General features: G+C 50.6%; 2 protein-coding genes across 4 annotated transcripts; both read right to left on the bottom strand.

Annotated features, from left to right (window-relative positions):
* Positions 1-6,270: 6,270 nt before the first annotated feature.
* Positions 6,271-7,946, bottom strand: Hes6 (hes family bHLH transcription factor 6). 2 transcript variants are annotated; one of them, XM_075951788.1, is made up of 4 exons: positions 7,754-7,946; positions 7,590-7,676; positions 7,424-7,505; positions 6,271-7,191 (listed from the first exon to the last, which is right to left on the bottom strand). In XM_075951788.1, exons 1-4 carry the CDS (start codon positions 7,832-7,834, stop codon positions 6,779-6,781), a joined length of 663 nt encoding a protein of 220 aa, XP_075807903.1. In that variant the 5' UTR covers positions 7,835-7,946; the 3' UTR covers positions 6,271-6,778. The 2 variants fall into 2 exon arrangements, with proteins under 2 accessions (XP_075807903.1, XP_075807904.1); XM_075951789.1 differs by having other exon boundaries at positions 6,918-7,191; positions 7,464-7,505; positions 7,754-7,942.
* Positions 7,947-11,659: 3,713 nt separating this feature from the next.
* On the bottom strand, positions 11,660-58,084 carry Per2 (period circadian regulator 2). Of its 2 annotated transcripts, none has more exons than XM_075951250.1 (23): positions 57,948-58,084; positions 48,961-49,202; positions 47,956-48,018; positions 46,915-47,069; positions 42,961-43,082; positions 41,997-42,198; positions 38,219-38,270; positions 37,222-37,364; positions 35,577-35,655; positions 31,576-31,682; positions 30,944-31,097; positions 30,543-30,651; positions 29,758-29,877; positions 29,136-29,220; positions 27,064-27,226; positions 26,867-26,973; positions 25,342-25,506; positions 24,142-24,381; positions 19,721-20,526; positions 18,243-18,429; positions 17,199-17,391; positions 16,343-16,493; positions 11,660-13,763 (listed from the first exon to the last, which is right to left on the bottom strand). In XM_075951250.1, exons 2-23 carry the CDS (start codon positions 49,188-49,190, stop codon positions 13,629-13,631), a joined length of 3,768 nt encoding a protein of 1,255 aa, XP_075807365.1. In that variant the 5' UTR covers positions 49,191-49,202; positions 57,948-58,084; the 3' UTR covers positions 11,660-13,628. The 2 variants fall into 2 exon arrangements, with proteins under 2 accessions (XP_075807365.1, XP_075807364.1); XM_075951249.1 differs by having other exon boundaries at positions 46,915-47,066; positions 57,948-58,029.
* Between the last annotated feature and the right edge of the window lie 520 nt (positions 58,085-58,604).

The raw sequence follows: 58,604 nt of genomic DNA, 5'->3' as shown, positions 1-58,604 counted from the left end.
AATTCAATGCATATACTGCCTTCTGGAAAACCCTGCCCTAGCCCTCCAAGCTGCTGCCACGTAATTGGTGCTAAAATTGTGCCTTCAAAAGATCATTCCATCTTTCTTCAGGCCAGATGCTTCAGGACGGTGGGGACCATGGTGAGATCAGTGGATTCTATGATCGTGGGTCTACTGTCATACTTCTCCGCCTGTGAACTCAGTTCCCTGGTCAGAAGCAATACTGTGTAGAATACCATGATGGTGGATAAGACATTCTGGAAGCCCATGAATGGAAGCCTTGGCAGAAGCATTATGTGCAGGAGGAGCCAATCCATAACCAGAAGAGCTAACTACTGCAGGAAGGACAAAGTGCTGTCCTTTCCAATGTAGTTAGCCTGCCACCAGGTCACTGGCAGGTCACCCCCAGGGAATGGCGACATATCTGGGGCTCAGCGTTGGTGTCTGCTGTTGGAAGATCTGGCACTTAGTGGCAGCTTTAGAAAGGTCAGCCGTGGTGAGTGACAGTCCACGTGGTCAGGTCCATGGATAACCTCTATCTCTGCCGCCATGGCCACTTCGTTCATGGACTCATTGGGCAATGACAAAAATGGCTGGGGAAAGAGGCTGGTTGTCCCCCAGGTCGTCCTATCTACTTGATTGTTGAAATCCCCCACTTCGAACTAAGTTACAGCACAGGGCTGTGGAGTTAATATATCCTTGATGTAAAACTGTAAAGGTAAACTTCTGGCCTTGCCAACTGAAAGCAAACTGCTTCTTGTGGTCATTACAGACAGGTACCAAGGAAAAGACTTTTTCTAGATCAATAGCTGTATATCGTGTGCCAGGAGATGTATTAATAAGGAAACCACATCTGGTACAGCAGCTGCAACTGAAATCATGACTTGAGTTTTTGATGGTCAGCTGCCATTCTTCATAATCCCTCCGTCTTCTAACCTAGCCAGAAAGGCGAGTTTAAGAGAGATATGGTGGGGAACCATCACCACGGCATCTTTTAGGTTTCCTTTTGTTTGCTTGTTTTCAAGACAGGGTTTCTCTGTGCAGCCCTGGCTGTCCTGGAACTTGATCTGTAGACCAGGCTGGCCTTGAACTCAGAGGTCCACCTGCTCTTTTCACCTGAGCGCTGGGACTAAGAGGCCTGTGCCAGCACCACCTGGCTTGCCCCTGCATCTTTCAAGTCCTTGATGGTGGCACTAATTTCTGCAGTTACTCCGGGGAAGCAATACTACTTTTGATTCACCATTTTCTGGGGCAAATGCCACATTTACCCTTTCCAACCATAATAGTGCTTACTTCACAGGTAAGAGAACCAATGTGAGATGTATCTCTATCCCAATTATATTCTAGGACTGGGGAAATAACCACAGGATCACTTTGGGGACCCATGGGACCTACTATGAGTCAGATTTCAGCCAAAATGCCATTAATCACCTGACATAAGCCACTTGTTTAACTGGAGAGCCACAATGTTTCTTGGAATCACCCAGAATCAGTGTCAATCTAGCACCAATAGGCCCCAGAAAGTCTGGTGGTTTTCTTTCTCCTAGTGTACAACTATCCTTGTAAAAAGTGATAGGTCCCTCTGGGGAAGGATTGGAGAAAAGACTAACAGTAAAACATTTTAAGAATTTTATCAAGGTCTTTCCTCAGGGGAACCTGGCCACCCCTTCATTCAAGGGGTTCTCAATCTGCAAACTGGCTCAAGTCTGGAAACTGGTTCACTGGCCAAGATTACCTGTTGCTGTGATCTAATGGAGCCTTCCTTTCATTTGTCCAAGAGTTTTTATAGGTCAAAGAAAATACAGCAGGCTTCTTATCTACATCATGATTGATTAGCCAGTACAAAAGATCCGTATGAATCATGCCACCATGAAAATCACTTTGCCTGTGCTGACCAGGTCAAGCTATTATTATGGACATTGCTTTGTCTCTGTCGCCCATTATGGTGACTACAATGGCTTTGCCTTTGGTGATTCATTGCTGGCCCCTGGCCACTGCTATTTTGGGGCCCAATTAAACTCATTGCATTTAATCCACCCAACTGAGAAGTGGCATCTTCAACCCTAAGGTCTGGCACAAGGAAAAGGGTGGCAGCAAAGATCTCCTAGTGTTCCGGTGCCCCACTCACCATTTTCCGTTTTGTGTGGTTAGTGAAGGGCTCTTCTGGGCCTTCCCATGTGGAGGATCAGGGTTTTTTTTTGTTTTGTTTTGTTTTTTGTTTTTTTGAGACAGGGTTTCTCTGTGGTTTTGGAGCCTGTCCTGGAACTAGCTCTTGTAGACCAGGCTGGTCTCGAACTCACAGAGATCCGCCTGCCTCTGCCTCCCGAGTGCTGGGATTAAAGGCGTGCGCCACCACCTCCCGGCAAGGATCAGGTTTTACACAGTGTCCCTACTCTTTCCTGAGCCTTCAAATCATTTTATCAACACCAGGTCAAGAGATACCAAGCATCTCCAATTTCTTTTCTGTAGGTCATCTTTTTGACAAATGCTTCGGCCAACTATTCAAACAAAAATTTGACACCTTTTTTTTTGACTGTGCAAAATTCCATATTAAACCTAGACTCTTCATTCAGTGGGGCCATATCAGTAAGCTCAGTTTGGTCTAGTTTCTAATGTTCCCTCCACCATTATCACACACCCTTAAAGCCCATTTGTTGTGGAATTTTACTTTAGGTAAAGGCGTTTTACTTTTGTTTATGCTGCAGGATATTTCTATAACTGTGAAGCTGTGTTACATTTGTTTCTGCTGCATTTGTTTAATTATGTAAAGACATGTTGCATTTGTTTCACCTTGCCTGCCTAAGACACCTGATTGGCTTAATAAAAGGCTTAACGGTCAATAGCTAGGCAGGAGATGGTAGACATGGTTAATCCTATCACAGAACCCACTCCTTTTTGGTCAGTTTATCCAAAGATGCTAGGAACAATCGAACAACGTCATCATTTTCCTTTTTTTCCACAAATTGGTCAAAATTTTATATACAGACTTACCAAATCTGTTGCCTCTCATAACTGGTCAGTCAGGATAATCAAATACATTTGTCTCATTAAGTTTGTAAAATAGGTTACACCCACTATGGGCTTTCAGTGCTCTCCAAGCTGCTGGGAGAGGCGTTGGTAGCTAGAGAGGCGTTGGTAACTATAGCTGTTGGCAAATCGTAAAACCCTGTTCCAGAGACTTAAAGAATTCAGCCTTATACTTCTGCTGCTCCATAACCACTTCTGGTACCAAAATCCGTATTAAACAGGGCTCTCTAGAAGAACAATTTTTTTTTTTCGAGACAGGGTTTCTCGGTAGCTTTTGGTTCCTGTCCTGGAACTAGCTCTTATAGACCAGGCTGGCCTGGAACTCACAGAGATCCGCCTGCCTCTGCCTCCCCAGTGCTGGGATTAAAGGCGTGCGCCACCACCGCCCGGCTTAGAGGAACAAAATTTATAGAATGAATCTGTGGCTATATAAATTGATAGATATTTAAAGGGGATTTTTAAAAAATATATTACATGCTGTGGTCCAGCTAGTCCAACAATGGCTGTCTACCAATGGAAGGTCCAAGAATCCAGTAATTGTTCAGTCCAAGAGGCTGGATGTTTCGGTTGGTCTTCAGTATACACTGGAATCCTGAAGAAGTAGGTTCTAGTGCCAGTGAAGACTTACCAGTGAGTGTGAGAGCAAGCAGGCAAAGCAAGCTTCCTTCTTCCATGTCCTTAAATAGGCTGCCAGCAGGAAATGCGGCTCAAACTAAATGTGTATCTTCATACTCTAAAAGACCCGCGTGAAAAGTGAGTCTTTTCACTTCAAATGATTTAATTAAGAAAAAAATCCTGGGGCTGGAGAGATGGCTCGCAGGCTCAGTGGTTAAGAGCACTGACTGCTCTTCCAGAGGACCTGGGTTCAATTCCCAGCACCCACATGGCAGCCCACAACTGTCTGTAACTCTAAGATCCTCACACAAACTGACCAACATACATACATGCAGGCAAAACACCAATGAACATTTAGAAAGAAAGGAAGGAAGGAAGGAAGGAAGGAAGGAAGGAAGGAAGGAAGGAAGGAAGGAAGGAAGGAAGGAAGAGAAACCAGTAGAGAAGATGAGGGAAGAAAACAAATCCCAGGTTGTTACAGAAATGACTCAGTGGTTAAGAGCACTGACTGCTCTTCCAGAGGTCCTGAGTTCAAGCCCAGAAACCACATGGCTGTTCACAACCATCTATAATGAGATCTGGTGCCACCTTTTGGCATCCAGGCATACATGCAGATAGAGCCATCATAAATAAAAAATACACATAATTTTTTTTAAGATCGCTAGAAAAGAAAAATCTCTTACTGATGTTTTAGTTAAATGCAGATGTAGTCAAATTGGCAACCAAGAATAACCATCACAAGGCACACAGCCCTGTCTGTTGAGACCTTGGTGTGAGCTCCATGAATCTTGCTTTGGACTCCCAACCTCTGGAAATGCTTGGTAACGTGTGCTCTTTTAAGCCACCAAGTTCATGGTCACTTGTTGTGGCTGTTATAGAAAATACAGAATCAGAGATTTGGGTTATGGTGGCAATTTCCAGAGAAGGGGAAACCAGGCCATCAAATGCCTTAGCAGGATGTCTGTGAAGAAGCCAAGGGGCCCGGCAGCCGCAGGGAAAGAAGGCAGGGTGAAACAGCGCTGCCACTGTTGAAAGGGAAACTGTGCCCCCCCCCCCCCAGTGTGCCCTATCAAATAACACTCTCCAGCTGATTGTCACTTCATAAGCTATTTCCGCTTCTGAGAAAGAGATTGTGCCTGAGGATTTCACAGCCCTATGCTTAGGTGGCTTCTGACCTTGAGCAGGTCCCAGGCCCAGTGGCACATTTATCCCAGGTCACCTTGCAAATGGAGTAAGGCCCTTCCCTTGTCCAGGGGCCTGTGAGAAGACGCAAGTACTGCTACGAGAGCTGAGATGCTCCTTGGGCAGTCCCTGGGCAATGCTCTCAATGGTGGCATCACAGCACTTTTGGCCTCTAGACAGTGACAGAAGCCATGCAAGAGGACCCATTATCCATGTCCCTATAGAACTCTACCCTAGTTTGGGCTGATGGGAATAACCCCAGGGATAACATTTCCATTCCTCCAGCTGTCCACAGCTTAGTCCCAATGCAGCATGGACTCTATCCTGGCATAGAAGTGAACCCCAAATGCTGAAACACTCTGGGGACCAGAAACTGCTATTCAGCTTTTGATGAAGATTCTCTTAAAGGCACATGGTCTCTAAGAAGATACTCAGAATACAATCCTAAACCTTAATATGTCAGCCTACCTACTTGGAGCCCATTGAAAACCATCTACTTTGGAGAGGGGCGGGGAGGCTCTCTATTGGTGCCAGTGACTGATGCCAACTGATTATGGAGCGCTCTAGACATACTAGCTGCCCACCATCAGCTTCCTCCTCCTATCTGAGCATTCTAACCTCTACGGTCTGGCCTAACCTCAGGCCCAAGTTGCCTGGAGCCAGGGCACTTTTACTTCAAGGCAACTGGCTGGCGCTCCTTGTCTCTGTACAGGCTCTAGGGGAAACTCCTATGATCAAGAAGAGTGACAAGCCGAGTCCACAATATGACACAGATAGCAAAAAGGCTTCCCAAACAAGCCTGAAGACCCAAGTTTGAAAACCACAGGGGAAGGACAGGACTCCCCAAAATAATCATCCTCTAACTCCCTCATGCATGCCTATAACACACACACACACGCATGTGTGCGCACACACATATGCATGCAAACATACACATATGCAAACACACACACTCCTTTATTTCTCCAAGAGCAGGCTGGCCTCAAACTCAGAGATCTGCCTGCTTCTGTCTCCCAAGTTCCGGGAGTGAAGGCGTGTGCCACTACTGCCCAGCACAAAAGGCATTTTTAAAAAGTGACAACCTAAGGAAGATTAACATCCACACCATACTCGTGAACCTTAAACCAGGCCTTCGGAAGAGGCTTCCAAGGCAAAGGATGACAACTAGTCACTAGCCCTGTCCCTGGGGCTCAGGAGAGAACAGCCCAGGGACAGAACCTATGCTAGTGGGATCCTCCAGGACACACTCCTTGGAAAGTGGACCAACCTAGAGGACCTGCCCGGTAGCGGGGGGGGGGGGGGTGTCTCTATCAGCACAAGGGTGAGTGCTCTTGGCTGACAAAGGGCAAATGCTTTAAATGGATATTCACCGGTGTTGGAGGCAGGAACTGCGTGCGGAGAGAGCATCACACATCTGACACGTCAATGACAGTACACCGCAGCGGCTAACTCCAAAGCTCTTTATTTAATGCAACTGGAGCATTTGACGGCAACCCAATTCATACCCTGAAGTGTCTTACAAACAGGGAGCAGCTCTCAGTGACCCTGAGGAATGTGCCTGCCTCCCCTGGTCTCCTGGCGGAAGCAGCAAATCTGAACTTCTATTTATGGCCTGGGTGTCCCTGCTCAGGACACTTAATGTTCAGCCTCAGGATTGACCACTTCTGCCCTAAGTCCCTCAGAAAGCCTGAAAGGATATGGGGGAGCCGTGGCAACTCTGTAGGAGTTTCCCTCCTTTCTGTAGCCTCCCTCCCCCCATCCAGAGCTACAGGGTCCATGAAGTTGATTCCCTCAAGAAACAGGTCTAGGGGACCGCAGGGGCTGGCCATCAAGATTGGCATGCAAGCCATCCATTAAAAGAGTGGGCTGTCTCCACCATCATCTGATACCCAGGGAGGGAGTAAACTTACGGAGGGCAGCCCACCCTCCACAGGTCCCCGGTTAGTGTTGTTGGTCACCAAGGCCTCCACACACTCTGGGCCAAGCGAGCTGCTGTCAGGCTGCCTAAGGTTGTAGGTACAATTTCCGACCCCTCAGCAGACACTCGATTTAGTTCAGCCTCTGGGACCTCCTCTAGGTCAGAACACAGGTCATCCCCGGGACCTGGGGGACTGGACAATGGGGACCCAGGAGGCCAGCTGCTCCTCCCAGGGCCTCCAGGCAGCCCCGCTAGGGAGTCTCCCAGCAGATCCCGGAAGCTGCTACCCTCGCGTAGTGGCATGGACTCTAGCAGGTGGTTCAGGAGTTCAGCAGAGACGGTGGCATCGATGGCTTGGCACGTGGACACGAACGTGTGCACCTCATGCATGCATTGGATGTAGCCAGCAGCGAAGCGCTCGCTTGCTTCCGCCTGCAGCTGCTCCCGCTCTGTGCAGGAGGGTGGGAAGAAGAGAGCAGCGTCCCCCACCATGAGCAGGGACTACTATGACTCCGACGATCCGGGACTCACGCAGGAGACACACTGGAGTGTCCTACTGGGTGATGGGGGAGCTCTAGCCTTGGACCAGGCCCCGGGCTCCGGGAGCCGTGGCGTCTGCGCTCCTAATTGGCAGGCGTGTCCTGTCAGAACCCCAGCCCTCGGGTCCCCGCCACCACTCACCTCGTGCCCGGCCCCGCAGCGCGCCCTGCACGCGCCGAACCGTCAGTTCCAGCACTTCGGCGTTCTCTAGCTTGGCCTGCACCTGCGCAGAGGGGAAGGGAATTGAGTCTCTCCGAGAGCTCCGGCGAGCACTCTGCAACCTCCCGCGGAGCCCTTCCCGCCGCACCTCGGTGCCGGCCAGCAGCCGCCGCAGCTCCTGCAGACTCTCGTTGATCCGCGCGCGCCGCTTCTTCTCCACTAGGGGCTTCCGGGCCTGTGGGAAGCGGGCCACTGAGCCCCGGGCCCGCGCAGCCTCCCGCAAGCCCATCCGCCCGCGGCCCCTGCCCGCACCTTGCGGTCCCCCCGTCCTTCCCAACGATCCTCATCCTCGTGTCCAGCACGGTCCCGGCTGGGCGCCAGGGGCGGAGACATGGTCCGCAGCACCCGGATCCCGGCGCCGGGAGCTGAGTGCAAACCACCCTGCCAGACGGGTGGCAGCCGGGAGGCCTCAATAACTCTTCTGAGTCTTCCGGCCCGCGGTGTCCCGCCCCTTTAATAGCAACTTATTTACATGTCAATGCACCGATTGGCTGTGCGTGGCAGGAGCTGCCAGCCGCGAGGCTGCCCGCATCCAATGAGAGTGGCCCGCTTTGTCAGGCCCCGCGGGCCTCTGGCAGCTGGCGAGGCGGAGCCCACAGCCCGACCTCCTGCCACTCCCGCAGGGGCGGGACTCCGGGACAGTGACCCCGGGCTTGTCTTGCTTGTGTACTTGTACCTCTGCTGAGTTGTGAGCCCATATCTGCCAGCCTGTGAGCTGGGACCTAGCTATCCATTCTTCGGTCCGCATCGCCATCCATCCCACCCATTCCTTCACCCATCCATCCCTACAGTGCATTCGCTTCCTTTGATTCACCGAAAGTGCCTCTCGAGAACAGCAGTCCAGTCTGGGGCCCCAAAGTGGGCTTCGGGCGGGGCAGTGCCAAAGTCAAGTCCAAGCCCTCGAAGGGGGACCTGGAAGGGGCTTTGGACACGGGTGGCGAGAGTGCAAAGTCCGAGAAAAGTGGGGACCAACCTAGCAGCAGGAGTAGGGACAGTCCTTGGCCCCTTGAGGGTTTGTGTGTGTGTGTGTGTGTGTGTGTGTGTGTGTGTGTGTGTGTGTGTGTGTGTGTGTGTGTGTGTGTGGACTTATGGGGACACCTGTAACCTTCTTATACCGAAGTCCGCAGTCGTTCTGGCCGCAATCTCTCTTTCTCTGGGCTCTAAGTCACCTACCCAATCACTTACTTACTTTGCCTTTCTCTATTTCCAACTCCAGCTCCATGCCTCTCCTTCCTGGTTCACCACCCAGTACCACCTAGTCCCTCCGCACCCCCATCAGGGGCTCTCACATTTCCCTGCTCCCCACCCCTTTTCATGCCCACCTCCCTCCCCCGCGAGACCCCTTCGCGTCCCCCTACTCTACCCCCACCTCTGCCCCGAGCCCAGCCCTTCTCGGCTCCTCCCTCTTCCATCTTTGGGCCCTGCAGGCAGAGGCTGCCGGCTGGCCCCGGTAACTTGATGCCCGTGACAGTTGGCAGCTGCAGCCGCTTCGGCAGAGAAAAGCGGCAGCCCGGCCAGGAGCGACAGGTGTTGGCCGCGCCTTTGTCTCCTTGGCTTTGTCCCGCTGGCAGCGACAGGCACGCCTGTGTCGGCCAGACGCCCAAGCCCCGCGTCGTCGTCGGTCCATCTGCCGGCCTTGCCTCAGCGCGGGAGGGGTAGCGGTGTGCAAGGGCGGCGAGAACGCGCCCTCAGGCAGCACCCTAGGAATCCCGGTTCTGCTGCATTGTTCTTGGTTTCTGCAGCTACTTCAGAGCTGGAACACAGGGCTGGCTCCCACCGGTCCTTTGGGTACTCCATCCTTAGGCCTGGGCACCACTAAGCACCGCTTCAGTAGGAGCCTCTTCTCTTTAGGTCTTCATCAGCCTGGCTGGAAGGGCTCCCAAGGAAGGGAAGACCAGGCAGGAACTGGAGTGGCTGGGCAGGGAAAACCTCTACCTTCTTAAAGATGGGTCTGGCAGACACCTTGTGGCTCTACTACAGGGGAGCCTCCAAAGGTGTCAGGTAGCATGAGGTAGCTGAGAGATTTGAAGTTCGACGGTCACAGTCACCTTCTAGCAACCCACTCCTGCTCTCTCTCACTTCTACCTCTGAATTGTTCCTGATGCTTCCCCCAGTCAAGTACCACTCATCTGGATATTCCCAACGTGCTAAAAAGCCTGGGTCTCTTCCACTACCCTCCAGGAGCTGCTGAGGGTCCTCCATTCCTAGTGGTAAGACTCCTAGACAGGGGTAGGGGTGGGAATGAGCCCAGTGGAGTTAGCCACAGCTGGTTTGAAACTACTGTTTAGCTATTAGCTTCCAAGTAAAGGAGATTCTAAAATAATTACTCTAAGTTTCTACTACTTTGAGGTAGGCAAAAACAACCTTTGGTGGTTGTTTGGTTTGTTTGTTTGTTTGTTTTTGTGTTCCCTAGTTCACAAACGGTTTTGTACTTCTCCCTGTATCCAAATGAGCAAGGCCAAAAGATAGCTCCTATTGGTACAGCATAAGGTCTCTGCGGACAGGCTCTTGGAGATACCAGTGGACCCCTGATTGGAGAGTTCGAAGTGAGGGGCCAAAGGAGACCCACAAAAGGCAAACTGTAAGCAAGGAATTAAAACCAACTAAGAACTCCAGGGGAAGCAAAGCTACCCAGGAAGAGAAATGGGACCATAGCCCATTCCTAGGTGTGGGAATCTGTCATGGATGACAAAGCTTTGTCCAGTGCTGTGTGAGCTGCGGTGTGTTGCAGAATGCCGTGTAGAACCGAGCGGAAGAGAAATTAAGTACTTGGGGGTATGCCTCAGTGTGACTGGACAGTTTTCTTGGAAGGAAAGAGGGTAGAAACAGGGCTGGGTATGTATGAGTCAGGAAAAGCTTTTTGGCTGGGGGAGAGGGGTTGCTTGAGGTCCTACCTGCTAAGCCGGCTTCAATTTATTTTAGTGAATTCATTGGCCAGGTGGCCTAGATTTGCTGTTCCAGAAGCTTGACCACCCCATCTTGAGCCCACAAAACTCTTCCTCTCCTGTCTACCTCCCTCAGCTGACCTATTACTTCCTGCCATTTGTCCTCTGGATCATAACCTACCTTCAAAGTTTGCCTGCATGCAGACTTCCTGAGCATTAGAGCCTTTTGATCCCCCTAGAGCCAGGAACAGAGGCCAGTAGAGGCCAGGCAGGGCTGTAGTGGCCACAGGGTGACTAGTTAGAAGCAGAAATAACAGGCTATAAATCCCTAGAGGGACAAAGGCAGCAGCCGGCCTGCAGACATCCAAGTACTTTGTGGGCAATCTGCCCAGAGACTCAAGAGAATTTCCTTTTGGTTTGGAAATAAAGGAGAGGGATTGCCCCTCGGGTTACACCGCAAGGCACAATGGGAGCCCTCCAAAGATTCAGTCAGTGAAACAGCCGTACCTGCCAGGAAAACTTTGTTTCTGACCGCTGGATCAGCACTTACAGTCAGGGGGCATGTTCAGACCAACACCCCGCCCCCCAAGCTGAGCATGAGGCCCAGTGTCATGTTGTCCCTCTGCTCAGGTCCCTGGGACCCTGGTATGGAGAGAGGAAAGGGAAGCAGGCCTCTTCAGAGTAGTTCTCACAAGCTGTCAGTCAGGAAGGGCCAGGGTAGGAGGCCTGTGCCCCAGTGATGCCTACATACAGATCCGAAGGGTATATAAGTCTTTTCTAGCATGGTACCCATGTGAGTTCTCTGCTCTCAGTCCTGAGGCTGACACATAAGCAACCAGCCAAAGGTTAGGATTAAAGAGAGAGTTGGTGCCTGGGAGTCATGCTAAGTGGAGGGTCAGCCCAGTGGATTTGCTAAGTTATGTCCAGGTGAAAAGACATCAAAAGAAAAGAGGTGTCGTGGAATGCCTGGCTAGAAGTGCATGATGGGAAATTTCTGAGGGCTTGAATGGGCCAGGGAGGCGAGCACATGAGAGACACACAGGTAAGAACACCATGCACGGAGTGATGAGTTGGCTTTTGGGACTGAAGATTTCTTAATATACCATTTTGAAGTTCTTAATAACATTTTTTGACAATGCCATTCTATTTGGTTTATTGGTCTATGTTATGTTAATATATACAGTGCTAGGGTATAGGTCAGTGGTAGAGCATATGCTTAATCTGCATGAGGTCCTTGGTTGATCCCTTTCATCACAACAAACAAAGCATACAATTGAAAATAAAAATATACTTGCTTTATTTAACAATTCTCTAAAAGGCAAAAAAAGTCATAAAAAGACACAAGCAGTCACACAAACATATTGCACTGGGTGAAGGAAGGTATGTTTGGTTTGCACACGAACAAACCGCTTGTCCGGCAAGGCTCACGAACTGTCGCACAAACTCTGAGAGCTTATTTACATTAAAAAGGCGGCTCAGTTTAAAACAGAGTCTCAGGACACCCGTGTAAGCACACACTCTAAAGGAAACAGGACTGGATGCTCAGCATCTTGTAAACAAAGTCACAAAATTATCCTAGGAAGTCAACTTCTTAGCAGTTAACAATCGAGGACTATATATTAAATAATCATAAAATAATGCTGATGGTAAACATTCACGATAGTAGAGAGAAGGTTTTGGCAGTTTTGTGTTTAAGGAACAAGTGTAGGCTTAGACCACCCCATCTATCTACCCTTTCCATCCAACTGCTAAGGGAGGCGGCTGTCTGTAACCCCGAACGTCCATTAAAATATGGCTACTACCTTATCTCAGTCAAAGGTGGTGTTGTCTTAATTAAAAAAAAAATAGAGTTCTTGTTTTTATGAAAAATAGGGTTAATATTCAGGCATCAAATGGCTTTACTATGAAAACCGACTGCAGTAAGACAATGTTCTGGCAGCCACTCCAGATCCAAGGAACTCTGCTTTTTCTGATGCATTCTGTCTGCTCTTAAGTCAATGACTCCTCCCTGGTGACTTCTCATTCACACCAGGGGTCAAGAGAAGTCTGTCGGAATAATCTTTGGATGTCTGGTGCAGCATAGTGTTTTGCAGAACTGAGCAGAGAGGCCCCCTTCTCCCCAAGGGTTCCAGTGATCTGAAAGCCAGCAGCACAGACAGATGCAGTGACAGAGACCTGAAGCCACAGGAGCTAGAGGGTCAGCCAGGAGTAGAGCGGGGAGGCAGAGCTCCGTGTAAATCGGAGAACACTGAAGGTGGACATGGAGGCCTCTTCCCCCACCTGCCCCTCCTTCTTGTGTTCAATGGCTGCTCTCTGCTGGGATCTGTTGTCAAGGAGACTCCAACCAAAGAATATATATGGTCTTGTCCCCGCAACAGCAAAGCCTGGTTTGCAGAGGCCACCATGCAGATAGGGTGACATGACTGATATCACACTCTCTGCAAACTGGCCGTAATGGTCTAAAAAGGATGCACGAACGACACAGAAATGTACGGGAGGGGGGAGGGCGCTAGTCTGATGGCATTGGTCACAGAAATCACTAAGCTCCATTAGTCCAGAGCAGGCATTTCAACTTTGTTTACAAACAGAAGCACATCAGACTGGAATGTTGGCCACTGCAGGGCCAGAAGCCAAGGCTGCCACCCTGTGCTCCAAACCACCTACCGGAACACACCCAGGAGGCCTGCAGAGATGTCCTCTCCACTTGGTGGGTGAACACGCACGCAGCAGGACTGCACGGTAATTTAGATTAAAAAGCAGCCCTCCATCTGATACAGTCACACTGTGGGAAAGTTCTAGAAAGCCAGGCCCTTGGCTGAGAGCTTCATGTGACTTCCCAGCTATGTGTCACAGCATGGTGTGATGTCTCAGTACAACCCATAGGGGCCAGTGGACACTGGTACACTGGAAAGGGGTCTCACTGAGGTCAAGGGACTTCTGAGGGCCTTGAGGCAAACTCCATGACACACAGATCTCAGTCTCCCCCGAGTTCAATGACAAGTTTGATGACAAATCTTACCCCATCCCCCAAATTCCATGTTTATATTTCAATACAAAAACGTATTTCTTCCTAAACCTCCCCACAGTTTTGTTACACCTTCAGAAAACTATGGTGGCTTGGTTTTTTTTTCTAAAACAAAAAAAAAAGCAATGTGAGTACACATCTATTTCATTAGAAACAATGAGAACACCCCCGTCTCTTCCGAGCACCATCTAATGGAGATCGCTGGCTGGGGATGGGGCTATGTCTGCGCCTCCTTCCTGGGGCTTTCCTCTTCTTTGGCTTCTGAGGCGTCACCGAGTCCCAAGGAAGGACTGTCTTCCTCGTATGGCAGGCAAATGTTGCCTTTCCCTTCACTCTCACAGTAAACGCAGTCCTTCAAAGAAAGAAGGCGACATGAGTAAGAAGAATGCAGCTGCAATTTGCCATCACTCACACTCAGCAAGGTAGGTGGAACGGTAGCCGTGACCTGGAGGGTGCTGATCATAGAGGCACCCCCTGGCCCAGGAAGCTGGCTCCTGGTCATGAGTCCTTTACCAGTGACTTCCATCAAATGTGTTCCCTGGCATGTGCTCAAGTGGAAGAGGGCACGTGAGAGCGAAGGACAAATGTGCGGTGGTCAAGTGACCCCAAAGTCTTTGTCAAGACCACTCCTCCCTCAACGGATAGAACCTCACTTCTCTCTCCTCAAGAGTACTTCGACTTGGGACATGCGACATCTGAGATTGGGCCTTCAGGGCACGACAGGAGCGTTCTGTGGACATCTCGTCCTGCGGACATCTAAGCACCCACAGTGAGATATGGGGCCTGCTGCAGCCAGCACCAGTTGGCCTGTGAGGGAGCCTCCCAAGAGGCAGATCCTCTTGCCTTCAGATTATAGGAGCCTCAGCCAAACCTTGCCTTCTGCTTTACAAATCGTGCGTGTGGCTTATGCTTATAATCCCAGCACTTGGGACACAGATGTCCTCAGGAGAACTGCTCTGAGTTCTGGGTCAGCTAGGCTACAGTGTGAGACTCTGTCTTAAAAGAGCTGGAGGGATGGCTCAGCTGGTGAAGTGCTGCTTTGTAAGCCTCAGGACCTGAGTTCATTCTCTAGAACACACATAAAAAAAAAAGTTAGAGGTAGCAGTGTGAGCTTGTAATCCCAGGGCTGGGAAGCAGAGGCAGGTGGACTTACTGCCCAGGTACTCTAGTTCTCCTGTCAAGCTCTGGATTAATAGGAGCCAGAAGGCTTCATTCAAGTAGATTTAGGTTGTCCCTTAGCCTCCACAGCGCATGCAAACATCAAAAAAACCCTCCCAAGAGATCCTGAGCCAGAACCAACCAGCTAGCTAAGCTGCTCTCAAGTTCCTGACCCAAGAAGATGGCAAAACAAAGGCTCCTTTGAGGAAAGACGATTCCCACAATCCCATTCTGGGAACGGAAAGTATGAAGGTCCTGGGGCAGGTGTCTACCTGCTTAATCCAGGATAGCCAAGAGAAAGCGGGGAAATGGGAGGTGAGATAGGAGGTGGTGGGTCAGCTTGACGGTGAAGCCACTTATTCTGGCTAAGAACGGGGCACCGCTAGAGGGGATTGAAGTGGAGACTGTCTTAGTCACTGCTCTCTTGTGAAGAGACACCTTGACCCAGGCAACTCTTATTAGAGAAAGTATGTTAACTGGAGGCTTGCTCATAGTTTTAGAGTTAGACCATTAGACATGGTGCTGGAGAAGTAGCTGAGACCAGACCTGATCTGAAGGCCAAAGAGAGAGATGGGGACTTGGCCTGGTATGGCCCACCCCCAGTGACACACTCTTCTCCAACACAGCCACAGCTACTCCAACAAGGTCACACTTATTAATCCTTCTCAAATGGTGCCACTTCCTAATGGCTAAGCATTAAAATACATGAGCCTTATGAGGCCATTCTCATTCAAACCACCCTAGGCGCCTATTATCTGTCTCTGGGAGAAGGGTGAACAGAGAGCACAGTGCGAGGTTGCCCTGTCATGCAGGCCATGTTTTTCAAAGTTGAGTGGTGTGATCTGCTCATGACCAGAGGGAGTAGGAGAGGCGTATTGGACAGCTCCAGGGTTAGCAGCCTGGAAAGGTGGGCCTCTATCAGCGAGCTGGGAGTGTCAGGATACAGTCAGTGGTGGGAAACATCAACAAGGGAACCTACACCAAGCTGAGCATTGAGAACCCGGAGGCCAGAGAGGAGTCCTGGTGCCCAGGAACCAGAGCTGTTAGCACTGTAGACTGAGAGCCATGGCCTGGAGACGGAGGTGGCTGCTCTCATGCCACTGGACTGCAGTGGGGACACTCTACCTGAGAGTCAGCAGGTAGCAGCAGAAGCCGGGGGAGCACATACAGTTCTGGGATTCCAAGGACCAGGGGCCAGGGCAGGAAGAGCAGGGTGGGTGGAGAGATGTTTGTATTGGGAAACAGAAATCAGAATGGTAGAAAGGGAGGCCATTCCCTTCAGTGAGCTGTTCGGGCTAGCCATTCAAACCTTCGAAGGAGTCACACCTAAGTGTCCTAGAGCCTTTTCCCTTCCTTCCTCCCTCTCTCCCTCCCTTCCTCCCTCCCTTCTTCCCTTTTCTTTCCTCTTCCTCTTTTCTGTGGCAGCTCTCCCTGTGTGTCCAGATGAGACCCAGACTTGCGCCCCTCCTTCCTCAGGCTCCCAAGTGCTGGCTACAAATGTGTTCTACTGTATCTTATTTTTTTTAATCAATTTCAAATTTAGAAGCGTGATATTTACAGATAAACCAGGAAGACAGTACAAGGGTTCTCTTTAGTGAAGTACTGTTGTTTGTTTCTCGAGACAAGGGCTTGCTATGTCTGGTAGGTTAGCCTTGGTTTTCCAACCTCCTGCCTCAGTTTCCCAAGTGCTGGGATGATAGGCATGTGCTACCATGCTTGACCCCAGCTGCAGCCTTTCAGTGCTGTGTGAGAAGTAGGGCTCTGCAAACTTACTGTCACGTCGATGGCCGCAGGCAGACCCCCAGTCTGGACCCATGAATGAACCTCTTGAAGCTCTCGCCTCTGGCTCTCTGTGAACCGGGGCTGGGACCTCTGCAGCAGCTTCAGCTTCTCCCGGTCCTCTTTCAAGACCGACTGGAGATCCCTTCATGAAGAGTTAGGTGTAGGTGAGCCACAGGTTGAAGTGACAATATACTCATTTTCTGTCAATTTTTTCAATATCAATAATGTCGTGGCAGAGGATTACCGTTGAGATAAATCACTTTGTTTAAGGTTAACTTAGTCTCTTTAGGAAACATTCTCTAGTCTTTTCTCTTAATGATAACTAAGGTCACAATTTCCGTAACCAGTACCTGCTGCCTTTAGGAACCTCAGGGTTCCCCCTCCTTTCTCTGAGCCCCCTGTCTGGGGCTGCTCTGCAAAGGCAGTGGCTTCAGCAGCTTCACAGCGAAGGCTGACCTGCACTTAGGACCTGTGCGGGTCCAGAAACACCACAGACATGGGCTGATCACCCACCCGGACTCTAGGTTTCTTCAACTTAGACAGACACATCCCATTTACCCCGAAGGTGGGTGAGGTAACACAGCTCAAAGCGCAACATGGCACCAATGTACGGCTAAAGTGCAGTGTGCTGTTGGCAGGAGGGTGGTCTCCAGGGTTCTAACTGCCCCAGGTCAGTAAGTGGGCTGTTGCAGGCCCAGTGGGGCCATCACGGAGGAGCCTCATATCTCTCTACTGCCTCTGCTGTATCTAGACAGTGTTCCACAAGACATCCTTCCTGCCTGGATGACCCTGGTGTTGGAAACTCCTACCCAGCCCTTCAGGCTTCCCAGGAGGTGCCAACAGTTACCGGGAGGGCAGCTGGTATGTCATCATGATGCTGTCGTCTGTGTTAGCCATCAGCAGCCAGATGGGGTCCTGCAAGACGTACTTAATGAACTGTTCACTTTCCTCCGTGTCTGTGACCATTTTTGCTTTGTGATTATTCTCTGAGGAGTCAATGCTTCCAAAGTATTTGCTGGTGTGACTTGTATCACTACTGCCTTCAAAGACGTGAAAAGCAAATCGTTACAACCTTGACATAAAAAAGCAACTCTTGTACAATGTGCTTACATGAAGTCATGGGCCTGTACTCCACCAGGCAGGCTCCTGGCTACTGCAGGCTGGAGCCTGTCTGGAGAGCAGGGTTCCTTGGGTAATGACAGCCTGTGCTGGCCCAACTTCCCCTTGGCTTTTCAATCTCAATAATCTCAATGATTCGAACTCAGGACACCTGCCAGCACCAAGGAGGTGATTCTTGCCTGGGGCAAAGCTGAGCTCAGGCAGGGCTTTGTCTTGGAACCCTGACCTTTGCCCCAAGTTCTCACTGCCTGTGGACTCTGGTCTATCTTTAGGCTCACAGAAGTGTCCTAAGAGGGGGTACTACTGGTCTATTAATGCCTAGCTATTACCCATAGGCAAAGAAGCCTGTGAGCAGATTAGGGAACATTCACTTTAGGGCAGAAAAGGCATCAGGACTTTGAGGATGGCCATGTGCAGGTTTGCCCCTGGAGGCTTGAGGGCACGTGTGGATGATCCCTGCCAGCAGAAGTTGATGGTTAGTCATGTCTGGATATGTGTACCCAACTCAGGAGGTTGAACCAATGTCCAGGAACCCACCGACTGGCCCAACAAGGGCTGGCACGGATACGAGGTCTTCACTGACACAGAAATTGGAAGCTAACAGATAGAATCCTGAATTCTGATGGCTAAGGCCTGTCTGCTCTGCTAAGTAGGGCAGGCAGCGCTGCATCCATGCAGAATGGCCAGAAACCGAACATTCTATGAGAATCTTCTAGACACAACCCAAACCCACACTGGCCAGCACACACCTGTGCCCTCAGCACAAACATACCTGCCCCACTTTGGGATGCGTCGCAGCCCAGCGAGCTGGAGCCCAGAGAATCTGAGGTGGCAGAGGTCCCGCTCCTAGACAGTGCCGAGCCTGTGGCTGAGCAGAGGTCCTCACCCAGCAGGAGGTTGAGCAGGTCACTGGATGTGGAGACGGCATCACTGTTCTGGGTGTCGGAGGGCTCGTTGCACTTTAGGAACAGGAAAAAAGACACCAATGCTCATAGAGGCTTAGGGACAGCATGGCACACAACACACAATATGGTGAGGTGGAGCCAAGGGAGTGCCTTGAGTGGCTTTTGTGCAAAGATCAGTCACGGAGAGCAAGCCTTTTCTTTACCTATGAGGTGAGCAGATTTTACAGCTATGGGTGTGGGGAGAGGGTCGCGCTGATACTCTATGAACACCACCCAATATAATATGCGTCTGAGAAGAGTCACAGCAGACGGCAGGGCTTGGACTCAGTGGAAACATACCATGATGCTCCTCAGCCTCCTGAGCCCCAGTGGAGCTGCTTGGCTTGGGAAGCATCTTGCGTTCTAGTGTCTTAAGAGGGCAGAGAGGCTCTGGGAGACCCTCTGCCAGCTTAGCCGGCTCCACTTTCTGAACAGTAGAATCAATGCCTTGCAAAGGCAGCCATCCCCCTGGAATGTCCATGGGGCTGGCTCTGGCTATTGTTACGGCCAGAGACCATTAACTAGACAGGGTCCTTACTACACCAGGGAACACTGGCTTCTGAGCTAAAAACAGAAATTCCCTCCTCATCTCTGTGAGCCCCAGAGGCCTGTACTCCACAAGGCAGGCTCCTGGACACTGCAGGCTGGAGCCTGTCCCCTTTCCCCATGCTGGGCTTCATAAAACTTTGAAGCCTAGCCAGGCAAGAGCATGCCTTTAATCCCAGCACTCAGGGAAGAAACAGACAGATCTCTGAGTTTGAGGCCAACCTGGTCTACACAGCAAGCAGGCCAGCCAGGGATAAAAACTGTCTCAAGGTTTTGTTTTTTATAGGCACTTTTGTTTCCCCCAAGGCAGGTTTTCTTTGCACAACAGTCCTAGCTGTCCTAGAACTAACTCTGTAGGTCAGGCTGGCCTCGAACTCACTGAGATCCACCTAGCTCTATCTCCCAAGTGCTGGGATTAAAGGTGTGCACTACCACTGCATTCCCCAAAATTAAAGTAGTTTTAGGATTCATTAGAGATGTGAGGCCCACAAATGCACCCCACAGTCACACACTATTCCTGGTTCCCTCATCTGTTTATCTGCCATCTTCCTGTGCTCCCTACAGGGCTCAAAGAATGTTTCATGGTAGGACCTCATAACCTTGAATCGCACACTCCAGAAAAGTCACCGTAGCCTGAACCCAGGCCTTGAGGCTGGCAGGAAGCACCCAATCCAGAAGCCCCGACATGAGGGTGTGTGCTGACCACCGTGCGGTCCAGCCTACTGCCTGGAAGGAAGGAGGCAGAGCACGGCATCCTTACTGCTGGAGGTGTCTTTGGCTGCCGATCCCGAGAAGTGCTAGCCGTGCATTCCAGACCGGAAACTGCTGTCCCTGTGGTCCCCAAGGTCCCCGTGGCTCCAATGCTGTTCTCAGGTGCCTCCTCTAGCTGAAGCAGGTTAAGCTGTAGGGGACTGCTGCCTCGGGACTGGAAGAGCGGTGGGGAGGCTCTGCCTGAGGCTGCTGTGCCCACTGGAGGGGTGACTGGACAAGCGCATGGCTGTCTGAGCATCGAGGTCCGACTGGGGAACTCAGCCTGGGTGGCAGGAGCTACTTCAGAGGCAAGTGTGGGGTGGGCTGCAAAGTGAGGCTGGCTGGGGAAGAAGGCCTGAGGCAGGTTTGGGGTTGCTGGTGGGAAGGGGTAGCTGGGCAGCATGAAGGCCATGACTGGAGCTAAGGGGGCAGCAAATGGCAGCGGCTGCACTGCAAATTCAGGGTGGGTGCCCATAGGCACCACAGGCATGGTGAAGCTGGAGTGGGGAGCTGCAGGTGGGGCCACCACAGTCCCTGGTGTGGATACTACTCCAGGTGCCTGGAACACAGGCAGAGGGTAAGCTGGCACTGAGGCAGGGAAGGGTGCAGAGGGGCAGCTGGACTGGGATGTGTCAGAAGGGGACCAGGCTGTGGCATTCAGGCCCACGAGAGGAGGACGGTGGGATACAGGTCCCCCAGATCCTGTGCTCTCAGAAGAGTCCTGAGTCTTGACACGCTTGGACTTCAGTTTTCTGTTCTTTCCAGTTTTTTTCCAAGATGACTCCACGCCAGAAGTATTTCTTAGTCCTGGGGTAGCTAAAATGCAGAAAAACAACTAGAGTAAAGATTGCAAAGTAGTTGCAAGCCCTACTGTGTCTACTCAGAGAAAGTGTAGGATGTCAGGCAACTGATGGCACCTCTCAGTTCCACAGACCTGGAGACAACACTTGGTTTTTCTCAATCCATAGCCAGTGAGGGGAACTGACAGACGTATAATGGGAGGCTTTTCATAAAACCAAATTCCACCAACTTGTAGATGCATCTTTACTCATAGGTCATAGTCCTCTCTTCCCCCTCCAAGTCCCACGTCCTCTCTCATGTGAGGGGCTTAAAGGTCCCTTGTCCTTGGAGAAATCAAGTTGAAATGGATCAGGAAGCCTCTTCCCTGCTGCCTACTTTTCACAGTACTAGGAGGTGCTATGTAGGTTGTTGCGGGGAATGCTACCAACAGTCTAATCTAGCCATGAACTACCACAATCACCAGTATGGTAAGAAATGCCCTTGGGCACAATACTGGCATGAATGTTATGGGGGCAACCAACACCACTTTCTTTTTGTTGTTGTTGTTGGTTTTCGAGACAGGGTGTGGCTTTCGAGCCTGTCCTGGAACTAGCTCTTGTAGACCAGGCTGGCCTCGAACTCACAGAGATCCGCCTCCTCTGCCTCCCAAATACTGGGATTAAAGGCGTGCGCCACCACTGCCCGGCTCAAACACCACTTTCTGATTTGATTTAAGGTCCCCTCCACAGGAGGAAAGGTATGTCTGATACTGCAGATCTGACCAAGAACCCATGTTGGTGAGATCCCAGGTCCCAGCTATAAACTTACTATTATTGCTTTGCTAAATATATATAGTAACAAACTGACTTCCAAATTCGTATCTCTGTATCTACAGACGGGTACAGCTCTCAGACATCATCAGAAGTTTCTTTGTCTGGCAGTTAACACAGAAACTCACAACTAAGTGGAGTGACTCAGTGGAGCACTCAGCCACAAACAGGGCATCTACATAAACCTTACCCCAAGGATCGGAGAACAAGATCAAATAGGGGGATGGGAAGACTGAGAGAGTCAGAAGTTGGGCAGGACTGGACAAAATAGGTCTTCTGGACCACTATACTCATGAACTTATAGCAGCTGTGTTTGCCTGCACAACATCAAGCCAGGCAATCATGGAGGCGGAAGGGGTTCAAATGGGTCTCCGGTCCTAACTGAGGAGCTACGGACAGTTGACGGCTTTTGGGAGGAAGAGCATGTTTTCTTTAAGGGTGTGGCCCACAGTAGGCCACCACTCTCACACAGATGGCCTCACACCTAGGAGTACATGAGAATACAAACTGGACTTGAGGAGAGGACACAGGGTGTGTGCAGGGTGGTGGGACGGCTCTGGGAGCTGGTGGGGGGGGGTGTGAATATAAAAAAACATTTTATGGAATTCTCAAAAAATTAGAATCAAAAGATTCTTTGTGCAAAAACAAAATTGAAAAACAAAAACTTGCATTCTCTGCTAGCCCAATATTTAGGAAAAAAATACATATTGATGGACAGACCCTAAACAGCAGAATGACCGGCTTCACTCAGCCCTACCACTACTGTTCCCAAAGAGATCCTGTAAGTTCCTCCTGCCCCTGGAGAGTTGGGGGGCAGCAGCAGCCTGGGTCTAGAGTACCCCTGAAAATCCATGCTGAAGGCTCAGTTGCTGGTCCTGGGGGAGGGAGGGAGGTGGCAGCTTTAGGAGGTGGGGCCTAGTTGCGAGGAAGCTAGGCTATTGGGGCATGCCCTACGATACAGGACCCATCCTGCCCTCTGTGAGGTGGGCAGCCCTTCAGCCACTGTCTCCTGCCATGGAGTGCTGTTCTGCACCAACGGGGCTAAGCAACGATGGCTGCAAACCTTTGGAACCGTGAGTCAGATAAACACTGTCTCCCAATCGTTCCTCTTCGGTATTCTGTCACAGTGCTGACGCTGACCAACAGTCGCATATGCCCAGGAACACACCCCTCCTCATGGGTGTGTCTGGAGAGAGGATAAGGGGGGCAACTGTGGCAGGAGGAACTTTGTGCACTCCTAGTGCCTTCCTTGTGGGGCGTCCCGGGAGCCTGCTTTCTTCCCACTTCAGCAGAATAACAGGCCTAAGGCAATAGGTATGCAGGGGCATCTGTGAGCTGGGACAAGGGTCCCACACCTTTACTGCATACTGAGACAAGCAGCCCACAAGCACACTGCCCCGCAAGGGAAGGTTGCACCATTCTGCCCCTGTTGTTTTTCCCTCAAGAGAGGACAGTGGCTAGGGGGCTGGAGAGATGGCTCAGTGGTTAAGAGCATTGCCTGCTCTTCCAAAGGTTCTGAGTTCAATTCCCAGCAACCACATGGGAACCATCTGTAATGAGATCTGGTGCCCTCCTCTGGCCTGCAGACACACAGACAGAATATTATATACATAATAAACAAACAAACAAACAAATATTAAGAGGGGGGGGAGGACAGTGGCTAAAATGCTAAGCTCCAGTGGTGTCAGGGCTGCCTGGAACGTTGGGTGGTTCATGTACTGTACAAACGGCTGGGTCTAGGGGTCGGTGGGAACTGGAACTGTGCACACTGGGTCTGCTCAGGGCTGGGGTGGGTATCCGCCTATCATTTCCACCGAGGCTCTTAGATGTGGCAGAACTGTGAGTTGGAGAAAGAGAGTGAAAAGGAAACGTGAAAAAGCAACCCTGTCTGGTTATCACTCAGGAACAGAGCAGCAGGCTCGCTGAAGACCCTGGTTCAATTCCTACCTTCAGAAGAAAGGAAGAAAGACAGAAGAAAAGATAAGATCCTTAAAAGAGATCACAGCTTCCTCAGTTCCCTGCAGTGTGTCTCCTGGGGTCACTGTGATCCTGGACCAGAGCTCCAGAGCCAAAAGACCTGGTATGTCTGGCCAATGCAGCCCCTGTCTCTGGGGCTACAAACAAAGTGGTCAGGCACAGGAGCCAGGTGGGAGTGTGGCCTGAGCCTGATCCTATCGCGAGTGTGTGAACGGGTGGCCAGACTCAAGAACCAGGCTCCTGGAACAGAAAACCTGCAAGCAAGAGTGGATCTTATTCCATTCCTGAACATAACCACCCCAGGGATTTATCAGCAGTTTTACGTTAATGGCTTTGGCTGAGGTCTGGCTGAGGCTGGCTGTCCACAGGGCAGTCCCAGGTCAGAAGGGTGAGTCTACCGGAGGGGACAGTTACCCTCCATTTCCAAGAGCTGCCTGCTAAGGTTCCATAGCACCATGCTTAGTCCTTGCAGGCTAAACTTAGCTTTTTATCTCAGGGTATGGATAAAAGTCCCAAGTCACAATTGGCTGAAGTTAGCCTAGGGTTCTGCAACTGACTACAGTATTGTTTGCTTGGGAACACGAGGCTACATCCTCAAAAGTGTTCCCAGGCTGCATCACCAGCAAAGTGGCGATGGCTACTCCACATGAACCTCCGACCTGGGCGCAGTTCAGTGTGAAGCCAGCACTGGATGCAGCACTCTCAAGACAGTGCTGAGCAGGCAAGGAGGCCCACACCCATAACTGCAGAGAGGCAAGAGGACTATTGTAACAGGTCAGCATGACTCTGTCTTAGAAAAGAATAAAGTTTAGAGATGGCACGCTCAGTTCAGGTCAGCACTCACCTCGCTCACTCGCCTGGGCTCGGGACCTCTCCTGGAAATAGTTCTGGCAGTGAGCCTGCAGCGCACCGAGCCTGCTCACTTCCCGGAACCTCTGCAGGAAGCCCTGCTCCTCTCTCTGGGTATGTGCAGCCAGAACTTCCTTGGTGAGGCCCAGCTTCTGCAGAGCCCCCTTTTCCTGGCTGAGGCCGCCGGCTGCACCATCCAGGGACTCAGGCCCGCTGGCCACGTCTTCTACTGTCTCTGCAACAAGAAGCAGGCTTGGTCAGCAAAAGCTTGTCAGTGCAACCTGCAGTACAGATCACTCACACCCAGTTGATGCCCACAGCCAGGGGCAACATTCCCCATGCCTACTTCAGCTTTCCAAGGAAGTCCCAGCAACAGGCAGAAAGCGGCAAGCAGAGACCTGATGATCCACTGGGTCGGGAATCAGGCCTATGGGCAACAGGAAACTGGGAGCTGTGGACTTCCACTTGGAAGACATTCCAAAGCTGCCCTCAGCTTCGCTACACAAGGGATAGGGCCAAAGTGCTACACCCTCCAAGGCTCAGGGCCCTGCATGGTGACCACTCAGGACCTCATGCCCCTTCAGCAGGCACATTACCAACTTGATCCATCTCCAGCCTCAAAGACACATTTTATTAAGAACGCTGAGCCACGATCAGCCTTCTTACAATGTGCTCTGGCTCTTTTCCCTACATAGCAGTGGTTGCTAGGCTCACCTTTGCTAGGAGGCAAGGCTGGGCTGCACCTTAAGGACAGACATTAGGGCAGATAACTGCCACCAGGTGGCACCAGAGCACAGCAAGTGCTTGTACTTGGGCCCTAGCTGGCCACATGCCGCCTCTAAATTTTAAGTACCCAATATCTTTTACTGGACCTCGTCTGGTAAGTTTGAACAAACATCAAAATGGTAGTTATCATTCTAATTTTTAAGTCAAAGTTTCTGCATATATGTGCTACACGCATATAGTATGTGTGGAGTGTGTGTGTGTCAGAGAGAGAGAAAGAGAGAGACACACACACACACTGGAGTCAGAGGCATGCTCTTGACCACGGCCCACTTCTTATGTGGGTGCTGGGGATGCGAACCAGGTTCTCACGCTTGCACGGCTCTTACCTACTAAACCATCTCCCCAGCCTCCGAAGTTTCTTTTAAAAACTCAGATTGCTGTTGATATTCCCCCAAAACCTCTGGCATACCTAACTCCGGCTGTGGTTTTTTGTCGCCCACGTGGACGATGGTGCTGCTGTAGCTGCACTGGCTGGTGAGGGACACCACACTCTCTGCCTTGCCTGGCAACGTCAGGGAGCTCAAGTGAGCGCTGACCTCTGTGTGGCTGGTCACCTTGGAGTGCCGAACTGCGTCTTGATGAGAGAAAAACAGATGCAAACACATATGCAGGATTAAAGCCACTGCCTGGTTAAGGATCTGGAGATGCAAGGGACCTGTGGGGCCCATGCTGGCTACACCCCACCCCACAATACTTGATGACAGCTTGTCCTCAGGAGAGAGGTGAAGAGGAAATGATGACATAGGAACAACTTGAACTTCACACTAAGAGCCCAGGACCTCTGGGAAGGAAGCATCTAGATGGCTGTGGTGGTACTGAGCCAGGGTCCTCTGGAGTAAAGCAATGACTTCTTCAATAAGCAGGAGTCAGGGGTGATCCGGCTGGTCACTCTATTTCATGCATGACCTTCCACTCTCTTTTGCTTCATTTTATAAATGGGATACCCTATTTCTTCTCTAAATTTTTATTGTTGTTGTTGTTGTGTGTGGACAGCTTTGTGGAGCCAGTTTCTCCCTTAGCCTCTACATGAGTTCCGGGGATTGAATTCAGGCTTGCACAGCAACCACCTTTATGTACAGAGTCATCTTGCCAGCCCTGTGTCTTTTTCTTTTTGTACTTTTTTGAGACAAAGTCTTAGTCTGTAGCCAGGACTGGCTTCCAACTCAGTATCCTCCTTGGTCTGTTGAGTCCTGAGATTGTAAGCATGTGCCACTACATCCAGTGGGGTTCCTTTCCGACCCTGGTCATGATTCACAGTGTTTAAGTAGCCCAAGCTGTCATATAGCCATGGGGAACACTAGTGTTCACAGGCGAGGGCTCCTCTAGACAGGCCAGGGATCCTATAGACAGGCCAGAGATCCTCTAGACAGGACAGAGATCCTCTAGACAGGTTAGGGATCCTCTAAACAGGCTAGGGATTCTCTAGACAGGCTAGGGATCCTCTAGACAGGTTAGGGATCCTCTAGACAGAATAGGGATCCTCTAGGCAGGACGGAGGTCCTCTAGATAGGCCAGGGCTCCTCTAGACAGGCTAGGGCTCCTCTAGACAGGATAGGGATCCTCTAGACAGGACAGAGATCCTCTAGACGGGATAGGATCTTATAGACAGGCTAGAAAGGTGCTTTTCCCAGAACAGAGGTTAGCACATCCATAGAAGGGAATGGAACTCAGGGTTGTCCCTTGGCCACCAGCAGGCTTTCTGGACCCTGTTGTCAACACTTAGTACTCTGTGTCTAGACATCACCTTGACCTTGAAGGAGGGTATTGACTTTCCAGCCACTCTGGTCATTTAAAAACTTTGCTGGTTTATCTACAATGCATGAAAATTTAATTCAGGAGGAAAAAGGGGACACATGAGGGTTTATGATGACTTCTGACTCCACAAAAAAGATTTAAGGGGTCCCAGGTTAGATAGCCCATAATGGAAAGTATACCTCCAGAGTGCAGCCCAGGGCTGACTGTGGCCTTCCGGGATGGGATGTTGGCTGGGAACTCGCATTTTCTTTTCAGGGTGGCAGCTTCATTGCAGCTCTCCAGGTACCTGGAGGAGGGTTGGAAGGCACCGTGTGGGTGGGAAGGTGTGGGTGGGGATGATAGCAATGGCGGGGAAGGTCATAAGGGCCCTGAGTACCTGATGACACTGTCCAGGCAGCTGATCTGCTGGTAGGAGCAAGGAGGCTGGTTCTTATAGGCTAGCTCCTCTGGGAAGCTGCCCTTGGGTACGCTGGCCCCTGAGCTGTCCCTATCTATGGTAGTGACAGCTGTCACCTGAGCTGGGGGGCTGCTTGGCATTTCTGAAATGAAACAAAATAAAATTTTTCCATTTAATACCTTTCATCTGCCCAAAGAAACCACCCCGTATTTATAAAGCATTTTAGTCTGCTCGAAGGCAGGGGTAGGGATCCATAACGTACTGACACAGAACCCAGTGACAGTCTGCATCCAGAAGCCCCGTCAGCCTGGCAGCTGCAGGGCTTCTGAGCAGGAGCTTGGAGTCATCTGTCACTCAGGCAGAGCTTGTTTCTCTCTGGCCTTAACAGCACATGCCAGGGCCATTCTCAGGGCTCAGAGCTTAGGTGGAAGAGGGTGGGTCTTAACATCTTGAGCTTGGTGGCCAATCAGAACCCAGCTCTCTTAGTCTCCTGAGCAGGGTAGGCGAGACTGAACATAGGGACATAAGGGCTTGCACATGCGGACCAGGTAATCTACCATGAACAGCTCTGTAGCCTACCCATCATTAGATACTTATTTACATAGAGACAGAGTCTCACTACACAGCCCTGGCTGGCCTGGAACTTGCTACATAGACCACACCGGCCTTGAACTCACAGAGATCGGCTTACTTCTACCTCCGAAGTGCTGGGATTAAAGGTATGTGCCATCACATCTGGCTTTTTTTGCTTGTTTGTTTGTTTTTTTGAGAAAGGGTCTCACTAAGTCACCTATGAGGCAGGTTGGCCTTAAACTATGGAACCCAGGCTTGCCTGGAATTTGTGATCTCTCTGCTTTAGTATCTAGGGAAGAAAGGTGACAAGACTCAAACCACTGAACCACCAGGGCCAATTTTCAAACACAACTTACGGTGACAATGATGAAACAGCAATTGCTGCCCAGGTACCAGGCTGTGGATTCTGTCTGTGCTCACCATAGGAGCCACATGCTTGCTGTCCTGAGAGATCTTGAGCAATGAGCTGTATCTTACTCTCTGGTGTATCCCTAACACCCAGCCCCTTTCTGTCTACTGTAGGGAGGTCTTGTTTTGAGAACCGCAGACACCTGGGCACTCTGTCCAGCTGTGTGTGTGTGTGTGTGTGTGTGTGCACACACAGATGTGCATGCAGGTGTTAGTTTGCACATGTATGAAATGTGAGCATGCAGTCACACAGCTACTCTGCAGAGTGAAAAATAAGCGCCCCCTACTCCTTCCCCCGGCAGCTCCCAGTGTACTTGGTAGGCAGGTCCTGGGGAAAGGAAACCCACACTCCATGCCCTACTGGTCCATAGGGTAACAAGGACTTTCTGAACAGTAGGATCTGAACCTGTTGGTCATACACAGTAGAGCAGCTCTTATTTCTTAGCTAAGCAAGGATGAGGTGTAAGTGAGACTGCTTTGACTTGAATAATCACACAGAAGCTATATTAATCACAACACTGTCTGGTCTATTAGTTCAGGCTTCTTATTAACTCTTACATCTTAAATTAACCCATTTCTATTAGTCTATATATTACATGAGGCTGTGGCTTACAGGTAAGGTTCTGGCATCTGTCTCCTTTGGCAGCTACATGGCATCTCTCTAACTCTGCCTTCTCTCTCTCTCTCTCTCTCTCTCTCTCTCTCTCTCTCTCTCTCTCTCTCTCTCTCTCTGTTTGGATTTCCCACCTTGGCTTTACTCTACTAAGCCATTGGCCAAAACAGCTTTATTTATCAACCAATAAAGCAACAAATACACAGAAGGATCTCACATCATCTCTCATCTCTATATCAATGGGGTAAAGCACACCCAGGAGGTGACCTCCTCAGTCCTCAAATAGAGCAATAAGCCAGGAATCCCATGTCTTTCTCTCTGCCATCCTAAGACACAAGCAAAAGAATGTGTGGTTTCTTTTGTTTTCTTCTTGAAAAGAAGAAATGTATTTATTTGTTAAGAAAAAGTGAGAAAAACCTCCTGGGAGTGAGGAAGTAGCCAGAGGACATCTTTTTACCTGCAACGGATGTTTCCTTTTGTTCTGCAGACCCATGAGAAAAGTGACTTTTGGTTTGAATCTTGCCACCATTTTTTAAATTTCCCTTGAAGAAAAACAATAACGAACACGTTATTCATTCTAGGAGACCTTCTTCTCTCCATCCCCGCAGTGAGAACAGAGCAGCCGACACCAGTCGAGGAGCACAGAGAGTGACTCTTCGGGAGTGGAACCCAGGGCCTTGCACATGCCGCACACATGCCCATCACGGAGCGTACTTACTACACGCCAACATGGATTTGGAAATCCTGAAGGAGCCAGATGGAGCTGGCTACAGCTCTCATGATCGATCCCCAAGGACAACACAGAGCCAGGGGGATGCTGATGCTTCTTCACCACCCTCCAGTTAAGCTTGTTTCCCCTGCTCTGTCCACCGAAGTCATTTTCCTTTATGTGTTTAACTACAGGGTAGCTGCCTCAACGTGAAACATGAAGTAAATCTCTGGGAACAGAGCCTTCTCTGGGAGAAGGTGATGGAGCCACCAGCTTCAGACACTGCCTGGCTATTTCCGATCATGCTTCCTAACCGAGGACCCGCACTGCTGAGCTTGCACTCCTGAGGGAAGAACAGAGAGGGACGTACGGATCTCCTCCGGTGAGACTCCTCGTGGCCATTGCTGTCGCTGGATGATGTCATAAGGTGTTCGTGGGATCCGTTACTGCCCAGGCTCCCATAGCCACTGGAGCCACTATGGGGAACAGGCTGCAGGAAGAGCATACACATCGCTGCAGACATGGTGGAACAGTACAGAAGAGTCACCACCAGCCAAGCTCAGACAGTGGTCTCAGCTTGCCCAAGGTCACACAGAGAAGATAGTGGAGGGAGCTTAAACCCTGGGTTGTCTGGCCTTCATCTTTAGGCATGCAGCTACCAAGGAGACCCCATTAAAAAGAAATGTAGCCGGGTGGTGGTGGCACACGCCTTTAATCCCAGCACTCGGGAGGCAGAGGCAGGCGGATCTCTTTGAGTTTGAGGCCAGCCTGGTCTACAAGAGCTAGCTCCAGGACTGATTCACCTAGAGTTATACCTTGTATCCCATAATCAAGAAGGGGACATCAACCTCAGCTGTGGGACTGGCTGCAGTTAAACTGATTTTGCTGCAGGGTGATGTCACTGAGTCCCCGGTGCTGGTGATCGTGTTTTGGGGAAGAGTGAGCGTTAGACCAGTAGAAATTGCACTAGAAATTATGGGGTATGGGCAGCCTTCAACCGCTCATTCAAGGTCATGACTCATACACGAAAGATTCTAAGGCTAGGAAAACTTGGGGGCACTTGGTAGCTCTTAGGCCAACCACACAGTCCACACTTGGCCTTTCTGGGCAGACATGGAGACCAGCAGAATAGAGCATTCCTAGTGTGATACTTACCTGCATCAGCAGGCGGTGGATTTGCTCTGTTAGCTCCTGAACGCTGGGGTGCGGAGTCTTCTCCTCAGGACACGGGGAGGCTGCAAACACGTCCTCATTCAAAGGGCCCCTGAATGATTTTAATTTGTCTCATCAGAAGGGCCCGTCTTAGCCTGAATGTGGCACCCACACTGTCCACTCAGGCCGGAATTTCCATTTCCAGCCCACAGACACCCTCCCTCCCAAGCTACGACACAGCTCTGCTTAGATGAGTTCCTCCCACTTGGGCACGTCATCCCTTGCCCACATGGCCAGTGGCTCTCAACAGGGAGATGACCCCAGCTTTGCCCCCCTGCTGGTGGGAAGTGAGAGAAGGCCAGGATCCCCCAAAACCCACAGAGTGGAACCCTGGGAGCACTCACACCCTGACTTTGTGCCTCCCAATGATGAAAGATATCTTCCTGCTCCAGGGGTTGATGAAGCTGGACCAGCTGGTATCCAACGTGATGTACTCCCCATTGCGGGTGCGGAATCGAATGGGGGAATAGTCGAAAGGCTGTCCGCCAGCCTGCAGGACTAGGGGATAAGAAACAGGTCTTAGGGCTGGGGTGTGAGCAGAAAACAGACACATACAGGCTAGCCAAGATCACCTCCTCAAAGCCACTGCTTCCAACTGCTGTGTCTGCTGCAAACACCCCTGGGGTGGTTTCCAGCAGAGGTAGTTTCGTCACCTATTTCAAGACGCGTGTCTCTCTGTGTTACCCACGTGTGCAAGCAATCCGCTTGGGGGGATTCTGTGCAGTCTACTCCCAGGGATGGTCAGAACTTTCCTTCCCCACAGCTCAGCTGGTCTCCTCATATTCATGGACACCCATACTATCAATGGGTTGCCAAGGCCCTTTATGAGTATTCTTCTCCCTTGCCCACCTAGGGCTGATGACACCAGGTCTCAGCAAGGAAGTAGGGCATCCGCTAGGGCTCAGCATCCCCAGTGGGTCTGACCCCTTCCAACACCAGAGCACACCGGTCTCAGGGCTTAAAGAAGACGACCTACTCTTCTTGTGGATGGCGAGCATCAAGGGCCGGTCGCTGGGATGGAGCTGCACGAGCACAGGTGTCTCGATCAGGTCCTGAGGTAGATAGCCCAGGAGGGGGACTGCCCTGTAAGGAGAGGGACAGCAGGCAGTCAGGGTATGGAATACAGATGTCAGGCAGACTCTGAGGGAGGGCCATCTTAGGGAACCTCCTCATTTAGCGATAGACATGGCTCCCAATTCCCCCAAATGGAAACATAGCAGAGACAGCCAGTCTTTCAGCTTCGCAGCAGGCGAGGACTCCAGTGTCCTTGTGGGTATGTCAGGAAGGAGGCTGTTGTCAGCTACAGCCTGGTGTTTATCCTCCCAACAGAATACATCACGATGGCATGTTAATGTTTTTTCTTTTGTAAAAGACTTATTATGTACACAGTGTTCTGTTTGCACGTATACCTGAACACCAGAAGAAGGCAACAGATCTCATCATAGGTGGTTGTAAGCTACCATGTACCTGGAAATTGAACTCAGGACCTCTGGAAGACCCAGCCAGTGTTCTTAACCTCTGAGTTATCTTTCCAGCCCATGTTCCTTTTTCTGATATCTTTCTAATATTGATCAGTTGATGTGAGTCTTGGATGAACAGGTTTTGTCTGAAAGCTGTCCTTTCTCAGTCAGAAGGTCGTCTGTCACTCTGACCCCTAGATCAGGTGATTTCCTGTGACTCCCCTAGGAGTCCCCATGACTGGCTGGAACCCTTGCTCAGTGCCTGTCTGTGCTTCTATTAAGCGGAGGCCCCTTGGCATTTGGAGCTGGTCCTTGGTCACTGCAGGGATGGAACCAAAGCAGCGGTCTATGGCTCTGTCTGAATCCAGCTCGGCTGGCAGTCTCATCTTCCCCTAGACATTCCTGCAGGTGTTTCCCCTCTGTCAAGCAGAAGGCCCTGCTGCACAACACTTAGACTAGAACTTCCTTGGGATCTGGATTGACTCTGACTGCCTCCTCAGTGTCTGAGGCATACTCTCAGGCCTCCTGTTTCCTTTCAGACAGAGAGTACAGAATGTTCTTGGCACCTTCCCAATACAAGCCTGGCTGGAGCAACTGCAGGAGGGGAGGAAGAAGGAGGAAAGAGGAAGAGGACAAGAGGCTGGGGAGGAGAAAGAGGAGAGGAAAGGAGGAACAACACTAAGGAGGAAGGGCCTGATACCTGACCCTGACTACAAGGTTCCCTGAAGAGGCCTGCCTGTGGGTTCCACTCACTAGCAGAACTCTGCAGACGGCCTCCCACAGGCACTGGCCTGCCTACCTGCCTCACAACTGGAGCAAAACATGGCAGTTTTCACAGTCCTTAGACCTAAGCAGTAATGGCAGCCTCTTAGATGGCTTTGTACACTCAGTCCCAGGTTCTGCATCTGATACTGTCCCTGGGATACCCCAGGCCAGAGGTGGCAGGTCTTTGGCTGCCCACAGAGCAGAACCTTCCTGGAGGCAGTGCGGCATGACCCTGAGGCGGGGACCCATGTCCCTGGCCAGGTAGACAGAGGAGGAGGACCCAAAATCTAGGGGGTGACTTGATCTGGTTCTCTGTCCACTTCCCGTGGGGTTTTTTTTTTTTTTTGACACGTTTCTCCAAACCACTCCCAACAGCCGGTTGATTTCCAGCTCTGCGCCTGTCAAAGAGCTGGGAAAAGGCACACAGTGGACGACAACCTGCTCAGAAGCAAGCCCTTCTGAGTCCACCAGGACCGCTCACACCAGCAAGAGCACCCTCCGTGACAGACTCAGTGAGAAGCCTGAGCAGCTCTGAGGAAAGGTGTGGAGGCAGCCCGGAAGCCAGGCTCCTGCTGAGGTCCTGCTAATGGCATCTCCTCCATCCCTGATGGTACCATCACCTACGAGACAGAGCTTAAACAGGGGGACAGAGGCGGGCTCAACTGAAACAACCTCCAGGTCTCCAGAAAGCCCCGTCTCTAGCATTCATTTCTTGTAAGCTCTGGTGTTTGTTTTCTTGCTTTCACTTTTTTTTTATATTTATTTATTTATTATGCATACAATATTCTGTCTGTATGCCTCAAGGCCAGAAGAAGGCGCCAGACCTCTTTACAGATGGTTGTGAGCCACCATGTGGTTGCTGGGAATTGAACTCAGGACCTTTGGAAGAGCAGGCAATGCTCTTAACCACTGAGCCATCTCTCCAGCCCTTCACTTTTTTTTTTTGACGTAGAATCTTGAACTCCCAATGGTTCTTGTCTCAGCCACCTACATGCTGAGATCAGTGTGTGCTACCACAACTAAATCTTATAAATTTTGAGTGTGATTTCAAATCACTTCCTCGCCTGTATAGTTACTTGTCCTGTATCAGCGGAACACAGTCTGAAGAATGCACCGTTAGGCAATTCTGTTGTACCGGCAGGGTCAGGCGAACAAAGCCCAACCCACAGGGCACAGGTTGGTCACCAGGCGTGACTGCTGATGTAATCAAGAAACACAGGGCACACAGAAGTGTAGGCTGCTGTGGGGCACCAAGGGGGAAGGCTTGCTAACGTGACAAGTTATAATATATGAGCCAGAAGCACGGTGCTGCTGTGCACAGCTGTGGCTACTACATTACTACAGGATGACATCATGACAGCCTTGTCACAGGTGAAAGAATCACAGCAGTGTATGTGGTCTCACTGAAACATCACCGTGTCACAGGACAGCACCGTCACATATTTTAGTTGACTGCCAGGTAAGTAAAAATGACACATAACCTTGTCTTCAGCAGTGATGTCAAAAGCAAAAAAGTTCAGCCGCACACCTTTAGTCCCAGCACTTGGGAGGCAGAGGCAAGTGAATCTCTGAGTTCGAGGCCAGCCTAGTCTTTAGAGCGAGCTCCAGGACAACCAGGGTGGTTACAGAGAGAAAACCTGTCTTGGAAAAACAAACAAACAAACACAAAAAGCAAAAAAGTTCGTTTTTATCCAAAACACTGAACATCTGTCCCAGGATTTGAAAACCTGAAGATCACAGTACTGATTCCCAGACAAATGATAGCGGGAGGTGTTGGGAAATATTATTTTAAGGTGTGTTACTTTTGTTTATGCTGTGGAACATTTGTTTAATGATGTAAAGATGTGTTGCTTTTGCTTATGCTACATTTGTTTAACTAGGTGAAGCTGTGATTAGTTGCCTTTCTAAAACACCTGATGGTCTAATAAAGAGCTGAACAACAGCCAATAGCAAGACAGGAGAAAGTATAGGCAGGGCCGGCAGGCAGGCAGAGAGTATAAAAAGAAGGAGAACTGAGGGAGGAGGCCATTAGGGGCCAGTCACAGAGTAAGAGTAAAAGTAAGGCGTTTGGGGGGGGGGCAGAGGAGAGAGAGAGAGAGAGAGAGAGAGAGAGAGAGAGAGAGAGAGAGAGAGAGAGAGAGAGAGAGAGAGGAAAGGAAAAAGCCCAGAGACAAAAAGTAGTTGGATCAGGTGGTGGCATTACAAGCCTTTAATCCCAGTACTAGACCGCAGAGCCGGGGCAGATCTCTGAGTTCAAGGCCACCCTGGTCAACAAGAGCTAGTTCCAGGACAGGCTCAAAAGCTACAGAGAAACCCTGTCTGTGGGTGGGGGTGGGTGAGGTGAGAATAATTTAAGTTAGAAAAGCTAGAAAGAATCAAGCCAAGCTAAGTCCAGGGCATTAATAAGTAAGAATACACAGGGGCTGGATGGAAAGATGGTTCAGCAATTAAGAGCACTGACTGCTCTTCCAGAGAACCCAGCTCAATTCCCAGCACCACATGGCAGCTCACAAGTGTCTGTAACTGCAGTTCCAGAAGACCTGACACCCTCACACAGACATATATGCAGACAAAACACCAGCAATGCACATGAAATAAATGAAATATACACACACATACAAACACACACATACATGTATAATAAGCCTCCGTGTGTGATTTATTTGGGAGCTGGGTAGTGGGCCCCCCAGAAAGCCACAGAAGAAAACTCAGCACCAGAGGGGTTGTGAGTGGACAGTGGAACACGACTCACCTTTCATCCACATCCTGGAACAAGCAGTTTGGTGTATGGGTTGTTGTAAAAATTCTCTTCTCAGGAGGAATCCTCGGGGCTGCAAGAACAGAATTTCCACTTCTAAGAAACACATAGTTGTGTTTTGATTAGGGAAACCACAGGAGCTGACAGTAATGTGCAGCCATTGAGAAAATGAGAAGGCTGACTGAACAACCAAGCCACCGTGGTGAAGCCGTGAAGCATCAAGGTGAACCCCAACCAGCTGGCCACTCGCAGCCTCCTCAACTTCTCTGGGGTGGCCAATGGGAGCTGCCATGCTACCTGAGACACGTGGACCCAGGACTGAAGGCTGCCATCATGGTTTGTAAGATGAAACTACAATACCCGAACTAACTGCCTTTAGAAAATGAGTTACAAGTCCTAAGTCTGGACTTAGAGTTTGCCAATGCCCTTGCCCTGGAAAACTTGCCAGTTTCCAGGGAGGCCAAAGACAATACATTCCACACCGAAGTCATGTATCCAGTGTGCTCCTCACCATCAGATTCTAAAATCCTTGGTTCTCGAAAGACCCTTATAATTTGGGGTTACAAGCTGTTCCTCCTCTCTACATTCTTAATGCACATTTGGAAGAGAATGTTCTAGATGCAGATATACATCACCGTGTTAGAGAAAAGTGTAAGCTATCACTTTTAGGAACAAAACATCAAAAGATTACAATTCAGGGAAAACAGTCTAAATGCTCCTGGGGTAGGGTGGGGCTACTCCTCAGGGGATCTGAAGTCCTGTGATCCCTGAGTTGACACACAGAAAATAAATAGCTGCTGGCTAGGCCTTGGATTAAGCACAAGGACCCCTGGTGTCAGAAAACAGTTGCTGCCGGGTGTGGTGACGCACACCTTTAATTCCAGCACTCAGGAGGCAGAGGCAAGCCAGCCTGGTCTACAAGAGCTAGTTCCAGGACAGCAACCAAAAAGCTACAGAGAAACCCTGTCTCAAAAATTAAAAAAAAAAAAACCCAACAACAACAACAAAAAAAACAGTTGCTTAAGAGGGATCCCAAGAAGGTGATCACCAGGACAGCACAGCTTCCCTTGGGCTCCACGGGAGAAGCCTGATTGTTCAGGAGGCAGGGGAGCCTAAGGAGCCGTTAATGGTGGGACAGCATTAGAAAGGCTGGATGGCCATAGGCTGAGCTGCAGGGAAAACCAGGCAGAGTGAAGACTCAGGAGTCAACAGAAACCACAGTTGGGAGGCAGTCCAAATGGAGTCAGGATAGGCCAAGGCAGGAACAAAGATGGCCCAGCACTGGAGGCTGAGGGAGTTAAGTATGATTCTGGGGGTACTGAGATGTCATGAAGCAGAGGCAAGGATGAGGGACAAAGAAGGGAGGGATATGGGGCCTCAGACCTGTCAAAGCTGGTACCACTTTGTAGATCAAAGACAGCATAGCTAGGGGATGGGACGGGGACACGGAAATGGATACAGCTACCTTCAGCGGCTGTGGGGAGAGCCAGATAGTAAAAAGAGGAAGTTAGGAAGATGGAGGCTGAGAAGGTTAGGGAAAGGCCAAGGCGGATGAGCAGCTAGGTACTTTTTAGACATCATGTATCAAGGCAAGAAGGATGGGCTAACATGAGTGCTCCCTGGTCAGGCATGGCTGTACCTTCATAGCCCGAGTGTACCCTCTCTGCCAGTAGCAGGCAGCAGAGTTGGCTCTCGGTACCCTGCTGCTCTTGCACCTTGACCAGGTAGGGTGTCATGCGGAAGGGCTGGTAGCGAATCTCATTCTCGTGGTGTTTCCCAACACTGTAGAGAGAGGAGTGTGGAGAGGAGTGAGGGTCAAGGTTCTGAGTCAGGGCAAAGAAAAGTCTTGGCCTGCTAGCTAGCTCCACCCCTGGCTGGTAGATAGAGCTAAGCAATTCTTCCATTTGTTGGACCAGATGCCAAGGATGCTGAACAAGGCTGCCACAGCAAAGCCTCTAGTGGGAACCTAGGCCATACCAAAGGCAGCACACATTTGTACCCACTGGAGAAGCTGGTGAGTGCCCACCCTTAAGCATTCTCCATTAGACCCACATTGAGGGGTCAATGGTCAGAGTCCACACAACGGGCAGTAGGAGATCTTCCAGCCTTTCTCTTGAGCAATTTGGAGCTATATTAGGGCAAAGAAACTGGGAAAGGGAAGTTGCGTCCTTAGAGGGATTCTGGACCCTACTCTCTTCGGGGTCACGGCTAACATTGTCCTGGATGCTCAGGTAGTTACAAAGAGCCTGCAAGGAACACTGTGACTCTAACCCAAAAAATGCAAGCGCACGTTTAGGGCTACAAACACTGCCTGGCCCATGGTCCTAGGGAATGTCTTCCTCAGCAACAGAGGGCCAGTGTGGAGCCTCTTTGTGTGTTGTGTGTGTGTGGGGGGGGGGACAGAAAGCAGATTGACTTACCCACTCATGGGGGGGGGGCAGAGAGCAGGTTGACTTTCCCACTCCCTTTGCACAGATATCATGAGATTCCCACAGGCTCTATAGAAGCTGTATCAGATCTCACTCTCAGATTTGGGGGGCAAGCAACGCATATACCTCTAATTCTCCTACAAGTACTGGTAGGGGACTGTCTATTGTTTTCTGAGTCAGGAAGACTGGACACTAGACTAGACTTACCTGACACGGCAGAAAAAAGATTTTTCCTCCATGCACTCTTGAGTGAAAGAATCTGCAGGAAAAAAACCAGAGTCATTTACCCAAGTCAACAAACACAGGCTCAGACTGAGGTGTAACCGTGAGTGGGCCCTGGTACAAATGAGTTCTTCTAGTGCTTTTCTAGTCGATACAGTTCTGAAGCGTGCTGGGCACCAAATCAGACTGTCCTACAAGTTACAGCCAGGGCTCTAGAGAAGTTTTGTTCTTCCTCTGGGAGACATGGTTTTATTAAAAGCCCTGGTCAGCCTGGAACTTGAGGCAATCCTTCACCCTCTGCCTCTCTAGTGCTAGGATTTCTGGCAAGAGCTACAAAATGTGTTTAAAACTCCTGAATGGTGCACAGTGGTGCTACTGACACACTTGGCAGCTCAGCCCCAGAAGACACACTAGTGTGTGTACCCAGAGATAAATCCCTGAGTGTTTACACTGCTGTTTCTGAAATGCTTGCTTCTGATAGAACTGACTCAAGGCATTTGGAAAATATCAACTTCACTTTAACATTTACAGTGTCTTGGGAAATGTGAGCTCATTGGACCTCACGTCAGGGAATGGGAAGCAGGTGTCTCTGTAATTGTTTGAAGGTTAAAAAGACCTTAGATTTCAGCTTATACATAGTATTTCTTTCATTCAAAAGAAATAAAGAAACATAGGAAATGACTGGTTATAGAAAATGATCCAGAATTACCAGCCTGCAGAGGCCCCCAGAAAAGGCCCTCTTTCCTAGTTAGCCATACTCTGCTCATCTCTTTCTGGAGAGGTGGCCCAGACTGCTAAGCTGTCCATCCACCTGCCAAGCCACTTCCTCTCCACAATCCTGACCATGCCCCCATAACTCACATGGCAAATGTTTAACGGTCTGCCCAGTCTCTGGGTTTAGGAAGAAAGTAGACAACCTCCTTCGGAGGAAACGCTCAAACAAAAGATGCATCAACCCCAGGCTGCCTACTGAAGGGGTTCGTTCGTCATGCTGGTGAAGGACATAGTGGCAGTGTCCACCTCTGATGCTGACAGAATGGGAACGGGGAGGAGAGGAACTGATGACGGATGACGGGAGAGGTCCTCAAGCCGGCCACAGAGTCTAGGTGGTGATGACAAGGGTTGAGAAGCCGCTGTGTAAGCGGAGATCAATGACTTGCCAGCTCCCAGGGACAAGGCCAGAGCAATCAGAGTGCTGTCCTTGTTCCTCTGGCTCCTCGGAAGCTACAGCCTTTAGTACAGCTTCAGCTCTGGGCATTAAAGCCCATAAGGCTGTGATCAGCAGGCATGTGTGGACAGACACTAAGGAACTTTTGCTGTCTAGCCTTGTCTATGATGGTGGAGGCTAGCTCACCCTCAACCCTCCGCCAGTGGCAGTGCTGTGACCTGAAAGCACTGCAGTCCCTTTTCTCCCAGGGTCAGAGTCTTTACAATAAGCTTGCAAAACACAACACAGACTTGCAAAGTTTAACCACAAGAGGCCTGTAGCCAGAAGGGCAGGAGAGAGGGGCTGCCAGTGCCATGGTACCCAATGGTCACAGTAATCCAGTCCCAAGAGAACAAAAGCACACCTGCCAATCCCTCCGAGTGACTCAGTTACCTTAAAGAAGTCATTCAGCATTCCACAAGTGACCCTAGCGTTCAGCATGAGTTTAAAAAGAACAGCCCACATCTAGACCACAGGTGGTCCATCTGGCTTGCCATAGCTCATGTTCTTCTCCCAATGCAAACTATAATCAATTCCATCCCATAATCTCTGGTGTCAACCTGAAAGTCCAAAGGCCAGGTGTGAACTCAAGCCAATCATCTGCTCTACAGTGAGAAGGTGTGGGATAGGCACACTGTTCCAGAGGAAGGCTGGCCAGAAGGAGGGGGTGATAGGCCTCTGGCAAGTCTGAAACCAGGGCCCACAGACCTTGTCTTAAAGCTGTAGGATCATCATGTTATCCCAGGGACCACCCCCTACACATCTGGTATGGGCCCTCAAAGCACCAAGTAGCCCTGCCCCATGGCTTGCTGGGCTCAGTGCAGTGTTAGCTGTCAGGGTTGCCTGTGGTTTTCCTGGGAAGTGTGGCTGGCCTCCATTGGCTCTGCTGCTCTGATTTCCCAGGGTGGCAGGCAGCCCCCTTCAGCACTGCCTAACACAGTCTTGGTGATATTCTCTGCGGCAGCTCTGCCCTGTGGCCGAGGAAGCTGTGCCTTCCTGCCTGCAGAATCAGCCTCACGAGGACGCTACCAAGCATTTCAGAACCGGCGGTGTAAACACTCAGGGATTTATCTCTGGGTACACACACTAGTGTGTCTTCTGGGGCTTACACTCCCTGGAGGAGTGAGGGCTGCACCCTCAGCACAGGGACCACAGTCGGAGCTGGAGAGAGCAATGTGTGGATGCAGGGATCAGAGGCATCCTCGAAGATCTCTGATGTTCCTTTGGGGCTTTCCCTGTGGTGAGGTCTCCACTGCTGTTCATCTTCTACCTGTGGAATCCTTTAGCAATCTGCCTGACTGCACCCCTGCATTCCTTTCTACTCTGCATGTGGTCAGACTGCCATCACTCTCCGGAATAGCCATTCCCGACACTACCATCAGCATGCTGGTCACAGCCACGAATGCAAATCAGAGCTTTCCCCAGTCCTTCTGTCTTCCCCTGCTCCCACACCAGAACTGCCCTCAACACTCAGGCCTTTTCTGGTTTGCATTTTGAAACAGTCCAGCTGCTCCCCACTCCCGAGTTCCACTGCAGCAGCACCCAGTTCTTGGCACCAGTACTGTTTCAGTCTGTTTCTGTTGCTATGACAACCTGTCAAGATGACTTAGGAGATGATAGCTCATGGTTCTAACGGCTGGAAAGTCCAACAGAACACTGCAAGGGTTCAAAGAGCTGCTGGGGAGGGCCATATACTGCTTCAAATCATGGTGGAAACAGGGTGGAGGGCACACGCAGAAGGGGCAGCCTTGCTTTAGTGAACCATCCCCTCGGGGCTAGTTGAGTCCTGACACGAGACTCTGACCCAGGAGAAAGGCATTAGTCCCTCTTCATGACCTCAACACCTCAAGGTCCCACCTCAGTACTGTGACATCAGCAAATTCTAGCACAAATTTTGGAGGGGACAAATCACAAACTACAGCTGACTGACGAGGCTCGGGGTGGAGCTGGAAGAGCTCAAGGAGAATGCCAAAACTGGCTCCAGGGAGAGGAGGCACAGAGTGGACGCCAGATGAGAGGGGCTGGGCAAGGGCAAGGGCTTGGACACAGGTGGATCACACAGTAGACATACATACTTGTTGTTAATGAGCAGGGAAAGTGCCGCATAAGCTCAGAGAGCTTTATTACCTATACTTATGAACCTTACTCCAGTCCAGGTGAAGATCCCTGAGACGTCACCCCAATGAATGTCACACCTGTCCATTATGGCAGCTGAGGTCATGGGGGGGAATTAACTGCCTGAAGGAAGCTGGCATTCCACTTAACATCCCTCTGCCTGCAGGATGCACCCCATCCCCCCCACACTGCAGTTATGTGAGGAGTCCTACTCAGTGTAACTTCATTTTAAAATGCCTAATTTTGAAGTTTTTCTGACGTTTACTAAAAGGCTATTTATTCTAGGGACAAACAACTGTTTGCCTCTTACCCTGGACAGATCAGTGAACGCTATAGCTCCTCTGGAGGGCTCCATGGGGCATTCTGACATAACCGAGATGGGGAGCAGCCTTCTCCACACTCCCCCTTAGCGGGAACGAGGCACTGCAGCCAGGACCTCACCTAATCCACTGCACACACTCCAGGGTGGCAGCTTGTAAGGGGTAGTGCAGCTGTGGAACACACTGACATCATGAGGAGCCAGGAACTCCACAAACTTGGCGTCACTGAAGGCATCCTTCTTACAGTGAAAAACGGAGGCAACTTGGTTAGAGATGTACAGGATCTTCCCAGAAACCAGGGACACGGCTACAGCAAACATATCCTGGAAACGGAGACCACAAGCAGTGATTATAGGCAGTAGGAACTGATCGGTTATATAAGGCTAGTGGGAACACCCTGACGCGAGGACCAGGGTGTGTCTGGGCCTCCTCAAGCCTGGCCAAGCTGACTTTCCTGTTCCAATGCCGACATCCAACATAACACCAGCAGGAATGGCACATCAGGCCAGCCTTGCCCAGCTCCTGTGCTCCCCTGGCACAGCAGTGACCTTTGACAGCTGGTCTCTCTCAGGTAATGTGGGTGGCCTGCAGAGCTGCCTGCCCCTCTGATCACAGGCCAGCCCCCTTGGAGGGATTTGGCTGGCAGGTCTGAGGAGCTAGGCTGAGGCAAGGGTCACCACTATTCTTCCCAGTATTACTGTCTGTTCTCACTGAGAATTCAGGAGCGTGGGCTCTTCCCCCCCAGGCCTTTACATATTCAGAAATGTGGGCTTTGACCCAGACCTTATTACCACTAAGCCTGGACAAACAGATGGTCACCGAATCTGTCTCTTCATCCTGAAGCCACAGAAAGCTGGAGCCTCAAGCTTCACCACGACTGGGCTTCTCTAAGACTGGGAGCTATGAGTCAGAGTCAGCCAGAGACGAAGACAATCTCCCAGGAAAGAGCAGAAGTCTAGAACATGACTTAACTCCAGAATCACCAGCGTCGTGACTTTATTTTATTGGGAGGAACAGGCCTGCTTCCTGACAGCGGACCAGCTGGCTTACCCAAGGGAGAACTCACGCCCTGTCAAAACACTCACAGCGTTCTTCACGATGTACTCCGAGGTAATGCCCTCAACCTGCTCCATGGTGTAGGAGGGCACATTCACACTGCAGGGCTGGCTCTCACTGGACATCAGCAGCTGGTAGTACTCCTCGTTAGCTACAGGAGAAATGACAGCCGTGTTCAGCAGCTGAAACCAACGTGACAGCACACGCTCACTGGCCCCTGCAGGTGGGGTCCATTTTTCTCAAATGAACAAGTGGGATGAGATAGAATATTCTGGATATAAAGAATGTAGACATGAGTGACCAACACTCAAGAGCAGACCGGAGATGTTCTCTGACACGTCAGGTCTTCTTACAAATTTAAAAACTGACAAATACATTACTTTAAGTCCTAAGGGTCCATATGGCTCTGAAGTGTGATACGACCACAATGATCTTACTTAGGACCACAGCAGCAGCTCCTGTACCTGACTGAGCCTCAGTGGTCCTTTTAGGGACTTCCATGCAGGTGAAACCCACTACTTGAAAGAGGAACAGCTATCAGAAGCCAGACTGGAAAGAAATTGCTCTGAGCAGCACCTGTAAATGAACTGACATGAGTTCCTTTCTGGTAGGATCCTGGGGGAGCCAAGTCACAGCAGCTCTCACTTCTGATGGCAGCAAAAACAGTCAGTCCACTCCTGCCTCCATAGCTCCACGTGCCCTCTAGACGGAGCCCATGGTGGCAGTTTCCTGGATGGAGTTTGACCCTGGGATCCAGCCAAGCAAGTGTTCCCTGCAGTGTGGTGGTGAGGTCTTTGGACCCGTGGCTGGGTCTTATCTGATGTTGATTACTCGACCTTCACAGCCTAGTAGGTTTCTGAGCGTGCTCTCTGCTGGAAGGCTTAGGAAAGTTCTTGATTTGGCAGAGCTCCCATGTTCTGAAGTTAGTGTGGAGGCCAAGCATGAAGCATGGAAACCAACAGTCCCCGGAGAGCAAGCTGCCTCCAAGTCAGACTGACTCACGGAGCTGCTCTTTCTAGAGAGCAGGGTCTTCCTTAGGCAGAGGCCAGGGTCTCTACTGTGGGGTTTGGCCTTAGAGCACCAGGTTCCCAGACAGGTTTAGCCTAACCAGCACTGGCTAGCAGGCAGCACTGTTTAGAACACATCAATCTTCCAAAAGGGACAGCAGCTTAGAAAGGGGTACACAGAGGTTTGAAGAGAGCACTCAAACGTGCCCAGAGGCCAGCACACGGAGAATAATGCCTCTACAGCTGGCTCCAAGGACCAGATCAATAGCAGCAACCTGCCTGTTATGGACAAAAAGCTGTCCAGAGACTTAGAAACAGAAGACCGTCTGAAGTACAAGTTCATACTTAGACTGCTGGACACACACCTGGCCTAGATGCTTGCCGGCTTCAGACAAGCCAGTAATACTAACCGCGAAGGCCACACTGCCTAGATCTTAGCCTTTCGACTTTGTCTATTTTGATGTGTGCTTGTAACATGTAGTACTTAGCCTTCAGCACATGTGTGTGACTGTGGCCAATGGCGCAGTGGGGTGGTGTTTGCACAGGCACCACACATGGGTGAAGTGGTGGTGGGGGGGCTTGATTTTCGCATCACCTGTCCATGGCACCTGCCTTCCCTGCCCCCATGGGATGTTAAACCTCTACCAGTTCATCGTAAAGGATCACATAGCCAGCAACAGCCCCCACCATCAGTGACTGGAAAGAAAACGGACTAAGAAAAGGGTCTAAGCACTCAGCACTCTGAGCCAGGGCTATAGGAAGATATTTTCTCCCCAGTGGAGCAGCCACAAAGCTCATATCCCTGTGCCTAGCAACCGACTGAAGGCTTCTGGGCCTTTCTTCCAATGCCTACAGCTAAGCCTTCCTAGAATGGCCCATCCAGGGGACTGAGGGCTCAGCCTCAGGAGGGGCTGCCTGCCTTCCGCCTGGGCAGTGTGCCCAGGTGTCTGGGAGTCAAGGGCAACTGCAATGGCCTGGGAAACAGGAGACGGGGAAGCTGACCCATGCAGGTGCTGGACAGGAGCAACCTGAAGGAGGGCTGAGTCTGCTGGGGTGCTATGACCCAGTGCCTCTCCACATAGGGAATCACCTCAGCTCTTTTTCCAAGTTCTTTTTTTTGTTTGTTTGTTTTTTTTGTTTTTGTTTTTCGAGACAGGGTTTCTTTGTGGCTTTGGAGCCTGTCCTGGAACTAGCTCTGTAGACCAAGTTCTTATTTAGAAGCCTCAGTCTTCGACTTCAGGACCAGTTAAAATGTTCTGCCATATTCTGTCTTCTCAAACAGCAGCAGGTTCTGCATTTTGAAGGCCCAAGACTACGATGGCTAAGTGAGCTGCCCCTGACCTTGCATGCATGACGGTGAGGGCTGTCCTGTGACAGAACCCAGTGATGGGTGGTGCTGCTGTGCCCTGTCTCTTTCCTCATTGGCTGAAATAATCACCAGGGCAGAAAAGGTTTCGTAGGTAAACATTTTTAGATAAACAGGAAATGAGTCATCTGAGTTGAGTTCATGAATTAAAAAGTGCCTTGGAGGAAGAAGCTGGAGATGTGGCTCATCTGGTTAAGAGGACCAGGGTTCAAATTCGAGCACCCACAGGGTGACTCACACTGCTTGGAACTCCAGTTCCAGAAGATCTGATGCCATCTTATGGCCTTGACTGGCACTGCACACACTTGGTGCATATATTCAGGTACACACACTACACACACACACACTACACACACACACAGAGTGCTATGCCTGGAATTTAGCTCAGTTGGTAGAGTGCCTACATAAATCCTTAAGTTAGACCCCAGCATCAAATACAACCAGATATGGTAGTACAGTCTATAATCCTAGCAGTTGGAAGGTGGAGGCAAAAGGATCTAGAATTTCAGATCATCCTCAGTTACACTGCAAGCATAGTGAGTCTGTGCTTAGCATGGGCTGCCTGAGATCCTGCTTTCAAAAAAGCCAGCGTGAAGAGCTAGAAAGCCCCTCTGTATCATTTCTCAGGCGACAGGTTAGAGGTGAATAAGACCTCAGGAATGTACTTCAATTCTGACCCATGTAGCTCATGGTAGCGTGTGACCAACATTCTGAACTCATGGTCATTGTCCCAAACACATCTCAGAGTCTAGACTATGCAAGACTTCTGCAGAAGACCTGACCTTACCACGGGAAGCTTATGAGGTAAATGGACTTCTCCCACCCATGCGTCAGCTTTGGCAGACTGCTCACTCACTTCTGTGGAATTCAAGGAAAAGGCAAGCAAATGTGAGCCTTGTGAAGAGAGTGTTTGGGGACAGAGAGAGCCGTATTCATCTCTGGCCTCCCTCACCACGGTTTCTGCCTATTTTTGGTTTTGTCTCTAAAATTCCGGTTTAATAGAATATAGCAATGAACCACGGTTCTCAACCAACATTAACTTCATTGTATTTTTATTGCTTCCTTCTGCCATTTCAGGGTTGGATCTTAGAAAGCTGACACTATTTTTACTATAGTTTGGGACATTTAATATGTGTTTCTGGGAGCTGGAGAGATGGCTCAGAGGTTAAGAGCACTGCCTGCTCTTCCAGAGGTCCTGACTTCAATTCCCAGCACCCATATGGTGGCTCACAACCACCTGTAATGAGATCTGGTGTCTTCTTCTGGTATGCAAGCATACATGCAGGCAGAACACTGTATACATAATAAATAAATAAATTTTTAGGGGCAAAAAAAAAAACCAAAAAAATGTGTTTCCAGGACTGGGAAAGATGGATCAGAGGGTAAGGGCTCTTGCTGTGCAAACCTCCTGAGTCCAATCTCTGGAAATAGAGATGGAAGAAGGTAACCCACACCACAAGGTTGTCTTCTGACTTCCACACGCATGTGCAACACACATGCCACCCACCACCACACATAGAGACACACAGACACATACACACAAAAAATAAGTGAGCAAACAAAACCCCCCTTGTTTCAGTGGGTTGAGCAGACGTGCAAAGTGCACGTACCCTTCACCTGCTTCACGCTCCGCAGGGCGTACTTCAAGGTTGCCAGCGTGCTGGGCTTCCCCTTGGCCTTCTTGTCTGCAGGGAGGTGGACCTTCAGCTCCCTCAGTGTTCTTATCAGCTCTTTGTGTGTGTCAGCTTTGGCAGACTGCTCGCTACTGTGGAATTCAAGAAAAAGACAAGCAAATGTGAAGGCAGTATTTGGAGACAGAGAGAACTGTATTCATCCCTGGCCTCCCTCACCATAGGCCAGCAACACCTTCTCAGTTGTGGTCACCAAGGAAGTCATGACTAAATGCCCTCCTTCCAGGAGACCACAGACTGATAAGAATCCCCGTTCTCACCCAGAGAGAGAAGTCCTTTCAACAAGATCCTTCCCCTGGGGTCAGGCTGAACCTCACTTAGGAGGGATGTTAGTCAACCCTTGGTATAGTGGTATAGGCTTTACCACTGGGCTGTCTCCTTCCCCACCCCATGCAGAGGGACAAGGACAGTGTGAGGACAAGAAAGGTGCTCCTGTAGACATGAGCATGGACCATGAGAACAGGAGAGAGGAAAGGGGACCTTTAAGAAGGGGATTCCAGGGAGAAGAGAGAGAGCAGAGGAAGATCGGAGCGAAAGCAAAGAACTGCTGCTGGTTTATGCAGAGGAGACGGTATCCAAAGAATGATGGGTCTTCAACAGCCAAGTGCCCACAGGCCTTGGGAGAGAGGTCTCAGCCCCACAGATGATAAGAAAGTGTCTGTGAACACACAGATACTTTGTTGCAAAAGAGTGAGGAAGTTCCTGTTGAAGATCCAGGTCTGAGGCAAGGCTGCCTAGAATAGAGGTAGGGAGAAACAAGGTGTCCAAGAACAACCGGCTCAGGGACGGACGGGGCCAGCGGTCTTATGAAAGGCAGATGCCACCAGTCACACTGACTGTGCGGTCAAATCAACAGATTTATCCAAGTTTAAAAGAGTCGCATTACTTTCAAACCTGGCCTGAGAGGAAGTCCTGCAACTTGTTGAAAGAGCATGAGGTGGGAGCTGTGGTGGGTCTCACCTGCAGACGCTTGTGGAGGGGTTGTGTTCCGGCTCTGTCATCATCAGTCTGAAGGCATCAGGGCTGCAAGAACAGATAATGACAGTCCCAGGGTCAGACCGCTATATGCCTCTCCCCGCATCCAGCCAGTGACAACAGACTAGGAACATCACACCAGAGACTTTTAAGAGAATAGCAGGTGCATAGGGTGATGGCTTTGGGATAAAGTCCCTGCCAGGCATGCCTGATGCCTGATGTATGGTCTCCATGTCTTCCCACAAAACAAAAATCAGGGCTGGAGAATCAGCTCAGTGACAAGCACTTCCAGAGGACCCAGGTTTGATTCCCAGCATCCACATGGCTGCTTATACCCTTGTGTAACTCCAGTTTCAGGGGGTCTGATGATGCTCTCTTATGTCCTCTGTGGTCACTAATCACACAGTGGTGCACAGATATACATAAAGACAAAACACCCATACACATTAAATTTTTTTTTTTTTTTTTGGTTTTTTCGAGACAGGGTTTCTCTGTGGTTTTGGAGCCTGTCCTGGAACTAGCTCTTGTAGACCAGACTGGTGTCGAACTCACAGAGATCCGCCTGTCTTTGCCTCCCGAGTGCTGGGATTAAAGGCATGCACCACCACCGCCCAGCCACATTAAAATTTAAAAAAGGGAAAATTATGTTAAAACTGGAACAGAAGATCTTCAGATAGCAGAATTGCTCATTGAGAGATGGAAATGCAAAAGGAGCAATCATTTTCTGTGACCTGCTTCGTAGGTGTGAGAGCAGCTACCTCCAAGATCTCACCAGACTGTCTGTCAAGTGGTATCAGACACAGAAATGCAATGACTGCAGTATCATTATTCAGAAGGACAGACCCCAATAAATATCACCTACAGAATTAAGCTGTGCAGCAATCCTGCAAGTCAGTACTAGTACTTGCTGCTTGAAGATGGGCAACAGAAAAATAGGGAGGAAGCCACAGGTGTTCTGTGTGTGAGGGTCTGACCTGAGGCTGAACCTACCTCGGGTGAGTGCTGGAAGGTTCCATTAGCATCCGCAACTCCTTTCCACTGTCATCACAGTCACTGCCCTGAGAGTCCCGCCCCGTGGAGCAGTTTTCATTGGTTTCATTTCCGCTAGAGCCACTGCTCATGTCCACATCTTCCTGGAGCGCAGCCTGGCTGGGCTGAGGCTCCCCTGGTTCCTTGGTGGGGCTGGTGGGACTAGGGGGAAAGTTCACGTATCCGTTCATGTCAGGATGAAGCTGGTGAAGAAGAGAATATTGCGGTCAAACATTAAAAGGCATCAGTGAGGCCGGGGATGAAACTCAATAGTATAAAGCATTGATCTAGTATGTGTGGGGCCCTGGGTTTGATTTCCAGTATCAATGGCACAACTGTCATTTACTTGTGGGCTCGTGTGTTCCCAATTCCTGAGCTCCTACTGACCCTGGATCAGGAAGACAGTTGACCTGAGAGCCTTAGCTGGGCCACGGAAGTGCTTAACACGTTGTCAGCAAACAGACAAGGACACTGACAGTCACCCAGGTAGGGGGGAAATATAGTTATGCTAAATGGTAAGCAGGGCCTAAAAATCTTTGTTCGACCATCTCCCCAGGTGACGTTAAGCACCGTGGTCCAGCAACAAGTTCACCACAGCACAGCATGCGTTACAGAGAAGCTGAGGGCAGCAGGGTCTTCTGGAGAGAATGCTGTTGGGTGAGGGCCTCCATGAGGCTGGTCCACAGCTCAAAGACAAGAGACTGTTATGTGTCACTGGGAGAAAAAGGGAGGGCCAGGGATAATGTTTCTAACAGGATCCTGGCAGGAAGCAGATGCCACTTAGGCTGGGTCGCATCAGATTTATGCAAACAGATAAAAGCAGTTAAGGGCTGGGTGCTGGCCTGGAAGATGCGGTTACCACCACCCAAGAGGTTAAGGAAAGAAGAAAGAGCTAAAGAAATGCAGACCACTGCAGATTAAGGAAGAAATGCCTGGCCACTCTCTCCTCCTGACCTCTACTCTCAAGCATATGAGGAAGCCAGAAACTAGGGACATGCTGACTCTTGTGAGGAGGCCAAGTGGTGGCAGCAGGCTCACCTTGAAGGTGCAGCATCTCCACCGGCTTCCTGGCAGTCAGGAAAACACAAGCTGCCAATGCAAGGCGGACACAAGCCAGGTCACATTACAGTCAGTGCATGTGCTGCATGCAGGATTCCATGCTGCAGGTGAGCTGATAGGGGAGACCTGCATAAGATCAGGTCGCAGCCAGCTCCAGACTAGGCTAACCCAGGACACTCCTGTCCTGTCCCCATCCTAGGCTTAGAGGTTCTCTGTGCTAAGCCCACCATGGTCTTGCCTGTCTGCAGCGGTAGGTACATGCTGAACCTTCTCAGGGTGGGACAAAGACAGGAATACCTCCTAGATTCAAGCTCCACATCATTTCCCCCATAATTCATGTAAAATGACCAAACATTTAAAACTGCAGGAAAAACAGTGTGTTTTCAGGAGCCCAGGAAATCCCAAAAGGGTCCTAGTGTTTGTCACCAAGCAAAGGCATATCCAGGTGTAGCAGAGATGGGAGCAGCAATTCACAGGGGTGGCACTGGGGTCTCACATCCTGCTGGGTTGCCCCACACCCCAAGGATCTAGTGGCTAGCACTACAGATTCTCCCCTCCTCCCCCATGTCCCAGTAGGACAAGTGGAGAGTGTAAACACTGAGAAGATGCTGACAGACAACTGTGGGCCACAACAGCCTGAGGTCACCTAAGGGCCACACCAAAAAAGTGGCCATATATGCAGGAAGCAAAGCAGGTGGCATCCAGTCAGTATCCTGGTGATGGCTTCATAAGGCCCAGCATGATCCTTCACCCAGCACCTCTCCAGGTCTTACTCACTGTAGGGTTAACTCCAGGGACATGGGAACCACACGGAATCTGCTATGTTGCTTCTGGGGACCAGCTGAATGATGAGACTTTGTCTGTCCACAAGTAACAAAGGCCAAAGTGGGGCTTTCAAGAAGATTCCAACAGAGGATGTGGGGTAAAGGAAACACTCCTCCACTGCTGGTGGGAGTGCAAACTGGCACAGCCCCTTTGGATATCAGTATGGAGATTTCTCAGAAAATTAGGAAACAACCTTCCTCAAGGCCCAGCAATACCACTTTTGGGTATATACCCAAAGGATGCTCAATCATACATACCACAAGGACATGTGCTCAACTATGTTCAAAGCAGCATTGTTTGTCATAGACAGAACCTGGAAACAACCTAAATGCCCCTCGACTGAAGAATGGATAAGGAAAATGAGGTACATTTACATAATGAAACACAGAAAAAAAATAATGACAGCTTGAAATTTGCGTGCAAATGGATGGATCTAGAAAACATCATATCAAATGAGGTAACCCAGACCCAGAAAGACATATACTCACTTTTAGTCACAAAGCAAAGAAAGACAGCCTACAATTCACAACCCCAGAGAAACTAGAGAACAATGAGGACCGTAAGAGAGACATACATGGAAAGTAGAAAAAGATAAGATCTCCTGAATAAATTGGGAGCAGGGGGACCATGGGAGAGGAAGAGAGGAGAATGGAGATAAATATATAGCTCAATAACAACATTAATATATATACATACATATACATACATACATATACACACACACATATATGTATATATCTCCAACAAAGAAACACAGCCACCAACAGAGAGGAGAGCAAATCAGAGCAGACAGCACCTAGTTCTCCTCATGCACAAAATCTACAGTCAACAGGTTTGATGAAACAAGCAACTAAAACTCAGATAATGCCACTGGCCAAGACAAAAACACATCAGAACTGATTTTAAAAAAAAGACACAGTTTTGTCAAGACGGGAGAAATGTCTGTGGTGACGGGAGGGGGGGGAGGGTGGCAAGGGGAGGTCTGAGTCCTGTTGCTCCTTTTGGTATGTAGATCAGGATGGTCTTGAACTTGTAACCCTCCTGCCTCAGCCATCCACGTGCTGGGATTATAGAGATTATGGGTGCACATACCTTACCTCTCTAAAAAGGGAAAGGTGGCACTGCCTAGCAGGAGGAGAAATCACGGGGAAAACAGCCATTTTTGCCCAGAGAAAATAGTTTTCTAGAAAAGCCTTAAAATACTGAGATAAAGACAGGTTTGAATCTACCAATCTCCAAATGCCCTGGGTGCCAGCAAAATCATGTAATAAAAGTCTAGCAACCCCAGAGGAAGATGTATTTTCAAGAGCAAAGAGAGCGATAGTACCCAACGAGGAAAAAACAAACACGCAACCTGTATAGAAGGCAGGAGGGTGCCAGGCTGAGGCACCAGGAGGCATTGTTTATACACAATGTAAGGAAGGACTGTGCAGGGAAGGGAGGACACCCCAGACAGGGACCTGCTTGCTGTGTCATAGAGACAGTGAGTTTGTCAGTATCCCAGGTCACAGGCAACATAAACGCAGCTCAAGTCAGAACAAACTGACTTCTGGCCTTCACTTTACTTTATTTTAGCAGTTTGGAAGTTAGGCTTAGTTTGAGGAAAGAGGAAGGGAGGAGACTTTCAGCGTGTCTACACACAGGCTTCATGGAGGGCATCTTCCTACAGAGATGCAGGAACTGATGGAGAGACCACCAGCACCAGGAAAATGCAAAGGAAGAAGTTATTTGACCCACTGCATAGTGATGGCACGGTGGAGAACAGCTGGCCACGGGGACCTGGAAATGTTATCACAGAGACTCCGGAAGGAGGGTGTGACCTTTCCTTCTAGGAACTGAAACACAGAAATGCCCCAACAAGTTGTGAGTGCTTAGTCTGTGGGACAACAGAACCCAAGCAGTGCCATAGGTGTGTGTGTGTGGGGGGGTCTCTGTGTGATACCTGTATCACGTGACCACTCAGGCCAGATGCCAGCCTCAGCTTCCAGACTGTACTACTGCCTCCACGTGGCCCCACTGCAGTCAACACAATGGAGAAAGAAGTGATTCTGGTGAATGGTGTTTCTTATACTAGGCTTGAGATGGGACCCTTACTCAGAGGACAGACTGTGTCTGTAAAAGGCACTGCAGACTCTGAGGTCCAGCTGTGCCTGGGCATCACCGCTACCGATACAACCACCCTCCAGTCTGGCCTGTGTGTATATTCTCACTCCAAAGACTTCGCACTGTTGTTGCCTCTGGCCCACAACACTCTCCTCAGACACTCGGGTAACTTCATCTCTGTCTCCCTGTTGGGGGGGTTGTATCAGGATGATGCTTCCATTCCCTCTAGAGAGCAACGTGTATAAGAGGAGAGAGTTTGAGTGTTTCCTGCTGGACCCCTAGGGCATAGCACTTACTATGCCTGGGACTCTGCACCAGGGAGCTCTGTGCACCTGCCAGGAGAGCCTGGGACTGCCAGGAAGAGGGGATTCGCATAGTCTAGAACTCTGCATCACAGGGCACGTGCTCCCACTGAAAGAGGCACAGCAGTATAGCCTGGAACACCAGAACACCCAAATTTGTACACAATAAAAAGTGCTGTAGGAGTCCAGGACGAGCCCAGGTAATCACACTAAAACCACCAAGACACACATGCAGGCACGGCTTCCCAGTGACCGCTAGGGCCACCTTCCAGCACACTAAAGCACAGAATGCTCCTGGGGTTTACCCAGAACATTGGGGACCAACAAGGAACTAGAGCACACTGGATATGAAAAATTCCTGGAAGACATACAGGAGCAGTGGGTCAGGGCTTGTGAGTGGGGACTGGGAGAGAGGGGCAGGTGGTCCTAGCGGCATGGGCACCCTTGATGAAGACTTGTCACTTGAGCGCCTGTGTTGACTCCAGGCCTTCCGAGTGGGCGTGCAGTCCTCGTGAAGCCACCAGGATGTGTTCTCTCTTGACCCCTAGGACTCTAGACCCCATCCATCTCATCCACACAGTCCTCCCCACAGGTGAGCAGCCCATCTTTTTTGCCTTAGGTTCTGAAGGTGGTGGAGCAGCGGCGGCGGCATGGCATCTGAGTGAGCAGTCCAAGGGGGCCAAGCTCTCTGTCGTCCTCCGCTCTTCCAGGCTATGTGGTCTTGACAAGTTCCTTAGCCTCCGTGCCATGTTTCCCCACCTTTATGATGGGAATAAAAAGAATCCCTCCTTCTCATTGGCCCTGGGAGGATTAAACGGTATGATGTATCTGGAATGTAATATATGACTGACAAGGAACAGCTTTCCATCTTGGAGCTAAGTCATGACAGGAAAGCACAGGCAAGTCACACAGTAACTGGGGAAGGGTGAGGGAGTTCACTGTGGAGCAAGCTGGCAGCACCTCCGGCTTGCATACAAAGGACTGGGACACAGACCCCATTCTACCCAACAGCACCCCTGGTGCACCGTGGGTGTTCTGTGTTGCTCAGTTCCTGGGACTCCTAGTTTGTGTCTGGCAGTATCAATTCCTGGTGTGTTTGGTGGTGGTGGTGATGGGGTCTGTGTGAACAGGGTCACTGTTGCCACCAGGTTACCTTAGAGAGGAAGATAAACTTTTTCGAAAAGAGGGTCAGGCAAGAACGGCAGAAATGTAAGGCAACAAACTGAAGCTAAATCTTCCAAGACCTCATTATTCCAGAAAATGGACTGCTCAGCATGAATGGCTCTGATGAGCTGACATCAGTTTGCCAAGTTGGCAGAAGCAGCTGCTGGTCCAAGCAGACTTTGCCTTCTGGTCAAGCACTCTGTCCCAGCCCTTCTGGGTGGGCAGGAGTCCCTGGGAAACAGGGTACAGTCTCAGGGAGGGTTCTGGGAGGGAGAAGGAGACCTTGGCTGAGACCCTCTTGGCCTGAACCCACACCTTCCCATAGCCACCCACTAGCCTCGCCTATGGACAGAAGCCAGCCTGAGGCCAGGAGTTAAGCTGGGCTGTTGACCCGGTCACTTGGCCATGTTCACTCTCCTCAGGCAGACAGAGGCACATTAGGAAACTGCAGGAGGTCATGAGTCTAGGGTGGAAGAGGGTACCCCAAGCTGGCTGCTGGGAGCTCACAGTATTGCAGCTAGCTATACTTTCCATAATAAATAGTTTAAAAAAACAACAAACAAGCATGAAAAAACAAGTCCTGGAAAGCAGAGCCTGGACAAAATGCCAGCTTCCAGTGCTATTATCAACTCCCTGTCCCCTGCTTAAGAGGAAAATAAATACATTTTCTAAGGGAAATGAAAATCAGTAAATTACCTACTTCCTTGAAAGTACAGACGGCAGACATCTAAGGTTCCAGCTTGGTCTGTGTCCCTGAACTGAACACGCCCCTCTAACTAGTCTGCAAGAACAGCTTGAACCTGGCTAATCATAGGCCAGCAAACTCTGAATGTTTCCTGACTTTATATAACAGGGACCTGACAGCCTGGACCTCAAGTCTGCAAGCCTCATGGTATTTTACAACCTCAAATATTATAACATGTTTTCTACTTCCTGGTAGAAGCCAACTCCCTGGGGCCTGCCTGCTGTAATCTGGAGAAAATGTTTGTCCTGTTAAATAAACAGCCACGCTCTCCATGGTGACGATTGAGTAACGGAGGAAAATGTGGCCAGGGCTGTCCAAATAAGGAGGGGAAGGAGGCACGCGGGCGGGGCGCTGCCTTACAAGGACTCCCCCACATGCTTATTAATGTTACCTATGTTGAAGTACCAAGCTGTAGAATAATAATGTGCCAGGATGGCAGGCCCTGGTGATGGCTGAGGTAGGAGGAGCTACTTGAACACAGGCCTTTGCCCTTGGGGACTTGTGCTGATCCTATTTGACCAGGTGTCGCAGTGAACAGGCCCTGTTTCTTCACACAGCCCACTGTGGTAAGATTATGACGCGAGGATGGCAAGATGGCGGCCCAGTGGGTAAGGACATTTGCTGCAGAGACTGCTGATCTCAGTTTGATCCCTGTAACTGACTCCTTCAAGTTACCCTCTGACCTCCACATGCACACAATACACGCACGCACACGTGAGCATACACACACACACACACACACACACATCACTTTTTAAAAAAGTCAGTCGTGTGGCTTCTCTCCCTACTTTTGTCTTGCTCTAGACTCTCGAGTTAGCTACAGTGACCGGTTTGTTACCATTATATTTCACATGATGGCCAGCTCCCCAGAGGGGCGGACCCTGGCTTGGGAACAGGCCAGCAGAGGCTCTACCCTTGCTTGTTCTCCCAGGAGTCTGCTGGTAGGCAGCTTCCCGCAAGGGTTAGATGAAGAGGGGCTCCACAGAGCGGTGGGTTACGTGTTTCTAGTCACCTAATCAGCCATTTTCAAGGGCAGCACCAACACCCAGTGTGGCTCTTTCCTTTGCCTCTAAGTTCCCGGCCCATCAATCATTCATCGACTTCCCAGAGCTGGAGCTGAGGGGCCGCTGAGATTGAATGAAATCATACCATTATGATAAGCCCCACACCTCCCAAGGTTTTCTAGAAGGTTCAGTGTTTGAGAGAAGCCATATAGCAACAGGAGCCTTTCCTACTTCCTTTAAGCACACCAGATATGCCTCACACCGTGACGCGATGTAACACGAGGCAGAGAGTTTCAGAACCGTCTTATCACTGAGGAAACAGTCCACAGACGCGGAACTCCTCCAAACCCTTGAACTGAATCAGATTTCACAGACTGCCTCAGATGAGGAAACTGAGGCCCAGGGTAAGTCAAGGTACCCAGTAGCTGCCCGCTGGCTGATGTGGGGCTCCCCCTCTGGGGCTCCCCCACCCCCCAGCACTCCGACCTCCACAGAAAACGCGAGCTGCATTAGTGCTGTACAGTGAATCATACAGAGATGACAGCGACGGATAACTGCAACCACCCACAGTGCCACTCCACGCTGGCACCCTGCGCAGCTACCACTAAAACAAAGGAGTCCCTGGCTTCATTCGATTTCAACAACTTAACAGAAAGCGACTGTGTGATTTAAAAACCCGATTTATTAATTCAAGACTTCAGGCAGACTCTCATCCCTTATCAGCCAAATCCCACCTAGACCCAACAGAGTAAGGTAAGGTAGTGTGGACAAGTCCTCTTCCCGCTTGCACCTCTAGGAAGCATGTGGACCAAGGAGGAGAAACAGATCCTGTGACGGCCAGACCTGGTTTTAGAGTGGTACAGCCTGCCAGCCTGTGTCTGTGCCTCGCTGAGCTAGGGGTTACCCTGGAAGATTTCCAGGGAGCCCTCTGGCTCTCTTGTTCTGTATGAATCACCTTTCCAAACTGGTTCCTTGTGTATACGTTACAGAAACCCTGGCAACCAGGGTTCCTGCAGGGGAGGCAGTCCACCGCCCACCTCTTGGTCCATGTCTGTGCTTGACAGCCAAGGTATGATGTCCCAAAGGATGACGTGACTGCTCCAACTCAGAGTGGACCCCCTCCCTCCGCCACACGCCCAGTCCATCTGGAGACAGCGGTTCTGGCAAGGATGCCACAGAGGACAAAGTGGGTGGACAAGGTGGTCCCTCTGACCTCAGGGGTCCCCAGGCGTGACTTGGCACTGGGGGCTTTCTCTTCTCTGCTAACCCCTCCCCCACCGCAGGGGGTCAGCGCCTAGCAGCGGTCCTTCCCCAGGGCCAGACTTGACTCTCTGGACTCAGAGTAGGAAGCCCCTTCTCAAGGGACCCTCTGTATCCTAGTGACAATTTGCAGTGACCCCGGCCCCCTTGGACATCACGACGGGAGTGGAGGCGGGGTGGCGGATAAAGAAACTCATTTAAAGAAACGCAGTCTGGTGGGCGATCTCTCCACGGCTCTGCGCCCTCCGACAAGATGCCTAACTAATCTTCCCGACCTCTGTGCCTAGACCTGCGAAATAGGGGCAGCAGTGTGAGGCTGGAAGAGGGTCAGCGCATGGTCCCGTCTGCATTCTGCCGAGTTGCACCCATCCTCACGGCCGCCTACTTCTGGCGCAGGACCCCAGCTCCAGCTGTCCGAGCCGCAGGTTACGTAAGCCGCCCGCGGTCGTCCCGGTTCGCGCCACCGCCCGGCGCCGCGCCACTCACCGCTCCGCCACGTCCGCCCGCGCGTCCGTTCCTCTCCCGGCCCGTCACTCGGTGCGCCAGGCCTGCGCCGCAGCCGCCCGGAGCCGCTTGTCCCTGTCGCGCTGCCGCCGCCGCCGGGTCGCCCTCGGCTGTCACATAGTGGAAAACGTGACCGCGCGCGCTGCGCCCGCCCCTGCGCGCACCATTGGTTGCGGTGCCGCCTCATCTGCATACCGGCGGGGCGGAACCTGAGAGCGGTGCGCGTCAATTGGTTGAGACGCCCGTCGCTCCCTTTACATAAGACGCACATGGAACTCCATGTTCGCCTCCCCGGTTCCTCAATGAAGACGCGGCCGGCTCGTGCGCCCCTCCGCATCTTGGCGAGTGGGATCGTCCACTTCCGGCCCGCGGGTCTTCCATTCACCTGGCGCGGCCGCTGCCGGCTCGTCCGGCGCGGAGTGGCGCGTACCAGTGCGGGCGCGGGGGGGATTTATGCCGGGCGTCTACGCAATTCGCGCCCAGCGGAGTCCTGGGGCCGCGAGCCTGCGGGCCTACCATCCTACCGCTTGTGGCGACACGTCCGATCCGGGCGCCCCGCAGGACAGAGAAAGCTGTCCTCGCTCACCCAGCCCAGTTCATTCATTTCCTTTCTCATTCATTCGCGGCGAGGCGCCGGAA

Source organism: Microtus pennsylvanicus, chromosome 17 (assembly GCF_037038515.1).
Source record: "Microtus pennsylvanicus isolate mMicPen1 chromosome 17, mMicPen1.hap1, whole genome shotgun sequence".
Classification (NCBI taxonomy): Eukaryota; Metazoa; Chordata; class Mammalia; order Rodentia; family Cricetidae; genus Microtus; species Microtus pennsylvanicus.
This window is presented reverse-complemented; position numbering and strand designations above follow the sequence as displayed.

Bases quoted from the DNA above. Each gene is read 5' to 3' on its own strand.
- Hes6 (XM_075951788.1), bottom strand. From the start codon at position 7,834: ATGTCTCCGCCCCTGGCGCCCAGCCGGGACCGTGCTGGACACGAGGAT. The intron at 7,506-7,589 runs GTGCGGCGGGAA...CCCTCTGCGCAG, and splicing joins GGCTGCTGGCCGGCACCGAG to GTGCAGGCCAAGCTAGAGAA. The intron at 7,192-7,423 runs GTGAGTGGTGGC...CCTCCTGCACAG, and splicing joins GCTGCGGGGCCGGGCACGAG to AGCGGGAGCAGCTGCAGGCG.
- Per2 (XM_075951250.1), bottom strand. From the start codon at position 49,190: ATGAACGGATACGTGAACTTTCCCCCTAGTCCCACCAGCCCCACCAAG. The intron at 47,070-47,955 runs GTGAGACCCACC...TGAATTCCACAG, and splicing joins CCCTCCACAAGCGTCTGCAG to TAGCGAGCAGTCTGCCAAAG. The intron at 16,494-17,198 runs GTAACTGTTGGC...CTCTTCATGAAG, and splicing joins ACATACCAGCTGCCCTCCCG to GGATCTCCAGTCGGTCTTGA.